This window comes from Neoarius graeffei, chromosome 20 (genome assembly GCF_027579695.1).
Source record: "Neoarius graeffei isolate fNeoGra1 chromosome 20, fNeoGra1.pri, whole genome shotgun sequence".
In the NCBI taxonomy this organism is placed as follows: Eukaryota; Metazoa; Chordata; class Actinopteri; order Siluriformes; family Ariidae; genus Neoarius; species Neoarius graeffei.
This window is the reverse complement of record NC_083588.1, coordinates 59,882,229-59,947,346: the sequence shown is the minus strand read 5'-3', so window position 1 is coordinate 59,947,346 and position 65,118 is coordinate 59,882,229. Positions and strand designations below refer to the sequence as shown.

The window sequence follows — 65,118 nt, the reverse complement described above, 5'->3', positions numbered from 1 at the left end:
AATCAAACAATCAAATGTAATTCAGTACAACAACAACATAATAATAATAATAATAATAATAATAAATAGATCAATAAACCGGGCGGCACAGTGGTGTAGTGGTTAGCACTGTCGCCTCACAGCAAGAAGGTCCTGGGTTCAAGCCCCGGGGCCGGCGAGGGCCTTTCTGTGTGGAGTTTGTATGTTCTCCCCGTGTCCGCGTGGGTTTCCTCCGGGTGCTCCGGTTTCCCCCACAGTCCAAAGACATGCAGGTTAGGTTAACTGGTGACTCTAAATTGACCGTAGGTGTGAATGTGAGTGTGAATGGTTGTCTATGTGTCAGCCCTGGCGACTTGTCCAGGGTGTACCCCGCCTTTTGCCCGTAGTCAGCTGGGATAGGCTCCAGCTTGCCTGCGACCCTGTAGAAGGATAAAGCAGCTAGAGATAATGAGATGAGATCAATAAACCTATCTATCTATCTATCTATCTATCCTCAAGGTATTTTATTGGTATAACAAAAGATGGTGCATGTGCATTACCAATACTACAACTGTAACAACAACAAAACAAACAAACAAACAACTACTGCACTCACAGAAAATAAAGTACATTCCTGTACATTTAGGGGTACAATGGCTTTTCACTGGGGCAGTACCCTAGTCTAAGGTACTTATTTACTGTATACCCTTTATATACTGCTTGGGAACATGCATCTTTAGGCCCTAAAAAGGAACACATACAGTAGGTACCTTGAGGACCAATAATGAGCCCTAGGGGTACATTAGTGTAGACTGTACCTTGGTGGGGGGGCAGAAATGGACTTCTACTTTAGCCGTATTTCTGACTGTACTGACGACAACAACAACAACAACAACAATAATAATAATAATAATAATAATAATAATAATAATGTACCCCTAGAATAATCAATCTATTAATCGAAATTCAGGGTATTTTATTGGTGACAAACGATGGTACATGGGTATTAACAATACTACAACTGCTACTACAAAAAACAAACAAGTATTACTAACAACAACAACAACAACAACAATAATAATAATAATAAAATGCACCCCTAGAATAATCAATCAATCAATCTATCTATCTATCTATCTATCTATCTATCTATCTATCTATCTATCTATCTATCTATCTATCTATCTTAATCGAAATTCAAGGTATTTTATTGGTGAACTGTTACTACAACAAACAGACAACTATTACTAACAACAACAACAACAACAATAATAATAATAATAATAATAATAATAATAATACATTTATGTACCTAGAATAATCTATCTATCTATCTATCTATCTATCTATCTATCTATCTATCTATACAGCAAAATCCCCAGTGTTGAATTAACACCCAGAGTGTATAGGTCCAATTGGACCCAAATTAACTCTGAAAGTGTTAATTCAACACTGAGGAATTTGCTATCTATCTATCTATCTATCTATCTATCTATCTATCTATCTATCTATCTATCTATCTATCTATCTATCTATCTATCTATCTATCTATCTATCTATCTATCTATCTATCTATCTATCTATCGCCCCCTTGTGATTATGTATCCGTAATGCAACAATAATCGTCTTTATTAATGCAATAAAACGTATGCTTACAACCAAGCAACAAATCAATCAATCAGTCAGTCAATCTATCGATCTATCTGTCTACAGTTAGGGTATTGGGTTTGTTGGCATACAAGCATGCATTTGGCAAAAAAAAAAAACAACAACAAAAACATTGCTAAAACTACCAAGGAGCGTTAATGTTAAAGAACATTAAATAATACGAATTAAAATGCAAATACTACTATTTTTATACAAATACTCTTACTACTGATAGAAGAAGAAGAAGAAGAAGAAGAAGAAGTAGGAGAAGAAACAGGAAATAAAACCAGTACATAGTAAATAGATTAAAAAAATCTGTAATAACAAATGATAAGTATCTATCTATCTATCTATCTATCTATCTATCTATCTATCTATCTATCTATCTATCTATCTATCTATCTATCTATCTATCTATCTATCTATCTATCTGACCTCGACATGTAATCCTTGCATCTTTTAAACGAATTCTTTGAGTTTCACTCATTAATCCCACAGGACTCTGATCACACAGGCAGCTGATTTAATGAGTTAATGTTCACTGTATTTTATTTTTCTGCCTTTGCTTTATGAGCTGCTCAGGATCAGCTGTTATTAAAACTGCTTTGTTACTCCAATCCTGAATCCCCGCCCCTTTTCTCGAATGTGGAGTATGATTGGACGGTCGGATAACCCAGTAACCAATCAAAACGCAGGGAATGTTTCAACGTCAAGGTCATAGACGAGAAAAAAGGCTCGCGAGCGAGGATCGATAATCGAGAGGCCGTTTTTTTTTTTTTTTTTTTTTATAAATAACGGGCGAGCTCGAGCTCGGAGTGCGGTCTTCATCCGTTTGGTTTGAGCATTAAATTGAAGTAAAAATAAATAAGTTTAGTTTACAATCGTGTGAGGAAAACTGCTATAAGAGCTTATTTCACTGAGACGAGTCACTTAATTTGCTGTTGTTAGCGATGGAGGTAAGAAATACAGCACCGCTAATGTGGCTAATTATAGATAGCATCGTTTTAGCTTAGTTTAGCTAGCCGAAATTCTGTCAGGAGAAGTGAAAGTTTTACAGCGCGAAATAATTAAAGTGAAAAAGAAAAAATACTCATCAGAATTAACTTGATATTAGAGTAAGGATAACGTTTGTTTGTATAATTGCAGAGATCGAGCCATTTTTTTGTGAAAATTTTATCTGAGGCAATTTGTTAGCATTATGCTAACATTAAATACAGTCTGACTGAGCGAGCGAGCTAAGGTCCTGACTAAATTTAAGAGTTGTTTTAGGTAATTTTAGTCGCAGTATTTTATAAAATCAATATTAATATTAATATATCATAGCTGAATGGTATTCTGTGGACAATCTGGACATTTTTCCTGACGTTATTTTACTGGATTTCAAGGAAGTGCTCATTTTCACAGAGTTCTGATGATTGTAAAAGTCTACCAAGAACAAAAATATATCTTGATTACTAAAATAAAGACAAATATTCTGTCAGAAAAAGAAAAAAAAAAGTTCCCTGACTCATCAGGGTGTGGTACACTTCTTCAGAGGAAAGTGGCTGCTCTCAAAGACAGCACATGACGTAATATACACATTTGCATATTCATGTATTCATTATTCATGATCACTGGCATATCAGATTACAATAAAAATGGAATACAGGAAGAAAGAAGAAATGAGAATTTTTTATTAGAACAGAAAGTAATAAATTTATATATATGAGTGATTCCACGCTTATGGGTACTGAAATGGGGACATGAACTTATTTTTAAAAATTCACCTAAAACCATTTCTTTTTTTCCCATCAGGTCACAAAACATGTAATCTTTAATGAATGATATGTTAAAAGATAACTTTAATTTTCTGAGATGTAATAAAAACATATTTATATGCCAAAGTCAGAACGTAACAGAAGTGTTGTGGACATATATATTCTCAATTTTGTAGAATTACTTTTTGAAACACAGGAAGGTGATGTTTTAGCAAATATAATTAATAAACATGTGTAGTAGAATAAACATACACATTCTTTCAATAAGATTAACATGGTATATAGCTAGATTGTAATTAATTTGTAACAGACGCGAGATGGACAAACGTAACAGAAGTAATGTAACAGACATCATTTTGGAACTCATAGGCTTGACTTTGGCATATAAATACGTTTTTATTACATCTCAGAAAATTAAAGTTATCTTTTAACATATCATTCATTAAAGATTACATGTTTTGTGACCTGATGGTAAAAAAAGAAATGGTTTTAGGTGAATTTTTAAAAATAAGTTCATGTCCCCATTTCAGTACCCATAAGCGTGGAATCACTCATATATATATATATATATATATATATATATATATATATATATATATATATATATATATATACACACACACACACACACAGTACTGTGCAAAACTCTTAGCCCCCCATTTTTTTCATACAAACTTTGTTATAGATTTCTATTTTATGACTTCTACATTACAGAGTCAAAAACATTTTAGAGTTCCAAACGTTTTTTTTTTTTCCAGCACAAAATTAAACGTTACTGTAAAAAAAAGTTTGTATCCGAGCAGCATATTCCATAAGAGATCACTTTTCAGATTAAAAAAGAAAACACAATAAAGGCTACTGGGTTTTGGTGCAAAATTAAGACGCGAGTGTGACAAAGTGTCCAGAAGAACTGTGGCTGGTTCTGCAAGATGCTCAGTAAAACCTACAGCTCATTTCATTATAAAACTGCACTCATCGGACCTGAGACTACTATTTTTTAAGTAAAGGGTCATCTCACACCAAATACTGGCTTTGTTTTGTTTATTACAGCTTACTGATTACTGTTTATAGTATTTTCTTTTAACGTTGAAACATTTCATTTCATTAAGCCGTTTCAGGGCTCGAACATTAACTTTTAAACGCACTTGCCCTGGGGGGCAAGTGGAAATTAACCCCCACTGCCCCCAATATTATCACTTTCCCCCTATTTTGCGAGTACTACTTTTTTTTAGGAAAACCATAGAATAGTTGTGAATTGCAACATAAAATGAAGCTCACACAGTAAGTTGAAGTTTGGTTATTGATTAAGTTTATTATTAAGTTTGGTTATTGGTTAGTTTTTACTTGTAACGGACAATAACAATTTTATCCAAAATAGTTTTTCCTGCTTTAGTCGATTTATTTCCATTTCACATGCATGCAGCTGTTGTAAAGTTCAGTGTGTTTGTGTAGAACTCTCTCAGGGCCCGTTTACACGAGGATGCTGTCGGGTAAAAACGACTAAATATTTTATGGGAAGTGCCTTTCGTCTACACGGGGACGGCGTTTCCGAGGCTGAAAAACGGAAAAAATTGAAAACGCCTTCCAGAGTGGATAAGTTAAAAACAGCCCCCGTTGCATATCCGTCTAAACTACCCAATACGCGAAACTCTGCTCGGATCTGCTCACGTCAGGTACGCGTTTACGTCATACATATGTCACATACTGTATATGCCAGCCCGGGAAGTAAGAAAGTAAGTAAAAAAGTAAGAGCATGTCTGATTACATCGATCCAACGGACCTTCAAGCTGCTCTGGCAGCTTTAATAAACGTCCAGGAGTCCTTCGAACATCTATACCGAATCTGCACATATACCGTTAATGAACAGAGGCGGGTATAGTATGCTCGTACTTTTTTACTTAATTTTTTACTTACCATAGCCAGAGTAGTCAAAGTTTTCGCGGCGCAGATGTGCAGCTCAGACAAGACGGAAGACGTTGCGCATGCGTGCAGACATAGCGGAGGTCTTTCACAGCACCACCTAGCCGCCTGGCATGCACATCCAATTGAATTCCACATATTTATGCGTCACCGTATAGACGCAGATTTCCTCCTTGAAAACGGTCGTGTAGACGCGGAAAAAAGTGAGAACGAAAATGGACTTTTGCATTTTTGTTTCAGACCGTCCCCGTGTAAAGTGGGCCTCAGACTGTAGGTTCATTACTGGATAATGTAGAAATCATAAAATAGAAGTCTATAACAAAGTTTGTATGAGGAAAACAATAGGGTGCCAAGACCTTTGAACAGTACTGTGTTTGATAATATTTATATATTGGTTTTATTTTGTTATCATCCAACTCTAGGTTTAAAGAAAAAAAAACAACCCCATGCTGTGTCATGACAGACAGGAAAATGTTTGAGTTTAAAATTATTATTTAGTGTGCAGGTTGTGGGTGTTTTATACAAACCTGGCAACCTGTAACTGAATCAGTGCAGCCAGCATGACATTAAGGACTGCCCAATTGCCCGAGGCAAGTGAAACATTCATTCGGGCAAGTGGGATATGTCCCCGACATGCCCGACCGGGCAAGTTGGAATGAACATATATTACGAACTAGCACCACAAAAGTTAGGCTTTTTGATCTTTCATTTCAGTTCCTAAAAGCATCCCTCACTACATATCCACCATTATATCTCAGCTGTTTTCTTAGTCTCGGTTTCATTTACTGCTTTGCAAATTATTTTATATACCCCCGCTGTTGTAATATCACGCGTACTGTTTATAGACCCCGTGTGCATGACGTCACGCATCACGTGATAATTACAGCTGGGGTCAGACAGACACCGTCTTTCATGCAAGCAAGGCTTAATCTGTCTTCAATATGGTTAATTTTTGTGCTGTTTTTGCTTGTTCAAACAGAGAACATCAAGAAAAATGTTAACAAATAGAAGCAAATGCTTCAAGAACAACGAGGAAATGAGTGGTTAAACAATACGAGGAGATCTCAGCCTGAAAACTCCAGAGAAATTCACGATTGTATTTAAAATGTATTTTACAAAAACAGAAAGTCGGAAGCGAGGATGGAAGAGTTTGCTTAAGAATCTCGTTTTATTTTTTTCTGCTCGTATTCGAGTTAGCGCCTTCATGAAAGTGTTGGATTTTCTTACAGGTGAAGCCGCTGCCTTATTCGACACAGAACACCCAGATTAGTTTCAAACAACTCGGGCATAAAAAACTCAACAAGGAGCGACGTGCGCGATAAATCCTGAAAGAACAGAAGAGATTAAGAGCAGAGAGAGCTTTGTTTCTGTTATCAGAGGAACACAGTTCTGTGCAAAACATTTATATATCTTTTTTTTGTTGTTGTTATATCATCCACCTCTAGGTTTATTAAAAAAAAACAACACGCTGCGTCATGACAGACCAGCTGCACTGATTCAGGTGCAGGTTGCCAGGTCTGTATACGACACCCACAAACTACTCAAACATTATCCTGTCTGTCATGACGCAGCGTGTTTTTTTTTTTTGATATAACAAAAAATATCCTCAAACTAGGGATGGCGAAAACTAAAAAAAATCTTGACCGACCACCGAGCCTCATTAGCCGGTTAAAGTCGGTTAACCTATGAGTTTAAACAGGGATGCAAATGGCGCGCCTTTTAGCGGATGCCGCCTTTTTCACGGCTGAATTGTGCAAAGATCCGTTTTTTTTTTTTTAGGGGGGCGTTGGAGTGTCTGAATAATTTCATCAGAGTAAATTCTGTATGCTCAAAGGAAAGCAATCGGATCTGCACGATTCAGCCGTGAAAAAGTCGGCATCTGCGCCTTTAGTTTGTGTGGAGAGATATGATCTGCAATAACATGCATTGTTGGCTACAGACTGAAACATACTTTCAGAATGCACTGGCCAAGGCAGGACTAAACTCGATGTGCCTTCTAATAATAATTAAAAAAAACAACAACCAGAATAGTAATTTGTAAGGGGGCAGCACGGTGGTGTAGTGGTTCTCGCTGTCGCCTCACAGCAAGAAGGTCCGGGTTCGAGCCCCATGGCCGGCGAGGGCCTTTCTGTGTGGAGTTTGCATGTTCTCCCCGTGTCCGTGTGGGTTTCCTCCGGGTGCTCCGGTTTCCCCCACAGTCCAAAGACATGCAGGTTAGGTTAACTGGTGACTCTAAATTGACCGTAGGTGTGAATGTGAGTGTGAATGGTTGTCTGTGTCTATGTGTCAGCCCTGTGATGACCTGGCGACTTGTCCAGGGTGTACCCTGCCTTTCGCCCGTAGTCAGCTGGGATAGGCTCCAGCTTGCCTGCGACCCTGTAGAACAGGATAAAGCGGCTAGAGATAATGAGATGAGATGAGAATAGTAATTTGTAAGCTAAAAAGCCTGTGTCTACACTTTTTTCTTTTGCCGAGTGGCAGCTGTGTTCAACTGGGGCGGGACATGACTGAATGGGTGTTTCTGATTTGTTAGCTGTCTTTAACTGGGGCGGGAGGGCGGGACATGACTGAATGGGTGTTTCTGATTTGTCAGCTGTCTTTAACTGGGGCAGGAGGGCGGGACATGACTGAATGGGTGTTTCTGATTCGTCAGCTGTCGTCCTTACACCGCGTGGCACGCCCCAAGCATTTACAACACAGAATTCCAAGTCCTCCGCTCCAAAATCGGCAGCTTCAAAACGATTGATTTTTTTTTAACCGACAACCAAAAAAAAATTAACCGGTTGACGTTGATTCGGTCAACCACCGGTCAAACGGTCATCGGTTAACATCCCTACCTCAAACACAGTATTGTTCAAAAGTCTTGGCACCCTATTGTTTTCTTCATACAAACTTTGTTTTAGATTTCTATTGTATCACTCACTCACTACACTCACTATCCTTTACATCAATGTTTCCACCAAAGTGGGTTTGACGGCACATGGTATTTATTCTTTCCCTCCACAAATCGCGATTAGCAGCATCTCTGGTATCTAGTCCAGATAACTTAAGATCTTCTCGCAACACCTCTTGCCAGCTCTTTCGTGGCCTTCCGCGTGTCCTACGTCCATGCAGCTGCAGGGAACAGATCTTCTTGGTCCAATATACACTCTGCTGGACATGGCCAAACCATCTAAGATGGTTCCGCCTGAGGACTAGATCAAGATCTTTCATGTTTAGCCTCAGGCGGCGGTCATGTGTACTGATGTTATTTGTAGGCTTGCTAGCACACATCCAACAGAGCATGGCCCTCTCATTCCTCTGGAGACATGCCAGATCAGATCTTTTCAAGGGCCAGCTTTCACAAGCTTAAAGCAAGGCCCCCCCTAACACAGCTATCGTAGACTTTGCCACGGGTGTGCAGGGACAGACTCTTAGCGCAGAGTATCGGCATCAGCTCCCTGAACTTTCCCCAGGCAGCTCTGACTCTGGTTATTGTGGCAGCCTCACAGCCACCACCCGCAGATGTGCTATCTTTCAAATAGCAAAAAGAATTGACAACTGCAAGCTGATGGTCATCGACTGTCAAGGAGTCAAGTGGTCTGCCATCGATGGGACGGGCTTTACCAAGACATCTGTTGCACTTGAAAGAGGGATTTGGCCTTAATCTACCACGGATACCACTACACTTCTTGTGAATCCAGTGGGCACAGCCAGTGCAGTGGATGGAATTAACACCGACCCCCTTCCTGCACACACCACAAGGATGTTCACCAGAGTCCTTCAGTGTTTCCAGGTTTGGTCCGGAGATCATGATCTTAGTCTTCTGCATGCTAACACGGACGTCTCTTGACTCCATTCCAGCTTTCCAAGAACTCAATTTCTGCTCTAGTCCCTCTAAGGAATCCGATGCAAGTACAAGGTCGTCAGCGTACAACAGCTCCCAAGGGCACCCAGAACGAAAATCACGAGACAAGGCCTCAAGAACAATGATGAACAACAGAGGACTCAATACTGAGCCCTGGTGGACCCCGACTTGGACATCAAAACTGTCACTGAAGGAGTTGTCAACCCTGACCCTACTCATCGCTTTTGAGTACATAGCTTTCACAGTACAAATTAGCCATTCTGGTATACCCAGTCTCCTCATCGCCCAACATAGTACCTGTATGATTTCTACATTATTGAGTAATGAACCTACAGTCTGAGAGAGTTCTACACAAACACACTGAACTTTACAACGGCTGCATGCATGTGAAATGGAAATAAATCAAGTAAGGCAGGAAAAACTATTTTGGATAAAATTGTTATTGTCTGTTACAAGTAAAAACTAACCAATAACCAAACTTAATAATAAACTTAATCAATAACCAAACTTCAACTCAATGTGTGATCTTCATTTTATGTTGCAATTCACAACTATTCTATGGTTTTCCTAAAAAAAAGTAGTACTTGCAAAATAGGGGGCAAGTGATAATATTGAGGGGCAAGTGGAAATTTACCCCCACTTGCCCCCCAGGGCAAGTGGGTTTAAAAGTTAATGTCGAGCCCTGTTTACTGATACGTGTACAAGTTACGATACGATACAATAATATTGACCAAATTCTCTCGTTGACTGAAGTTGTTCTGGCAGCATGGACAATCTCATGAGCTTTTATAGGCAAAACCAGAACCAAGTATATAAAGGTATAGTAAGTCATGGGTCATGGCATGTTGTAAAATTATTCTTTTTTTTTTAATTTAAGGTAAATAATGCTGCAAAAAATAAAATCAGTGTGGATGCAAACGGAGCAAAGGTGCCATTTGATCTGTTTCACAGTGGAGGACCATACTCATGCTACTCCACATACAAGTTTCAGGTGAGAAACATTTCTGCTAATAAGTTGACATTTAAATTAGCATTCACTTGATAACGAGCAGTGTTTGTGTTCGCCTCACTTCCTGTTTCATTTTTTTTGTGAAAAACAGAATGATTATAGTGAAGAAAGTGGAAGACTGTCTGCAGCTTTTGACCCAGATTTCTCCTTCTGCAAGCAACTGCCTCTACCCTACCATTCCTGGGCAACACAGGACGAACATTTTCAACTGAAGGATTGTGCTCAAAGCACCCCCAAAAACAGGTCAAACATTTTTTTTAACAAAAATAAATGTCTCTGACACAATGCTGTATTTTTCATTATTTTAGAAATACATTTGAGATATTTTTAGGTATATTTATCAAGTATATAACAATGAATGGACTTAATAAAGGAGCTTCAACCACTCCTGTACTGTTTATGCTATCAACACTCGGAGTGTCACATGACTAAAAGTGTCAGCTTATACAAATACAGAAAGATGATTAAGCTGTAAGAAAATCAATCTGTACAGACGGAGGTATAAAAAGTTAGATAAATATTAAGCATTTTCCCCCAAAGCATTACAAAATGTGAAGAATTCAATGATCCCTGGCATTGTATCTCCTAGGGTGTTAATTAAAATCAGTAATCGCTTAATATGGTACGCTTACCAATGGCTGTTCGAAGATGGCCACTTAACAAGATACATATAGCAGTGTCCAATATGTTGGACCATTATCTTAGAATGTGATGTACAGTACATGAATGTACCCAATATCACACAGATTCTGAACAAGATTTTATTGCCATCGTGTCGTGCAGTGTGGCATTGAAGGATTACTAAAACATGCTACACAATGTCCTTGACAGGAATCTTAAAGACAGCATTGACTGTGGGAGCGAGGCTGATCTCTATGGATTAGTGTCCACCATCTTGGAAGAGGTTGAGCCAGTGGATTCCTATTTTTCTCAAGAGTTAGTATATCTATGCATTTTAGAAAAATTCCTGTAACTGTATATTTAACATTATTCTATCTACATTCACTTGATATGAGCAATCGCACATTCTGATTGGCTACTCTACTACTACTAGGATATCAGCTCATATACCGTGAGTAGAGAAAAACAAAATGGCGGAGCGTGTTGCCGAAATAAAAACTCTCCTCGAAAACAAAACCCCAAAAATAAAAAAAAAAAAGCAACAAAATATGGAATGAAAGTATTTGATGGTAAGAACGTATCTTTTTTATTTTTCAAGAATTATTATTAACGCATTTTTCACAAATTTTCTCCTGTCATTTCACCAGTTTGTTTACATTCTTCATCCTTAAGCATTAAAGCTAGACCGCCTTTCAGATTTTTCAAGTGTAGGTCATAAAAAGAATTTTCCCCGACACACAATTATTTTTGTTTAGTGACCGAAAGCTATTGAATTCGAATCACAGACTTCCAATTTTATTCGTTTTTTAAAAATGGAACAATTAATGAACTTCTCTCCACGTGGCCCTAAATTCTCCGCTATTTTTTCCTGCTTCACCATGACCCAATACAAGATACTACGTCATGCATCACGTGGTGGGCTTTCCCTGTTCATGCAAGGCATTGTGGGAAACAAATTTGAAACAGGAGAGAAAAATGGAGGGTGTGAGTGTGCGAATGAAACGTGAAAGACTCACTACAGTAACAGAAAGAAAGCAAGAAGAAAAGACGTTATGTTCTATACGAAGGAAAGGAAACGCAGGACCAAACTAATAAATATCGGCGGTCAGCGAGCACCTCGGTGTGATCAGCTGTTCGTTTAGTGACAGAATGATGGAACTGTCAGTGCACGCTCAAAGGTAAACCTGTAGATGGCAGTAATGCAACACAGTGTGCATCCCCTTAAATCAGGGGTTTTCAAAGTGTGGGAGAGTCAGCCCCCCCCCCGAGAGCAAATAAACAACAGCGCCCCCCCTTACAATTTTTGTTGTTGCTATACTTAGTGTTCCATTCGTATTTTTAAAAAATGGTTGTTGTACACATCTCATCTCATTATCTCTAGCCGCTTTATCCTGTCCTACAGGGTCGCAGGCAAGCTGGAGCCTATCCCAGCTGACTACGGGCGAAAGGCGGGGTACACCCTGGACAAGTCGCCAGGTCATCACAGGGCTGACACATAGACACACACAACCATTCACACTCACATTCACACCTACGGTCAATTTAGAGTCACCAGTTAACCTAACCTGCATGTCTTTGGACTGTGGGGGAAACCGGAGCACCCGGAGGAAACCCACGCGGACACGGGGAGAACATGCAAACTCCGCACAGAAAGGCCCTCGCCGGCCACGGGGCTCGAACCCGGACCTTCTTGCTGTGAGGCGACAGCACTAACCACTACACCACCGTGCCGCCCGTTGTTGTACACATTTTTATTTTTTTCTTTTACACATTTTAAACATCTGTGCTTTTTGAAAACATCTTTTTTTACACATTTAAAACATCTGTGCTTTTTGAAAACATCTTTTTTTACACATTTAAAACATCTGTGCTTTTTGAAAACATCTTTTTTTTACACATTTAAAACATCTGTGCTTTTTTAAAACTTTTTTTACACATTTTAAACATCTGCTTTTTTAAAACATTGTTTTACACATTTTAAACATCTGTGCTTTTTGAAAACATTTTTTACACATTTAAAACATCTGTGCTTTTTTAAAACATCTTGTTTTTTTTTACACATTTTAAGCATCTGTGCTTTTTTAAAACTTTTTTTACACATTTTAAACATCTGCTTTTTTAAAACATATTGTTTTACACATTTTAAACATCTGCTTTTTGAAAACATTTTTTACACATTTAAAACATCTGTGCTTTTTTAAAACATTTTTTTACACATTATAAGCATCTGCTTTTTTTAAAACATCTTGTTTTACACATTTTAAACATCTGTGCTTTTTGAAAACATCTTTTTTTTACACATTTTAAACATCTGTGCTTTTTTTAAACATCTTGTTTAACACATTTTAAACATATGTGCTTTTTAAAACCTCTTTTTTTACACATTTAAAACATCTGTGCTTTTTGAAAACATCTTTTTTACACATTTAAAACACCTGTGCTTTTTTAAAACATCTTTTTTTACACATTTTAAACATCTGTGCTTTTTTAAAACATCTTTTTTACACATTTTAAACATCTGCTTTTTTAAAACATATTGTTTTACACATTTTACACATCTGTGCTTTTTTAAAACTTTTTTTTACACATTTTAAACATCTGCTTTTTAAAAACATATTGTTTTACACATTTTACACATCTGTGCTTTTTGAAAACATTTTTTACACATTTAAAACATCTGTGCTTTTTTAAAACATCTTTTTTTTTACACATTTTAAGCATCTGTGCTTTTTTTTTAAAACATCTTGTTTTACACATTTTAAACATCTGTGCTTTTTGAAAACATTTTTTTTACACATTTTAAACATCTGTGCTTTTTTTAAACATCTTATTTTACACATTTTAAACATCTCATAGCATCGTTAGCTAGCACCTCTTGGCAGACAACACACTGTGGCAGTGGAGCATCTTCAGATCCAGTCCATGAAAATCCAAACTTTAAATAATCGTGGTCATACTTCCTTCTTTTTTTGCTTGGCCCAGACTCTGTCTCCTCACTCACTGTAGCTTTAGGTACTAAAAATCGATCCATTTTGTCTCTGGCAAAGGCTAGCTGAAGTTCGCTAAATGTCCGCAATAGTAACTTATTCTGGTTTATTTTTCCTCACGTTGCGCCCCCCCTGAAGAACTCTGGCGCCCCCTAGGGGAGGCGCACCCCACACCTTGAAAAGCCCTGCCTTAAATTAAATAACTTCCCAGCCACAGAATGGCCTGATATTTTGTGAGATATTACAGAAATAAACATCTATCACAATGACCAAATTTCAGAAGGAACTAAATTTCACAGATTTTATGAAATCGAAAGGCCGTCTCGCTTGAAAATTTGTTGAATTCTTTTGAGATTGGTTCAAAAGCTCAAAGAAGTTTGAAAATTACAGAAATGAAATGTCTAAGGAAGAATTAAATAAATGTCTAAAGCTGTTGTATACCTCGGCTCGACAGCAAGATGGCACTTTCTATAAAAAAAACAACAACATTAAAGTCAATTCGTACCGCCATCGATAGATTTTTAAGAAGTCTACCTAAGCGGAAATGATTTTGTATAAAGTGTTTATTTATTGAATTTGCAAAAAATAAAAATGCTCTGTTTCTTAAATCCAGTGAATGTGGATAGAATAAAACAGTTATTCCACTCAATCTCGTCATACATGGACTATAGTCAACTCGGTGCTATGAGCCTTGTCAGCTATCAACTCATGTACGACTCGATTTCAGAGAATAACTGTTAATTATTTTTTTCGCGGTGCAGTTTCCATTAAATCCTGTGCTCTGATTGGCTGGTGAGCGGGTCCGCATCCTACGGTACGGACCCCTGGTTATGGACCTCTGGCGACTCGCTCGACAACAACAATTACAAACATAGTAGAATTTTTTGTCAACATTTATCTTTTTTTTATAAGATTTATTTATATTATATTGATTATCAAAAATCTTATAAATTTTTGCCAGCATTTCTCAGGAGAATAGCATTAATTTTACAGCATGGATAGCGATAACAACAGTCTTCACAGCGAAAGCGAGTTTTACTACCCTGAGGAAGAAGAAATAAAATAAAACATTTTAGGAGAAAGCTAAAAACCTGTAACTGTTGCTAACGCTGAGCAAAAACATGGCTGAATCTTGAATGACTCAATTTTGTATAAATAGGGGACTACATAGGCGGCAAAATGTAGGGGTTTTTTTCCTGCCATGGAAGTGCACTTGTATACCGAGGAGGAATCCATTTGCATTACAGCCGTGAATGAGGATTCAAAATAGCATTAATTTTACAGCATGGATAGCAATAACGACAGTCTTCACAGCGAAAGCGAGTTTTACTACCCTGAGGAAGAAGAAATAAAAGAAAACATTTCAGGAGAAAGCTATAAACCTGTAACTTGCTAACGCCGAGCAAAAATATGGCTGAATCCTGAATGACTCCTATTTGTATAAATAGGGGACTACATAGGCGGCAAAATGTAGTTTTTTTCCTGCCATGGAAGTGCACTTGTATACCGAGGAGGAAGCCATTTGCATTACAGCCGTGAATGAGGATTCAAAATGGTGGCTCGGCTTGGTTTTCCCTTTCGGGCGCTCTCGTTTTCTGTTAGAATTTGGTAAAGAAAAAAATAAATATATTATTTACCAGCTTAAGGTCGGTCCGTATGGTGAAATACTGTGACCTCGGCCTTGAATACTGACCTCGGCCCAGAGGGCCTCGCTCAGTACTTTCAAGACCTCGGTCACGGTATTTCACAATACGGACCTCCCAGCTGGTAAATAATACATTTATTTATTGAATGTTATGTATTGCCTTAGGACAAGGGTTTCCAAAATCTTTGGTCAAATGACTCCAAATGGACATTTTATGCAATCCCAAGACTTGACCTTATTATTTCAAATTTTTTTAATTTAATCCAGAAGTATAATTTAGAAACTTACTTTTTTTTGTACTTCTGTTGTTCCACTTGTTCAGAGTCACTCGAAATTCAGGAGCTAATGGAGATAGATGGACAGAAAACAATTTCAGTCCTCTCTTCAATTAAATGTAGTTTGTTTGAATGCAGCTTAAAGTAACATTTCAAAATAGTACAACAAAAAAGAAAACTGGTGTCTGGTGACCCTTAGTTTGGGAACCCCTGCTGTACTTTGTAATAGCACATATCATGATAAAGCATTTATTTATTTAGAAGATTGTGTTTAACGGAACCACTTATGTTAGTAGAATATCAACTGGTCTTACGACTGGGTGGTCCCCGAAGTCCCAGAAGGAGAACAGCTTGCAGTATCTTAATTCTGAGCTAAAGGTACAGTCCAGTTCTGGAATGCAGCACAATCCTGAGCCCGGTATCAAACTCCATACTCGTCCCATGGAAAGAGACTCAAATCAAAGTGCTGACATGTTCCCACATTTCAGTGGCTTTGAGGCTGCTGACCCATCCTGGCTCTTTTCTCCCTGCAACGGAGAATCTAAATCTGAATCCTACACCCCGGCTTTCCTAAATTTACCCAGACCACCTCCTGGCCTTGATATCTCGCATGCCATGAGATCCCACTTCTCCAAGAGTAAACCAGTTAAATCAGAGCACAGCAACTTTTGCAGCAACAGTGGTGAGATCTCTGAGGGCCTGGAGACCCTTAATGATCAATGCTGCCTTCCAAACAAAACAAATGACTCCTACTTCAGCTCATACCAAGATTTCTCTGGCTTGAGTGGACCCAAAGTCGAAAAGAACAGACCATTGTCTATGCAAGATGTCAGCAAACTGGCCATGAACTTTGAGGCTTTTCTTATGGGGGAGCAGGAGGGCATGTATAATCGAGAATCAGTTCAGAGCAGTTACATGAAAGTTCAAGATGAAAACACAACAGAGCTGAAGGATCTGCCTTTCCAAAGGATGCCAGCATTTGAAGGTCATCTTGCAAGTCTTAAGAGAGAAGTCACAAGGGAGCAAAGATGTACTGATTTTGGTCAGGAGTCAGCAGGCTATTTTGAACCTTCTAAACCCTTCTCACCCTCTTTTAACTTTTCAACTCACCAAAGCAAAGAATCCAATCAGAGAGAAGCAAGGAATCTTCAGACCGGCATCCATCAGTATCACTGTTACACCAAGCCTCCACCCAAAACAGGTGTCAACACCGATCCTCAAGGGACGGCAAAATTCATGTCTCAGTCTGTCGCTGAGCTTGTTCCTGTTCTGTCCCAACAACAGATGCAGAGGACCGTACCTAGAATATTGACTGATTTTGGGCAGAGTGATGGCAGGATGGGTCGCGTGGGCATGGGTTTAGAGAACTTGGGGAAGATAGGAGGCACTGTAGACAGAGGAGAATTTGACCTACAATCAAAGGTGGGTAGGTTGCACACACAGTCGGCAACAGGCTTTATAGCAGACGCACAGCCTTCTCTGCGGTTTGGAGTAAAACCTCAATCCCCAGCTGGCTTTCCCAAAGAGGCAGACAAGAAGAAAGGTCTGCTCCACAACCCATATCAGAGTCTAGGCAATACGTATGCAGGCCAGGCCAGACACAATGGAGCCAAACATGCACCATCGCAGATGTTTCCTTGCTTGTACCAAACGGGAGTTGTTGGACAGAACCCATGCCACATGTTCCCTTCGCGATCCCTGCTGACCTACGGTGGCTCCGTGCCTGTAGTGGATCTGAGTGAACTACAGTCCGATGCGGAATTCGCCGCCCTAAACCCCTACCTGCAGGAGATGAGGGGGCTGAACTTACCTAAAGGAGATGGGCCCTTTCCTGGGTTAATCTCCAATCAAAGCAACAGTCATTATGGCCCTCTGAGCCAGCTGCACTATTATCTGGAAAAGTGCTGTGAATGGTGGAGAGTTTTGGAGAAAGAGAGAAAGAAGGTAAGTTGCAAATGAATTTCAGTTGACCTAACACATAATATTAAAATATTTTGTAAATCTGGAAATGAACAACATTTAAGTATTCCCTTCTTACTCCTTGATAGACAGAAGTTATCCTGATAAAGAGCTTCCCAAGCAAGTCTCTATCTGTGATGAACAGTAACGCTGTGCCCAAGCTGCATCTCAACCCCTCCAGAGTGGACAAGCTTATAGTGGACCAGTTTCGAGAACAAGCCAAGGTCAGCACAAAAATCATTCACAAATAAAACTACGATAGTCATAAATGTGCAGCAGACTTGTATTGTTCAGCTCTGTGATTGTGACAGTCTTATTATTGAAATATGTAATCAGTTAAAAAAGGGTAATTAAGGTATTATCCTACCATCAAGACCTGGGCCGTTATCAGAAAATGTGACGAGTAACGGTAAAGACATTTTAAAAACTTTTGTATACACTAATTCTAATTAATCCCTGTAAATATATTTAAAAGAAAACAAAACATATTTCATGAATTCATAAAGCAGGTATCATTATTATGAAAAAAATAATGCCCAGTTGTTGTCTTTACCGTTACCCTATAGAGTAAAGGTAAGGGCAACACTGGGTAACGGTAAAGACATCTCATGGCATTTTTGGGTCACTGAGTGCAGAAAAAAAGATAAACAAATTATGCATTTATTATCCCGTCCTAACTTGCTACTTGGCGAACTAAACTTTTTCAACATGCAGCATCATCTCATCTCATTATCTGTAGCCGCTTTATCCTGTCCTACAGGGTCGCAGGCAAGCTGGAGCCTATCCCAGCTGACTACGGGCGAAAGGCGGGGTACACCCTGGACAAGTCGCCAGGTCATCACAGGGCTGACACATAGACACAGACAACCATTCACATTCACACCTACGGTCAATTTAGAGTCACCAGTTAACCTAACCTGCATGTCTTTGGACTGTGGGGGAAACCGGAGCACCCGGAGGAAACCCACGCGGACACGGGGAGAACATGCAAACTCCACACAGAAAGGCCCTCTCCGGCCACGGGGCTCGAACCCGGACCTTCTTGCTGTGATGCGACAGCGCTAACCACTACACCACCGTGCCGCCATGCAGCATCATTATGTTTATCATTCAGGGGTAACGGCAAAGATAGTTAATTTCCCGGACATCTCGAAATTTCATATTCGCCTGATCACTAGCCTGGATTCCAACATTCATATACCAATGACTTTTTTCAAAATGCCTGCTCAACATCTTGGTCCTTCCTCATGTAGCTGCACTGCCGTCTATTGTCAAAGCCCTGAGTTACAGCATGATTTTGCCATGTGGGTAACGGTAAAGACATCAAGAAAGTACACATCCTTGCGCATATATTTTATGCTTTACACCAAAAACCGTTGAAGCAAAGATCATGATATTTTCCACAATAAAAAGTGAAGGTAAAGAAGTAACATTTCAGAAAGAAAAGTGAAAATACAAAAAAAAAAAAAACAAAGGAATTATTTTTCATTCAAATTTCACTAATTCTTATTTATACACATGGCGGGAATGACACTTTGGTATATTTAGGCTAAATAAAATTTTTGCAAATGCAGACAGGTTGACTCAATAATTTTTTTAAAAATAAAATAAATGTATAATAGAGGGCCAGGATTAATGGTTTTAGACAAAAAACAAACTTCATTTTTTTAAAACCGAACTTGTCACATTTTCTGAGAATGGCCCACCTACTGAAATGGGCTCTAGACTGTGTTTGTGTGTTTGCATATAAGATATTAAAGTAAAAACACAGCAAGACAAATCTGTTATCTTATATTCATGTTGGTAAGTGGTTCAGGTATTGTGTAGCTTTTTTTTTTTTAAAAGCTATGCTATAAATAGCCTGGGTGCCAGGAATGGCCTGTGTAGGTTCTAATCTGGTCCAACAAATTAATTTTGAGCTTTTATTCAAAATGAAAATTGTCTTTGGAGACTGTAATTGAATTGAAAGGGGGAAAAAAGAAAAAAGAGCTTATCTCAGTTATTCTACGATGGAACAAAATAAAGCAATGCATTTCATACTTTATGTTAATGATTTTACAGCACAGAATAACAAATCACAGATTTAGAAGAAATAATAAAAGAGAGAAAAAAAGATACAAATAACAGAACAGGTGCTGATAGGAGCCTGGAAACAGGAATAAACTTCCCTTAGATAAAGGCTATAAAAAAAAATAGATAAATAAATAAATATATGTTATTTACCAGCTGGGAGGTCCGTATTGTGAAATACCGTGACCGAGGTCTTGAAAGTACTGAGCGAGGTCCTCTGGGCCGAGGTCAGTATTCAAGGCCGAGGTCACGGTATTTCACCATACGGACCGACCTTAAGCTGGTAAATAATATATTTATTTTTTTCTTTACCAAATTCTAACAGAAAACGAGAGCGCCCGAAAGGGAAAACCGAGCCGAGGCGAGCCGCCATTTTGAATCCTCATTCACGGCTGTAATGCAAATTGCTTCCTCCTCGGTATACAAGTGCACTTCCGTGGCAGGAAAAAACAAACAAACTACATTTTGCCGCCTATGTAGTCCCCTATTTATACAAATAGGAGTCATTCAGGATTCAGCCATGTTTTTGCCCGGCGTTAGCAACAGTTAGAGGTTTTTAGCTTTCTCCTGAAATGTTTTCTTTTATTTCTTCTTCCTCAGGGTAGTAAAACTCGCTTTCGCTGTGAACACTGTTGTTATCGCTATCCATGCTGTAAAATTAATGCTATTCTCCTGAGAAATGCTGGCAAAATGTATAAGATTTTTGATAATCTTATAAATAAATCTTATAAAAAAATGTTGGCAAAAAATGCTACTATGTTTGTTGTTGTTGTGAACGGGCGAGTCGCCAGAGGTCCGTAACTGGGGTCCGTACTGTAGGATACGGACCCGCTCGCCAGCCAATCAGAGCGCAGGATTTGATGGAAACCGCACCACGAAAAAAATAATTAATAATATTATTTAAAATAATAATAATAAAGAAAGTAAAGAAAGGTTACAAATTAAATAAAAAAATAAATACATTGTCAGTATACATGGTCCAGATCATTTCATTAGCAAGATGAAAACGAGGCTGAATCCTTCTGCAATCACAAGCTTCACACTTTTTAATTTATTTTGATTCGCTTCTCTGCACACACACCTGGCTGTCCACATGATGTCAAAGAAAAAGTGATTCATCAGACCAGGCCACCTTCTTCCATCGCTCCATGTTCCGGTTCTGATGGACATCATACGCACTCTGACCGGTCTGCAGCTACACAGGAAGCGCTGTCTGTTCTGACACCTTTCTATCATAGTCAGCGTTAACTTTTTCAGTCATTTGTGCTACAGTAGTTCTTCTGTGGGATCAGACCAAACGTGCTAGCCTTCTGTCCCCTCACGCATCAGTGAGCCTTGGGTGCCCATGACCCTGTCGCTGGTTCACTGGGTGCCTTTCCTTGGATCACTTTTGGTAGGTATGATTCAAGGCATACCGGGAACACCATATAAGACCTGCCATTTTGGAGAGGCTCAGAGCCAGTGATCCAGCCATTACAATCAGGGTATTTTCTAGAAACTGAGAGAAGGGTGTCGGCAGGGGCGCCTGTTAGGGAGGTCTGGGGGCATGCTCCCCCAGGAAAATTTGAAATATTGAAGCAAATTTAGGGCCCTTTGGTGCAATCTTGGCGTGAAAAAGCAGTTGAGAGAAGCTCTTAAAATAAGGTGTTTGAGGTAGTGAATTTCTGAAAAAGGAATCAGTCAACAGGGGCGGCAGGGTAGTGTAGTGGTTAGCACCGTCGCCTCACAGCAAGAAGGTCCGGGTTCGAGCCCAGCGGCCGGTGAGGGCCTTTCTGTGTGGAGTTTGCATGTTCTCCCCGTGTCTGTGTGGGTTTCCTCCGGGTGCTCCGGTTTCCCCCACAGTCCAAAGACATGCAGGTTAGGCTAATTGGTGGCTCTAAATTGACCATGTGTGTGAATGGTTGTCTGTGTCTATGTGTCAGCCCTGTGATGACCTGGTGACTTGTCCAGGGTGTACCCCGCCTCTCACCCATAGTCAGCTGGGATAGGCTGCAGCTTGCCTGCGACCCTGTAGAACAGGATAAGTGGCTATAGGTGATGGACAGATGGATGGAAGCAGTCAACATAAATTATTTTGAGAAAATGCTTTATTTTATAGCACATGTAGCCTGTGTGCCTAAAGGTAAATAAGCATTAGAGATTTCACACATGCCTCAGATGGGGTTGCATGAAAAATTTTCTCTAATAGAGGCTTTGCATCATCACCTGACCCCACAGCAATGGTAACTATGCTGTCATAACAGGGGGCACACTTGTAGTGCTCAGTCCAAAGGTCTCTAAGACCCCGTCCACACGTAGCCGGGTATCTGCTAAATCGAAGATATTTTTCTACGTTTTGGCCTGTCATCCACATGAAAACACATCAAAAACGAATATTTAAAAAAACTCCGGGCAAAGTGAAGATTTTTGAAAACTCCGTGTATGCCTTTTCGTGTAGACAGAGATAACCGGAGTTTTGCGTTTTAGAACGTCACAATCTGCGCCAAAAAAATGACAACAAATCTGCCCTGACGTCAAACGTGCGACCTTTGTTTACTGCAGAAGCCAGATTAAGCGGCGATCCACGCGGTACCAAACCGACCCATTTCAGAGCCGACTCCCGACAGGGCACGCACATATCCCCCGACTGTTGATGAGTGCAGTCACGATTGAAGCGACACGTGACAACTTAATAGCTTTGTGATTGGCTATTGGATATAGTTACTGTTAAATCCAACACTTGAAGATGCTACAGGCTGAATTACAAATGACACAACATGGAATATGTAGCGCACTATCTAGGCTGCATGAGCTATTATTTCCAACCTTAAATAGTGCACTTATATAGGGGAGTTAAAGCGATTTGGAATTCAGCCACACAACTTGAGCAGAGTGGCTTTCCAGCCCACTGTGTCTATGGATAAAGCTTCAGTCTATGGAATGACAGTATATACCTGCATTAGGTGCTACCAACACGTATTTCTCGCGCTAGAAATTGTGTTTAATGATGTCACGTGTTATATGCGAAAGATATGATTGGCTATTGCTAGCGACTCTCGCCGATCAGTCTGCCTCCCGATTAGTTTTTCGAATCGGCTGTGAGATGAGTCGGTACCATCGAAAACTAGTCTTTACGCCTGACTCGCGACTTCAGTTGGCTCAGTACGCTGAAAATCGGCGTAGTGTGCGGCTAGGTAAAGAGTAATGGATCGGAGTAGTGCCTTGAAAGCGTTAATTATTGTGCAGGTGCTATTTACATATTTAATTTTAGAAGCCCAACTACTGCTCCAAGAGCACAGGCGATGTGATTAGGGGGTAGGATTTGGGGAAATAACCATCTACAGGTTTGGAATGCTTATGAATGTGATTGAAAACGCAGATGTTCGGTTATGTGTGGAAGGGATTTTTTTCGAAGACGAGGTGGTGTGGATAAAACATTTTTATAAACGGAGGGGGGGAAAATGTTCGGTTTTAAAAATACCCGGCTACGTGTGTACATGGCATCAGATCCTCTAACGCAGGGCTTCTTCATGTACCTCGCTCGCGGCTGAAGCAGAGAGGTGACAGAGCTTTTTCTGTTGCTGCTCCACGCCTCTGGAATCAGCTCCCACCGGACATTAGATTTGCTCCCTCCATCTCTGCCTTTAAATCTAGGCTAAAAACCCATCTCTACTCCTTGGCCTTTCCTTAACCATCAGCTTATTGTTATTGTTGTTATTATTATAGTTTTATTTTATTTATTTCTTTTTATTTTTATTTTTTGGTCATTTGTCTTTTAAATACTGACTCTGTACAGCACTTTGGTCAGTGTATGCTGTGTTTAAATGTGCTATATAAATTAAACTTACTTACTTACTTACTTTGTTCAGCCGAGTTAGCTGTTATTGATCGGTATGGGAAGTAGGGTGCATCGGTTGCCCCCTAAAAATGAAAAGTTCCCCCGATCATGATGCATTTTTGTTTTTATGTTCCTTTTGGTAAGAAAACACACTGGGTGAAATATTTTGACAAAATTCAAAAGTTTAATGGTGGCACCAGGAGCTCAAAGTTATGGAAAAAGCTGCTATTTTATGACTTTTATGACAAAATTTCGATCACTTTTCATGAAACATTATGGCACCTTATAGAGTATACCAAATATCTTAGATACACATTAGTCTCATCTCATCTCATTATCTGTAGCCGCTTTATCCTGTTCTACAGGGTCGCAGGCAAGTTGGAGCCTATCCCAGCTGACTACGGGCGAAAGGCGGGGTACACCCTGGACAAGTCGCCAGGTCATCACAGGGCTGACACATAGACACAGACAACCATTCACACTCACATTCACACCTACACTCAATTTAGAGTCACCAGTTAACCTAACCTGCATGTCTTTGGACTGTGGGGGAAACCGGAGCACCCGGAGGAAACCCACGCGGACACGGGGAGAACATGCAAACTCCGCACAGAAAGGCCCTCGCCGGCCACGGGGCTCGAACCCGGACCTTCTTGCTGTGAGGCGACAGCGCTAACCACTACACCACCATGCTGCCCCTACACATTAGTACATATTCTAAATGTATTATCAAGCACAGTTTGAGTTTTAGCTGTTCATTGAATCATTGTTCAACTACTTTTAAACAATACAAATGTATTATGAATCACATTAATGCTTCTCAATCCCTTGCAAAGGTTCTTAAAAGGATAGTTCGGGATTTTTGACATGAATCTGTATGGCATCCCCATCAATAGTGTCGTGCAAACACACTGACTTACCCCTGACAGCATCCTTTGAGTCCAGTTCTTGTCCAGTTTTGGTCCAGACGAAAGTAGTCCGGCAAGTTTGTTGGGGTCACGAAAGTAAAACGTTTTTCGTCTCAAAACAGTGTGTTCAAAAGAGTGATATATTTGCATCACAAAACCGTTGCCAAATAAAAAGTCAGACCTCGAAATCGCTTGGCACTATTTTCTCTCCCTTCTTATCACTGCGCGCTGCCGCCAGGTGACAGCCACGGCTGTTTCATTCATTGTTTTAGTGATGGGAATTTCGGTTCTTTTTCGGGAGCCAGCTCTTTTGGCTCTTTCGGCTCCCAAACGGCTCCTGAGATTTTATTTTTGATTTAATTGCTGCAATTAACTAGTTAATTAATTACATTATTATTTATATTTTATCAATAGGATGTTTTCCATTTTATTTTTTAATTTTTGTAGCCCGGGGCGGCACGGTGGTGTAGTGGTTAGCGCTGTCGCCTCACAGCAAGAAGGTCCTGGGTTCGAGCCCCGGGGCCGGCGAGGGCCTTTCTGTGTGGAGTTTGCATGTTCTCCCCGTGTCCGCGTGGGTTTCCTCCGGGTGCTCCGGTTTCCCCCACAGTCCAAAGACATGCAGGTTAGGTTAACTGGTGACTCTAAATTGAGCGTAGGTGTGAATGTGAGTGTGAATGGTTGTCTGTGTCTATGTGTCAGCCCTGTGATGACCTGGCGACTTGTCCAGGGTGTACCCCGCCTTTCGCCCGTAGTCAGCTGGGATAGGCTCCAGCTTGCCTGCGACCCTGTAGAAGGATAAAGCGGCTAGAGATAATGAGATGAGATGAGTTTTTGTAGCCATTGTAAAGCTTTGTAAAGTATAGCAGTGTAACAATGTTCTAGCTATAGAAATAAAACTTACTTACCAATTAATAAATTATTTTCTCACAAACATAATGCAAAACTGTGTTATATTACCAATATAAAATACACAGAAGACATCAACTGTTTATCCTTTATGGCTTTATTTCACATTCGACCTTGAACAAAATGCCACAAAATAAATTATGAAGTATAAATCAGGCCTAAGAAACTATGAAGCAAAGTTGGAAATTATTTTAACAAACACAGAACAATGTGCAACAAAATATGTGGCACCTTGAGCGCATGTAAAAAGAGAAAAAAGTGCCACACTCTGCTCCACCAGTAATGAGAAGCCGCTGGAACAGCAAATCTGCTCCTGTTATAATGACTGCTGTCTCGTTGTATACCGCAGATTAATCTGGCCATGCCAAGGCGGTTGCCGACTGAACCTGTCAATTTATGAGCGACAATTTATATCATGAGCTTTAGGAATTCACGGCAACAAAACAATGATCATGGTTGCCAAATAGACAATCATCCTTCAGCTGAGCTGAACTCTGTCTCTCTCTCTCTCTCTCTCTCTGAGGCACCTAAGGACAAAAAACTGATTCGGTTCCCCAACTCGGCTCCCACCGAAGAGCCGGCTCCCGTTGTTCACTTCAAAGAGCCGGCTCTTTGAACCGGATCGTTCGCGACCGACACATCACTACATTGTTTACTGCTAGCAAAGTTAGCGACAACATGTCTGACTACGACGGTGAAATGTGTGCGGAGATTCAGCCACATCTTTGTTGCTACAGCCTGGATAGTCGCAAGTGCGCACCATTTTCACAAATATATTATTGTATAGGTTATAGAAGGTGATAAATTTGTCGCTGTTCTTGCTCTCAAATTAGCTTGTTAGCGCCGCTGATCTGAACTCCTAATCACTGCCAAACAATGGGAAAGGTGTTGATTCCTGCGCAGATGTCAACATGACAGCGCGCAGTGATAAGAAGGGAGAGAAAATAGTGCCAAGCGATTTCGAGGTCTGACTTTTTATTTGGCAACGGTTTTGTGATGCAAATATATCACTCTTTTGAACACATACTGTTTTGAGACGAAAAACGTTTTACTTTCGTGACCCCAACAAACTTGCCGGACTACTTTCGTCTGGACCAAAACTGGACAAGAACTGGACTCACAGGATGCTGTCGGGGGTAAGTCAGTGTGTTTGCACGACACTATTGATGGGGATGCCATACAGATTCATGTCAAAAATCCCGAACTATCCCTTTAACATGATCTCTGGGTCACAAGAAATCAATAAATGGAGTCCAACATTGTGATTCAAACCTTACGCGAAAACATAAAATAAGCGTTTTTTGGCAAAAAATGAACCTCATGGTGCCACCATTAGACTTTTGAATATGGTCAAAAAATTTTACAGGATGTCTTTATTGGTGAAAAGGAACACCCAAACAAAAATGCATCAGATTTCATGAAAGTGAGACCAACTGATACACCCTAATGGGAAGGTTTTGCTGCGTTTTTGGATGTGCAAATCATTTTGAAGAAAAAAAAACAGAGTTTTTAATTTACCAAAAGTAATTCATCATCGGGGGTTAAAACAAGAGAGATTTCTAAATGTAGAAGGGGAAAAAAACATTCAGCGGGACTCGGTGTCGAATGGAGAGGTCAAAAACCCTTCATTTACACGAAAGTAAGAATTCCAAAAAAAATTCAGAACTGCAGCATGGTGCTCATTCTTATACATGAGCAACACAGCAGCTCGGCAGAGCCTAACCTTCACCAAGACTTATTAAGTGCATTTACATTTGGGGATCCTTCAGAGCGTGTTGTGCATGCGCTTAGGACGCAGTCGTTATGGGAAACACCTGATGCTGATTTGAGAACAATCAGCACACGCATATAAGGACACAGAGGTTTTGCGATGTATTATCATTCTCACTGTCACATTTGTTTGTAGCCATGTATCACGCCTGCTAATAAACACTCTTCTTGCACTTAGAGCCGTCTACCGCTGCATACCTGACAGAATACTTCACAAGGTCTCTGTGAAAAGTGTCCTTACATGCACGTGCCGATTGTGTTCAAATCAGCATCAGGTGTTTCACGTAATGCCTAGGTCCCAAGCGCACACAACACGCTCCGAAGGATCCCCGAATGGGAACTTTCAAGCCCGTCGTTGCAGAAAATTACTCGTTAACTTCTAGTACTGGCTGTTGAAAAGACGGCTTGACAGGTCTCCAGATAACCCCTAGTTTACTTGCGTCAAAGTCACTCAGATCCTTACACTTGCCCATTTTTCCTGCTTCCAACACATCGACTTTAAGAACTGACCGTTCACTTGCTGCCTCATATTATTCATGTCGCCAGTCAGTGGTTGTAATGTTATGGCTGATCAGCTCAGTGTATCGGCAGCACAGTGGTGCCTTATAGCAAGAAGGTTCGGGGTTCGAACCTCATGACCAACTGGGGGTCTTTCCATATGGAGTTTGCATGTTCTCCCAGTCAGTGCGTTTACATGCACATAGAGAAAATCGAATTTCTGCCGTTGCTCGACTGAAATCAAAGTTCTAAATGGCATGGAAACACCTTAGCTAGGCTGAAATTGAACCGAACTTGATTTCTCATAATCGAGCTACACGACCTAGATTATGCGATTGTAGCCGAGCTACTTAGTGCATGTAAACCCTATCGAGCTACGTAGTCAAGCTACTTACTTCAGCACTGCCCCTTCCGGAAGTGACGAGTGACGAGACCACAAGCGGGAAACACAACAGCCTCGGTCTAGTCTGGTTAACACCAGACCATATCACAAGTGAAATATGGTCTGGAATCCGCCTATTGAATTTCTCGTAGGGGAGGTGTGGTTTACGATTGTCAACGGCCGTTTATTGGACGTTGCGAATGTCTATCATTTGGCGTATACGTAGCCCATGGCCAATCATGGCAGTTGTACCCGGTGATGTAGTTAGAGCGACGAAGAAGACGAAGAGGCGAAGAAAGACTGAAACGCCAAACGCTGTTCTTTTTTTAAAAACAAACTTTCGCTCTAAACTATTCAGAACAGTGTCTAAAGCTTGATCGAAAGTTTGGTTCGTATCGCTTGCCGCCATGTTAAATGTGATCCATAAGCAGTCCCAAATAAACTACAAGCTTCCGTTTGTCGAGTAGTACGTGTCACCGTCTTTCCACCCCTCCCCACTCTCTGATTGGCTCCCTAACTCAGGCGAGCCTTTAGACCATAGTTTCCATGCTGTCTTTTCAGATCGGAACGATTGTGCAAAGCAGCATGGGATTTCCCAGGCTAGCCTCGGTCGGCATGACACTTCAGAACAACTTCAACTTAGTGCCCATTTTATTAGGAACACTTCTGTTCGTACATACAAACACTCTTCTTGTGAACACAGAACTGATAACTTTGTTTATACTCTTGAACAATGTTGCCAGATACCCAAAATATGTTCAAAACCCGCCAAAATGCACTTAATACCGCCCAATTAGGCGGGGAACCGCCCAATCTGGCAACACTGCTCTTGAATAGCTCTTCTTCATGACGACAACCGGAAGTGTACCAACACGATGGGGTGTGTAGCGCCACCTGTGGCTCGGGTGCACAATGTACCTCACACAATAGCTCGATTTTATTGTGTGCATGTAGGATTGGATTTCTCTGGCACCCCTGCTGGGACCCTTAGCTCGATTACCGACAGCAGCTCGATTTGGATGTGCATGTAAACGTACTGAGTGTCTGTGTGGGTTTCCTCCGGTTTCCCCCACAGCCCAAGGTTAATTGGCTCCTCTAAATTGCCCATAGGTGTGAATGGTTGTTTGGGGTGAGAACTACTCTACCTCCTTGATATCCACCCTGGGTAGCTGTCTTGAGCTCGCTAAGAAATCTGCAGTAAAACAGTCGACTCTGACATACGAGAAATAAAACTCAGTGTATAATGCCAATTTTACAGATTTAACACTGACTGCGTAGACATGCATGTATATTTGTGGCCTCTAGGTGGTGAGCTTGTTGGGGAAGATGGAGCGCTTGAGAAGTTTTCCTCTCCATGCTAATATCAGCTCGACACTGGACAGGCACCTCGAGGCCATCTACATCACTCAGGCTCGCCGCAAGGATGAGTTCCTCAACAGCATCAGACAGAGACAGGGTGTGACCAACCTCAGAGAGGACAGAGGTAGTTACACATTTACCTCCTAACTCAGAAACTCATCTGTCCAAGACGCAAGGTTAGAGCTTGGTAATAAAAATTAACATCTGATTTAGCATTCTGAGTTATAATTACAAACGGCACCTTAACACCACACTGTATAGTTTTGCAGTTATGAGTATTTAAAAAAAAAAGCGTGGTTTTGTATTTTAGTGTTTACTTTAAAGCTGGCAGGTCCGTTGGCAATAAATATTACCAATATTGTACAGATTGATTTGCAGATAAATTATTAAAATCAGTCTTGTTCAAATTTACACTCACCCAGACCAGACGTGAGACTGAACGTACAGATACATACACCGAAGATAACTAATTTTCACAGGGTATGGTCCACCAAGCTGACTTGCTGGTTGGAAAACACTGGCTGTGTGAATTATCGCCACTCCTTGAAATCTTAAAAATAAGTCTGTTGTCTTGACAGAGAACTTTAGATCCATATATTTATTCTCCTCTTTACAGATATCCTGCTTCTGGCCTCTGCTCTGAAGGACCTGAGCAGGAACACCAGGATGTCGTGCACCGCTCTGTGGTGCGCTCTGCAGATGACTCTGCCCAAAAAAAGCACCCGTGCCGAAGACGGAGAAGAGGGGAACGGGAACGCGTGTTCGGTTTTAGCGCACGACCGTTCTGATGAGATCGCCCTTGAAAATGTGCTGACTTTTTAATCAGGAAGTAGTTTCTCTGTGTGTGTGTGTGTGTAATTCTGAATTGAATGCTCATCGAAGTGCTCGGTGGAGTGAGTGAACGTTATTGTGTAGGTTATTAGTGATACAGTAGGCTCAGTTCAGAGCAATAGACAGAATCCTGAGTTCACTAACACTTATCAGCTTTATTAATAAATACTAAATTATATACATATATACAGTCATATCAGAGAGATCCGTTTGCGTCGGCGGAAATTCAAGACTCCGCTTGTCTCTTGTAGACAAAATGCTTAAAGGGATCCTTCATCGGATTTATTCTCAAACTTGTTGTAAGTGAAATTAGTCGCAGGTTTAAAAAAAAAAAAAAATCAATCAAACTTTAATTTTCGGAGCCGAAATAGCATTCAAGAAAAATGAATTTTCTTTAAAATGTCACATAAGCGTCCTGCAGTGATGTATGCGATGATGTATAGTCGTCATTTGGAGCAACTCAGCTGTTTTTATTCTCATAGTTTTACAAAAGTATTTTTACTGAATTTAAATAAGTACGTCCCATTGCGTAGCATATAAACGCCACAACGATGTTAAAAATGAAGCACAAGCTAGAACTAGACTGCATTTCCACACAGAAAACACAAAGTGTGCTTGACCAGCTGGAACAAAGGGTCACCAACGGAAACCGGATCAGATATGAGACCTCATGCTGCGAAATCTTTTTTTTTTTTTATTTACATGATCTACAGACAGTGAGTGTCGCAAAGTGCGTGTTGTGTGCGGCTGCACACTCTAAAATCTGTTTAAAATGGCTCAACTCGCAGTGTGACACGACACCGCACTTTACTTTTTTTTTTTTTACATGATCTACAGCTGGTGCTGGGTAGATTAACAGAGAGTGTGGCATTGTTTAAAACAGATTATAGAGTGCGAAGTGTCATGTCGCACTGCAAGTCGAGCCATTTTAAACCAAGATTTTAGAGCACGCTGCCACACACACTTTCTGTAGCTCGTGTAAAAAAAAAAAAAAAAGATTTCATAGCATGAGGTCTCATGTCTGATCCAGTTTGTGTCAGTGAGCCTCTGTTCCAGCTGATCAAGCACACTTTGCATTGTCTGTGTGGAAATGCAGTCTAGTTACAGCTTGTAGCATTTATATGCCACACAATGAGGCGTACTTATTTAAAAACTAATATATTCAGTAAGAATACTTGTAAAACGAGCAAAACTACGATGTAAACAGAGAATATAAACAGCCAAGTTGCTGCACGTGACGACTACATGACATCATTGCATACGCTAAGCTCATCTGGCATTTTAAAGAAAATGTATTTTCTCGAACACTATTTGGTCTCTGAAAATGAAAGTTTGAGAATAAATCTGCTAGAGGATCCCTTTAAAAACGTAAAGAGAAAAGATGGATCAGAAGAGCTGGAGTGAGAAGCGGAAGAGTTAGTGTGGGACAAGATCCAGAAACAGAAAAAGAACAGGGACATTTTGTGTGTCAGAAAAAAAAAAAAAGCGATCATTGGAAAAGAACGTAAAGGTCAGCGAGTCTGAAGAATAACGAGCTCGTCGCCGCCTTGACCTGAGATTTTAGCAGCAGTTACTCCCGCTAGAAACGAGATGCACAACGTGTTGAGCCTTAAAAGTAATTAAAACTTTGCACTGAAGGTTTGATTAGTGTGAATTCCTGCGAGTAACGTGCAAGTTCAGGCTTTATTTATAACTTTAACATCCTTGTATTTTACCTATTTATTACCACATGGTTATGTTGCAGCATTTGGTTTCAAATAATCATAATCGTAAACTTTTCTCTCCAAGATCCTTTTTGTGAATCAGTTGCGTTTGCTTATTTTCAGTACACAGTACTGAGATAAAACACGTCAGCGTACCTACCTTGCGTTTTCAAATACAGAACATCTCAAGTCAGGATACGTCTCCAGCTTTCTTTCAGTATTATCAAATCTTGTTGAATCAGATTTCTGTTTATTTGAAGTTATTTGAGGAGACCGAATCCCTCCAAAGACCTGGGAAAAACGATGAGCTCTGCGTGAACAGATAATGATGTGGGAACGCGGTTGTTCGAATGACAATTTTAATGTTTGTTTCCAATTAACGTTTAATTGCTCCTCTTTTTCATCATTAATGAACACGGTGTAGAACAATAAAAGAACAGAAACCCAAGCTGATGCTTAAAAATGGCTGTTTTATAGTTATTTGTAAAAAGGTATTAAAAATGTAATTGCTGTACGATGGCACACACAGAGGGGCAAAGCAGAGAGGGTCACAAGACATCAACTCCATTACACAGTTGGGGATGTAGGACTAAAAAGTCAACGATCAAACAGTGTCAGACGATACAACGGTTTATTCTTATGAAATTTGGAAGAATGAAAACAATCCCCCCCTCCCCCAGTTCAGGGACGACAGATGTCTGAAACAGCTGTCCAGTCAAAACGTTTGTCTATAACCAAAGCCTTTATTTCATGGTTTATAGATATTTAACTTTCAACGCTACACTAGTTAAAATATGAAATACCAGTTTAGATGCCAGTTTATTAATTAGGAAATTGGTACACCTAATGTTTGTTTCCCCAGACTGATAAAAGAACAGAATGTACAACCCTGATTCCAAAAAAGTAGGGACAAAGTACAAGTTGTAAATAAAAACGGAACGCAATGATGTGGAAGTTTCAAAATTCCATATTTTATTCAGAATAGAACATAGATGACATATCAAATGTTTAAACTGAGAAAATGTATCATTTAAAGAGAGAAATTAGGTGATTTTAAATTTCATGACAACAACACATCTCAAAAAAGTTGGGACAAGGCCATGTTTACCACTGTGAGACATCCCCTTTTCTCTTTACAACAGTCTGTAAACGTCTGGGGACTGAGGAGACAAGTTGCTCGAGTTTAGGGATAGGAATGTTAACCCATTCTTGTCTAATGTAGGATTCTAGTTGCTCAACTGTCTTAGGTCTTTTTTGTCGTATCTTCTGTTTTATGATGCGCCAAATGTTTTCTATGGGTGAAAGATCTGGACTGCAGGCTGGCCAGTTCAGTACCCGGACCCTTCTTCTATGCAGCCATGATGCTGTAATTGATGCAGTATGTGGTTTGGCATTGCCATGTTGGAAAATGCAAGGTCTTCCCTGAAAGAGACGTCGTCTGGATGGGAGCATATGTTGCTCTAGAACCTGGATATACCTTTCAGCATTGATGGTGTCTTTCCAGATGTGTAAGCTGCCCATGCCACACGCACTAATGCAACCCCATACCATCAGAGATGCAGGCTTCTGAACTGAGCGCTGATAACAACTTGGGTCGTCCTTCTCCTCTTTAGTCCGAATGACACGGCGTCCCTGATTTCCATAAAGAACTTCACATTTTGATTCGTCTGACCACAGAACAGTTTTCCACTTTGCCACAGTCCATTTTAAATGAGCCTTGGCCCAGAGAAGACGTCTGCGCTTCTGGATCATGTTTAGATACGGCTTCTTCTTTGAACTATAGAGTTTTAGCTGGCAACGGCGGATGGCACGGTGAATTGTGTTCACAGATAATGTTCTCTGGAAATATTCCTGAGCCCATTTTGTGATTTCCAATACAGAAGCATGCCTGTATGTGATGCAGTGCCGTCTAAGGGCCCGAAGATCACGGGCACCCAGTATGGTTTTCCGGCCTTGACCCTTACGCACAGAGATTCTTCCAGATTCTCTGAATCTTTTGATGATATTATGCACTGTAGATGATGATATGTTCAAACTCTTTGCAATTTTACACTGTCGAACTCCTTTCTGATATTGCTCCACTATTTGTCGGTGCAGAATTAGGGGGATTGGTGATCCTCTTCCCATCTTTACTTCTGAGAGCCGCTGCCACTCCAAGATGCTCTTTTTATACCCAGTCATGTTAATGACCTATTGCCAATTGACCTAATGAGTTGCAATTTGGTCCTCCAGCTGTTCCTTTTTTGTACCTTTAACTTCTCCAGCCTCTTATTGCCCCTGTCCCAACTTTTTTGAGATGTGTTGCTGTCATGAAATTTCAAATGAGCCAATATTTGGCATGAAATTTCAAAACGTCTCACTTTCGACATTTGATATGTTGTCTATGTTCTATTGTGAATACAATATCAGTTTTTAAGATTTGTAAATTATCGCATTCCGTTTTTATTTACACAATTTGTACTTTGTCCCAACTTTTTTGGAATCGGGGTTGTACTAAAAATGTATTTTCAGTGGAAGTGTAAGGATTATCCAGGATAACAGCTTTTCTTTTCCTTTGTGAGAGAGCGAGAGAGAGAGAGACAGACAAGTTGAGAAACAGATGGACAGACAGCAAGAGACAGAAATTGAGAAACAGATAGAGATAGAGATAGAGAGAGAGAGAGAGAGACAGATGGACAGATGCTGGTGAGCAAACTAACTTCTCACAGATATTTGCAAACATTAAACCTGACTATAAACCATGAAAACCTTGTACACTGTGTAATCGTTGGTAAAATCAGTGGTACCAAAAAAAAAACACCACACACACCATTCCAGACCGTACTCTTACAGGGAAATTATAATGCATTTGGCATTACGTCAAATTATTTTTGTATCACCTCACTGTGTTCTTGTCAACAGAATCCATCCTTTCAGAGATTAGACACGACACAGCTGAAATACTCTGGTGCCTGAAAGTTTGTGAAGCCTTTAGAATTCTATATTTCTGCATAAATGTGACCTAAAATCATCTGATTTTCACACAAGTCCTAAAAGTAAATAAAGGAAAACCTGATTAAACAAATGAGAATTATATAGTACTTGATCCAATATTATACGTCACCGAGTGACAAAAGTATGTGAACCTCTAGGATTAGCAGTTCATTTGAAGGTGAAATTAGAGGCAGGTGTTTTCAATCAATAGGCTGATAATCAGGTTTGAGGTGTTTGCTGCGTTTTATTTAAAGAACAGGGATGTATCGAAGTCTGATCTCTACAACACACAGAGATCAGAACCAATCGCTCAAGAATTTGGACTCCGCCAATCCACAGTCAGCCAGAGAGAGATGGAGGAAATTCAAGATGGCTGTTGGTCGAGCACTCCTGGGGAGCAGAACAAAGATCACGCCAAGAGCAAAGCGTGTTATAGTCCAGCAGTCTAGGGTAACTTCTAGTCAATTCAAGGCCTCTCTCACATCGGCTAATGTTCATGAGTCCACCATCAGGAGAACACTGAACAATCAGTTGTGTGCACGGCAGGGTTGCAAGGAGAAAGCTAGCAACAGCGCTCCAAAAAGAATATTACTGTGTGACTACAGTTTGCGAAAGATCACATGGACCAGCAAGGTTATTGGAAACATTCTGTGGATGGATGCAACCAAAATAGAACTTTTTGTTTTAAATGACAAGGGTTATGTTTGGAGAAAGGAAAGCACTGCATTCCAGTAGAACCTTATCCCGTCTGTGAAACATGGTGGTGGTAGTAGTAGTATCATGGTTTGGGCCTGTTTTGCTGCATATCTGGGCCAGGACGACTTTCCTTCACTGATGGAACAATGAATTCTGAATTATTCCAGGGAATCTGTAAGAAAAATATCATCAGGGCATCTGTATCTGTACGTGAACTGAATCTCAAGAGAAAGTGGGTCATGCAGCAAGACAACAACCTTAAATCAGACAAGTGGTTCTACTAAAGAATGATTAAAGAAGTTAATGTTTTGGAATAGCCAAGTCAAAGTCCTGACCTTAATCCAGTAGAAACGTCACGTGAGGAAACGCACAAACATCCCAGAGCTGAAGCTGCTCTGTACAGAAGAACGGACAAACTCCTCCAAGCCAACGTGCAGGATCTGATCAACAGTTACTGCACAAGAGGGTCTGAAAGCAAAGGTTCACATACTTTTGCCACTCACTGATATGTAATAATGGATCATTTTCCTTAATAAATAAAAATCAAGTATAATAGCGTACTTTTGTTTCATTTGTTCAACTGGGATCTCTATTGAATTTTAGGAGTCGTATTTATGGAAAAGAAAAACAAATGTATTTATTCTGAATGGTTCACAACCTTTCAAGCACCACAGTATTTTTTTTTTTTACCTGACTGTATACAGAAACTTGAGTTTAAAAAAAAAAAAAAGGTTTATTAAAAAGTTGAACATCTGCCCTTACACTTTCATTATCAGTATGTTTGCTTTATTTGTCTGTAAAATATTCCTGAAACAAAAATCAGTAAATTTCATAGCTCATGAATGTCAAAGCTGTTAGAAGACAGTAACATGGAAATCAAGGGGGGGGGTAAACCCTCTGATGCAGAACTAAAATACTTGTGAGCAGAACCAAAACTTCACCACATCCCGTTGTATCCTTTTACAGGCAATTTTTGGTGAACTCTCTCTTTTGCAACACACAAACAAAGCTTGAAGTGTTTCGAGTCATTTCATAACACCATGTTAACTGAAAGCGAAGACTTTCACCACTGCGCGTTAGTTTCACTGCCTCGTGAGATTCTTAAAGGAGATACGCAGAGCCACGGCCTCACTGTTTATAAATGCCTTGAGACCTCAAGAATGGTGTAGGAATAGTTTTAAGCATTACCAATAAATCTAATATAGTAATTTTTAAGATTAAAGTGATTCATATAGGTAGCGGTCTGAGTGAATGACATTGACATCTGTGACATCACCGCAGGAAGTCTATTGGTGATGAGACCGTTCTCGTTATACTAAAAACACAGCTGAGTGCAACTCCGAGCTTCCATTTTGAGCTAATTTATCGCCATGCCACATAGATGCGTTTTTGGCCGGTGCAGCAACACGACAAAAGCTGGATTTATGTTGCATTCATGGCCCAAGAAATGTTCAAACTGCAAAGATTTGGACGCGTTTTGCGAGAAATTCATGGGCACATTGGACACCTACGAAGTGGTCTCTCCTCTGCTCTGCACATTTTACCGAAGACTCGTATGAAACCTCTGAACTGTTGGAGTGTTGGCTATAAGCCCGTATTGAAAGAGGGTGCAGTATCATTAATTAAAGGAAAACTACAAGAAAAGGAAAGCAAGTTCAGTTGCAGCAGTTCTCCTGGAGTGTGAGCCAAGGGTCGTTGCTAAAAACCCTGGACGGGACGGGACATATTACTCGGGCAGTGACCTCCCCACAGTTGTTGCTAAAACCGGTGATGTTGCTTCCCATCCCCGGGTTTTAGTAATTGCCTGAGCCGAGCAGTAATGGCGGAGTACTCAGTATGGAGAAAATGGAGAATGAGTGGACCAGCCGTCTGATTTCTCCACTAGATACGTCTGCCTCAGTAGTAATATCTCGTCCTTACATGGATGAAGTGAATGAACGGAGAACTGAACGAACAACTGAAAGTCAGACTGTTTCAAAACAAATCGGCCACAAGGTCGGCCTTCAGGAAGCGAGAACACAGACGGGTAAGCTCCGACTCTCATTTGGATACAAAACAAAAACACCACGTTGCTTACCTGCATTTAGATTAATCCATGTAAGTTGTATTGTGTGTTTAAGTTAGCGGTATAAGATTTAATTTGCTTCAGAATGTGATTGTCTCAGTTCATCTGATTATTTAATTAGCCTTTTACGTTTTATCAGTGAAAATGCATGCATGTACGTGTATGTTGCATACGTTATAGCACCCATCCTGTTTTAATGAGAGTCAACCCACAATCAGTGAAGTCAAATCAGTCTTAGTTGAGCAAGTTGGTAACGGTATTTCTTACTTTCAGCATAAATTTTTTATTTATATGACTTTGGTCTATAGCTGTAAAAGGCCTCGGCGTTAAAACCGGTTACCGCAGTGACGTCACGCGCTCAGGGCTGGCTGGCTCAGCGGGGCAGCTCGAACGCCAACTTTGCAGTCGATTTTAACTCTCAAAAAAAAAAAATATTTTATATATATATATATATATATATATATATATATATATATATATATATATATATATAAATAAAATTTTATTCCTATTTATGCAGCATACAAGATTCAAGGATGGAGATACTATCCACTCAGAAATTTATTTAAAAATAAAAGGTTCTGCGTATCTCCTTTAAGGAAGAACGTTAGTTTTCCTCAGTGAACAGCTTTAAAACGACCATGTTTATGAGCTTTATGACAAGTACGTAAAATAAGAGAGGAGATATTACGTAATTATGCTCACTTGTGTATTTCAGAAGTCTCAAAAAAAAAAAAAAAAAAAAAAAAAAGTCATTCGAAGCATCATATCTACTGCACCTGTAGCACGTGTCTGGTTACAAGAGATGATATCTTCACATTTCCATATACCAAGTACTCAATACTGTACTCTTATAAATAAGAGCGACATCTCAGATTGAATTAAACGAAAACAAATTCTGTGTTGAATTTTACCGTGTTGGAAAAAGTCGAACACAACCTTCTCCGTAAGAACAGCTTCTGTGAGACCTTCACATCTGACTCATCTCTCAAAACGAGTAGCTTTTATTTATCCATCAAGTGTCCTTAGACTCAAACTGGAAACTGTGGTGAACTATGATGACGACGACGACGGATGCAGTGGATCAGGCTGAAAAGTGAAATATCAGTTCTCAAGCTGTGCAATGTTCAGGACGACATTTTGGCAAACCAGTTTGAAACCCTGACCAGAACATAATCTTGTATCCTGCTGGAGTTGTGGGTTAACTAAACTAACAGGAGACAGTCTGAGCAGTGAACAAGGGGCTTACGGAGTGGTGCTGAGAAGAGCTGAAACAGTTGATTAAAAGAAAAATAATAAAAATAAAAAAACCCGAAAGGTCCCACCAAAACCAGTCCGTAAGATACGTCACTTGTCTCTCATCTTCAGCGTTTGAGTCTGTAATCGATTTCCTTGTCTATCTCTTGCGCTCGCCCTTCTGTGTGCGCTTCTTCTCCCGGTCTTTACGCTCCTGCTTGGAGAGCTTGTCCTTCTCACGCTGCATCTTGTCCTGCTCCTTCTTCTTCTGTGCGTCCTCCTTGGCCTGCTCACGCTGCTGCCGGCGCCGGTTCATCACATCCTCCACGTTGGTGTTCTTAAACAAAGCTGGGGCCAGAAGTAAAGGATGTTAACGCAATTAGTGCGATCTGTTCATCCACGGACTTCAAACTGGCTCTTAAGAGACGGGAAGTGGATCAATCGTGGGCTGTGTTCAGGATTTTGGATACATGACTGGTACGTGATATTTAGGGGTCCAAGCAGAGAAGTTGCTCAAATCCAATTGTTTTTGTTCTCATACTTGGAACGACTCATATCTTGGAAGCACAAGGTTTACAGCTTGTAGACAGTCATAAACACAGGAATTAGAACCAAGCCTGAAATCTTTCTAAGGCTGGGCAGACACTCTGCGGATTTTGACACGATTTTCACTCGTGCGACTATTTTGGAGATCGGGCCGATTTTTGGCTCAATCGTGCGTCTCGGATCGTGTAGTATACATGGGGTAACGACAAACGATTAACACCTCACGACCTCCTCCCGATCGATCGGATGAAAATCAAACGTTTGAAATCCTGGTCACCCCTCGTGAGGCTATCGCACTGTTGAAGCAGCGTCACGAGCCGGTTTACCTCAACCTGTCACACTACACATGCGCGAACACAGATACGGAAGAGAAAAACACTGAGCAGCACTTCCAGTCTCCTCTTCTTCCTCACGTAATTAGAGATGGGATTTATGGCTCTTTGATGGGATCCGCATCTTTGTGATCCGTTCTTTGAAAAGAGCCGTTCAAAAGACTGGCTCATTTGGCTCTTTTAAAATATTTATTCAGTTTTAAGAAGACAGCGTCTAAAGAAGCCACATCCCTCTGCTTAGACAGTGACATCAATATTTCTGGACATACCTTTTATATAAAGCAACCTAGACTTACATTATTGTGACCCCTAAACAATGAGGGCTTCAATGAATGTCCATGCAGAACGGCTTTTCTGTAAAAAAAAAAAAAAAAAACTCAAGAACATTAGTTATCAAGAACGCAAGAATATTTTATAGAAAAACACTTGTTTTACAAAAATATTTAAGTCTGAGATACAAAACAGATAAATAAATAAAATACACAAAAATGGAACAAACAAAATGACGATAGAATAAATTAAATGAACGTCCGTGCAAAGTAGTTTTCCCACAATATTATCATTAATATATCACACAACAACATTATAAACTATCTGAAACACAGTACAGAAAAAGAACGACAGAAAGAACGGCTCCCCCAGTTCGAGACTCGGTTCTCATCGTTCATGCCTAGGAGCCGTTCAAAAGAATCGGTTCGTTCGCGAACGTCACAACACTATTCACGTTGCAGTTCCGGATACAAGAATCTGGAAGTACAGTGTGAGCAGTCAGATCGCATCTGAGCATCGGATCGTAGTGTGAGAACAGGAATCGTAAGCTGCGTGCTGTTTACCCCTGCGATTCACTCGTACAGTGTGAGCAGCAGCTGAATACCGCGATTGAAGAAGAGAAGAAAAGGAAAAATAAATAAATAAATAAAATCGCACAGTGTCTGCCCAGCCTAAGACAGACAATCTTCTGTCTAGCTCTGTGTCTGTACAGAGAAAGAAGGAAGAAGAAAAAAAAAATCAGATTGCAAGAGCAAGAAAAGGATACAGTTGTTGCTGGGGATTGCCGCAGCTCCTGTCGCTTCCTGTTCGTTTTCTCCTTCAGTGTCAACGTTAAGAAATGTAACACAAGAAACCGGAGACACACAAGTTACTACACACGTTCAAAGTCTGACTCAAAGCAACAACATTCATCAGATTTTCTCTTTCCACTGATCACAAGTTAGAGCGAGTAAGGATATTCTTCCTCATCCGTGATGTTCGCGTACTGCGCCAGCAGCGCCTCTTTCCTCTTCTTGGCCTCCTCAGACACCTCCTTCTGCTTGACCACAATCTGAGCCTGCTTCTCAATCAGACTGGCGATGGCCTGAACCTCATCTAGGACAAAAGAATCAGATCGTGAGATCATTTTCCCAGCTGTTTTTCCTTTTGAACCAACTTTTCAAGATCAGACAACCTGCTGAAAAAAGCGTTAACGCTGGCTAAAACAGAAAGGTGTCAGCATTAACTTTTTCAGCAGTTTGTGCTACAGGAGCTCTTCTGTGGGATTGGACCATATGAGCTACCCCATGCAAATCAACAAGCCTTCGACACCCATGACCCGGTTGCCGGTTCACCGGTTGTCCTTTGGATCCTTGGACCACTTTTGTTCGGTACTAACCACTGCATACCGGGAACACCGCACAAGATGTGCCATGTTGGAGATGTTCAGACCAAGTCATCTCACCATCACGATTTGTAAAAGTCGCTCAGATCCTTACGCTCGCCCATTTTTCCTGTTTCCAACACATCAACTTCAAGAACTGACTGTTCTCTCGCTGCCTAATAAATCCCTCCCCTTGACGGGTGCCAGTGGAATAAGCTAATCAATGTTCTCTTGATTATATCGCTCCTGTCTGTCAAAATAATCCTCCATCTGTCCTGCTCCTTTTTTTTTTTTTTAAATAAATACTACCAAGTTGTGAGGGTGTTGATGAAGCATAAACGTCAGAGAGATCAGTTTTTAAATAAATAAATAAATAAATAAATAAACCCCTCACACAGCGAGGAACTAGAACACAAACAAGTGTGGTTTATTCACTGTCCTACATTTTCCTGTCACATTATTACAGGAACTACGCCGTCATGCTCTGCTCCTCATAAAGACGCTTATGAAACTGATGGATGCTTAAGCTGTGCAGATGTGTTGCATTCGGCTTGAATTATGGGCAACGTTGACCGTTCTTGTGACATGAATATGCACAGAGTTAAATTTCTTCATCGGATATGTACGTTTACAGATCCTGATACATATAGAATAACACGTGACAGATACCCCTTTTCCACCAAATCAGTTCCAGGGCTGGTTCGGGGCCAGTGCTGGTGCTGGTTCACAACTCGTTCAACTTGCAAGCCAGCTGAGAACCAGTTTGCTTTTCCACAGCTTGCGGTGCTAAGGGAAGCCACGTCATTACATCGCTGTATATGTCAGTTACGTCGCTGTATACGTCAGTTACGTTGCTGCATTTGCATAAACCTTGGCGCGAATATCGAAGCAAAAACACGGAAGAAGCAGCAGCAGCAATAATAATAATAAATGACTTCGCGTTTGTACAGCTGCTGCTTCTCGTTGCTTAAAAATGGCGATCTTTCGCGGTCTTGTTATTGTTGTTGGTCTTAACAACTCCACCCCCCCCCGCTGACATAAGCGGTTCTTTCCTCTGGCCCAGCAGAGTGTTGGTGCTAGCCTGGAACCGGTTTTTCTGGCCCCAGAGCCAGTTCTTTGTCAGTGAAAACAGAAAACCCGGTTCCAAACTAAGCACTGGCCCCGAACCAGCCCTGGAACTGCTTTGGTGGAAAAGGGGCAAGACTGTGCTGTTGTATGAAGTTATTACACAGCTTTGTTGAATTCTGATTGTAGACTGGAGGAAATCGTGTTACAGTAATAACTAACAACGTCAGCTCATTCGCAGCACCCAGTGGTGCAAAAAGAAGAGCTCCTCAGAAAAACAAACAATGCTAAGCAGCACGCTAATTTTTACTAAGGCGACAGAGTTTAATTTACTATGGATGCGGTTCCAACCATAGAACTGGAAGCAATTAAAAAAAAGTGTCAAATTATCGATTTCTTTAGTAAGCGACCATGTAATAATCAGGATAACGTACAGCAAGCCGGTCATTGCGAAAAACCACAACAGGGTGATGCAGGATTGATCTGGAGAATGTTATTCCTTACATAATGCACGCTGGGGTGGTGTGATATGGCACCACGTGCAAGCGGAGTGCTGCTACCACCCTGAAGCTTATTAAAGTATTTTAGTACAACTGTACAGTCTGGAGTGCGTTATTCTGCTTTTACGATAGCCATTTGTAAACAATTACAATGTTTTATTTATGAATTAATGACACGTCACACATTTGAAAAGGTTTATAGTTCGATTTTATGTCGTCGCAAGCTCGAGAGACAGGTTACGTCATGTACCTGTTTACAGTGCCATGAGAAAGTTTGGGCACCCCGTCTGAGGTTGTACAATAATTGACTCTGTCTCCACAGAAAAACACCCTAGTGGCATGTCCTTCCTTTGCCCATCAGAGCCAAGTGCTGGGTTGTTTTGCAGACACTGATTTTAATTATTGGTGTATTCCTTTGTATGAAATTAAATCAAATGTGAAAAATAGGCTGTGCAAAAGTATGGGAACCCTTGACATTTTGTTGCTTTGAAAACCTGTAACTAATCATCACAGAGTAATTGAAAACATCAAGTTGGTTAAGTGAGCTCATTAAGCCTTGAACTTAATAGGCAGGTGCATCCAATCATGACAAAGGCTATTTAAGGTGGCCAAATGCCAGTTCTCTTTCTCTTTGACTGTCCTCTGAAGAGCTGCAAGATGGGGGCCTCAAAACAACTTTCTCATGACCTCAAAACGAAGATTATAGAGCAGTATGGACTAGGGGAAGGCTACAAAAAACTTTCCAAAAGATTTCAGCTGTCAGTGTCTACCGTGAGGAACATTGTAAGAAAATGGAAAGCCACAGGCACAGTCCTTGTCAAGGCCAGAAGTGGTAGGCCAAGAAAAATTTCAGGGAGGCAAAGACGAAGGATGCTGAGAATTGTTAAAAACAACCCACAGACCACCACCAGAGACTTGCAAAGGGATCTAGCTGCAGATGGGGTCACTGTGCATAGGGCAACAATACAGCGCAATTTGCATGAGGAAAGACTGTACGGGAGAGTGATGAGGAAGAAGCCCTTTCTTCGCAGTCGCCACAAATTGAGTCGCTTGAACTATGCAAAAGCACATTTGGACAAGCCAGTATCCTTTTGGAATAAGATCTTGTGGACTGACGAAACAAAAATCGAGTTATTTGGTCACAACAAGAGGCAATACACATGGCGTAAAAAGAACACAGAATTCCAAGAGAAACATCTGCTACCCACAGTGAAATTTGGTGGAGGTTCCATCATGCTGTGGGGCTGTGTGGCGAGTACTGGTACTGGGAACCTTGTTAAAGTTGACGGTCGCATGGATTCCACTCAATACCAGCAGATTCTTGAGGATAATGTGCTAGAGTCTGTAACAAAGTTGAAGTTGCGCCGGGGATGGATGTTTCAACAAGACAATGACCCGAAACATTGCTCAAAATCCACTCGGGCATACATGCAGAGGAACAAGTACAATGTCTTGGAATGGCCATCCCAGTCCCCAGATTTGAATATCATTGAAAATCTGTGGGATGAATTGAAGCAAGCTGTCCATGCTCGTAGACCTTCAAACCTCAAGGAATTAGAGATGTTTTGCAAGGAGGAGTGGGCCAAGATGCCTTCGTCCAAGATCCATACACTCATTGGTGGCTATAGAAAGCGTCTAGAGGCTGTAATTTTTGCAAAAGGAGGCTCCACTAAATATTGATGGAATGTTTCTGTTAGGGTGCCCAAATTTATGCACGGGCCTATTTTTGTTTTGCTGCATATTGCACTTTTTCTGTTAGCCCAATAAACTTCTCTTCAATGCTGAAATATGTCTGTGTCTTTTATTTATTTCATATGTCAAGACTAAGTTGTAGAATCAAACACCCAATTATATATGAATGAAAAATACTGGGATTTGTCAAGGGTGCCCAAACTTTCTCATGGCACTGTATGTTATAGCTACGATAAACTGCTATTCCCTCCCTCAGCAGTTTGATAAAGGCCTACATTCGGGTATGCTAATCAGGAGTCTACAAACTCTTGGCCATATAGCGTACATTATAAATAACAGTTGGTAAAAGTCTCAGATGACCTCGTGCGGGGTTGTGATTCCAAGTTTAAGAACCAATGGCTTATATTAAAGTCACTTAGCAATGTTCCCAGGCAGATATTTTTAGCCATACAAGACCAGGCTCTTATCTGCTTCACCGTGTACCAGAAATGGATCAACAAGATCGGATTCAAGCACAGATTTCAAACACCGGTCAAGAAAAGCCAAAGCCTGGTCTTTGGCTCAAAGGACCTTTTCTCCAGCTCAGTGTAAGAATCTGACAGGCCATGTGTTTTCTCTAACACCTTCACCAACAAGCTGGGGTGGGTTTCCCCAAAAGCCTCTTCACGCTAAAGGCCTCTGCATGCTCTTGCGACAAGGCTTTCGCAGATAGCTTTTCGCAGACAGTTGTAATTTATCGTTGAGCGGGGAGTAATAGGCGTGTGCGATGTTATTCACCGCCACAACGCAAGGGGGCGCGAAGTCGCGAAATCGCTAGTAGCAGTTGGTGGGTGTGGTTAGTGGAATGTTTATCCTCCGGTTACTGATAATGACTAGAACTGGAGTCGTATAGATGTACGTACTTCCTCGATCAACCGCTCTTCGTGCTGCTCCATCTTCGCTCGTGTTTTTAAAAATGGCGGTCGTGAAAACAAAACAAACCGGGAAAGTAGGGAAGCGGAAGTGCGTGTACAGCAGATGTAGAGTGGACCAATCAGAGCCCTCTTGTCTGCGAGGCTTCTGCGGTGGTCACAATTTTTGGGAGGTGCGCGCAGAGCGTCTGCGAAGGTGGGGGGGCTACGCAGACGCTATCTGCGGCGCCGTCTGCGAGGACTGGGTTGTCAGCATAAATTGGCCTTAAGAGTGTCTTAACTAGGAGAGAGAGAGAGTGTTCGTTGTGATGCTCACACCACCATTTAACGATGACCTTTGTGCTACAATGCTTTTGGGAAACCCACCCCCAGATTTTTGCTGGAGGGGCAGGACTTAAGTAATACAGCTGCCATGTGAAGTGCAACATACTGACGGTCATATGGAGTCTCTGCAGTTAAAGTCTGAAATGTTTCAGCTTACCCTCTGGCTGATTGCTGGCGGCTGCGGTTCGAGAGCAGCAGTCGGTCCACTGTTTCAGGATCTGCTGACAAACCTCCTCGAGTGCGTCTTCATCCTAAAAATAAGATGATCATCAAACGCTTTTCAGTTACAGCTGCTTTGACTTCTGTAGATACGCAAATGGTTAGTTTGTGGTGCCAGGACCAAAGACAGTTCAGGAACACCACAGTGCTACCGAATTCTCAAATCTGATTGGTCAGATAGCAGCTCTGACTTGAATTCCCATCGTAGGTTTATATTAATACACTCGATCTAATACGCAGGCCCGCCGACAGGGGGGGACAAACGGGTATGTTGTCCCGGGCCCAGGAATGGGGAGGGCCCAGAACTGGGCTCTCATGAAGTTGCAATTAAATTATTTTATTTCATTTCAAAATGTGTTGATTTGGGGGAGAAATGTGCTATATTTGCATTTAATAAATGATTTCTAGATCTTTTGCCTTTATTGTCTTTGAAAAAGGCGTCAAGAACCCCCTACCACCCCTAATGCAAAAATGGTTTGGTCTGACTCTTTGATTAAGGGGAAAAAAAACGACATCGTTCGATCATAGAGCTTCGACAATCAGCGTGCGTGCCATTTGCCAACATGCACAAGTCAGGGGCACAGAAAAGAAAAGAGGAAGAAACCAAGAGACTCAGGGGCTCACTGCATAAATATTTTAAAAAAGATTGGGATGATGCAGCAGGTACTAGCAAAGGCAGTGGGGCAGCTGAGCCAGGTAAGACACAGCCAACTTTTTCCAGCCCCGTAAAGTAACCCCAACCAAGGCACGCACGGCACGCAATTCATGTTACAAACGAGGGGAGAGCAAGTCACACTGAACACCATATCAAACACACAGGGCATTGAATCATTTCATAACCACAACGGCTTAATAACATTGTGTTTCATATATCTGATCGAAGCTAAGAATATTCACATTAGCCCGCAATCATATCCCGCCGTTTCTCGAGCGCTGTGTTCTTCTCTGCTTTTCACACTGGACAGTACGCACGCACAGTATACTATGTTCGCCCCCAGCCCTGCCCGAAATCCCCCGTCCATCGCTGCTCCTTCAAGAGCACCCCAATCGCGTGATTATAGTAGACTATCCACGAGTTTAGGAAGGCATTGCGGGGGCTGTCGCATGCAGGCTTGGGGCGTAACGGAATACATTTAACGGCGTTTGGTTAAAGGATACAAAATAACAGTAACCGCTTATTCCGTTACAGTACAGGGGGGAAAGATTCAGTGAAATTGGGGATTACTTCACAGGATCACAATATGTGTGAGGTTGCTGGTTTGGGGCTTTTTTTTGTTAAAATGTTAAAACTGTAAAAATGTTGAAATGCTAAAATGAAATGGTTGTTGACCGGTTGAATGGTTTTTGAATACCTGTCATTTAAGGGTTGGAATGAGTAGAGACTGGGATAAGAGAGGTGGGTGGGTGTGTGTGGGTTGGCCGGGGGGGCCCATTCAGAGCATTTTGTCCCGGGCCCAGCCAAAGCTGTCAGCGGCCCTGCTAATACGCTATCGCTTCTATAGCAACAAGTTGCACAGGGACAGGGACTCGTCTGATGGACGCTCCACATCATCGAAAATATCCAGTATAATCATTAATATAGTGAATTTTTCTGTAACAGGATGTTTAGTGTTTATGGAAGGAGTCTCCAGTAACCAAGTTTTCCAACATCTTCAGGAGAGAAGAGAAAGAGTTTACGCTTCACAGTTCATCACAAACCTCAAACAACTTGTTTTGGAGACTTTCGGCAACACAATGTAACTATAAACGGATTAAAAAAAAAACAAAAAAAAACACACAACAATGTGCCTTTCATTGATTATGAAATGTAACCATTTTCAAAGTGCTGTGAAAGGAAAATAACCAGCCTGCACTGGTCCTCATGACACCACCCTGTTGTTGATCTTTCGGCTGCTCCCGATTAGGGGTCGCCACAGCGGATCTTTCGTCTCCATTGCTCCCTGTGTTCCGCATCCTTCTCTACCACTTTCATGTCCTCTCTCACCACATCCATGTACCGTATCTCCTCTTCGGCCTTCCTCTTTTTCGTTTGCCTGGCAGCTCCATCCTCAACATTCTCCTCTGCATCTCTTCTCAGGATGTACCCGTACCAATTCAGTCTCATCTCTCTTAGCTTCATTCCCAAGCTCTCCACATGTGCTCGTTCCTTACCCCGTCCAACCTCCCATCGCAAACCGTAACATCCTCAACTCCGCCACCTCCAACTTCACCTCCTGTCTCTTCGTTAAGGGTACGGTCTCCAATCCAGACATCACAGCTGCTCTCACTGCTGTCTTATACATCCTCCCAAAATCCTTCTCCACCCTGCCTGCACACTCTTTCTCACCTCATTTTCCTGCATAACCACCCTGTTGTTGATCATTTTCTAATAACTGCACACCCTACAGGGGTTTAAGGGCCTCTGCATGCTCTTGCGACAAGGCTTTCGCAGATAGCTTTTCGCAGACAGTTGTAATTTATCGTTGAGCGGGGAGTAATAGGCGTGCGCAATGTTATTCACCGCCACAACGCAAGGGGGTGCGAAGTCGCTAGGAGTACAGTAGTTGGTGGGTGTGGTTAGTGGAGTGTTTATCCTCCAGTTACTTATAATGACTAGAACTGGAGTCGTATAGATGTACATACTTCCTCACTTCCTCGATCAACCGCTCTTCGTGCTGCTCCATCTTCGCTCGTGTTTTTAAAAATGACGGTCGTGAAAACAAACCAAACCGGGAAAGTAGGGAAGCGGAAGTGCGTGTACAGTGGACCAATCAGAGCCCTCTTGTCTGCGATGGTCACAATTTTTGGGAGGTGCGCACAGAGCGTCTGCGAAGGTGGGGGGGCTACGCAGACGCCATCTGCGAGGACTGGGTTGTCAGCATAAATTGGCCTTAACACCTCACTCATTTCCACTCTGATGAAACTCTAGTCTATTCTAAATAAACTTTTTAGGAAAATCTTACTTATTCACAAAAAGAAGGAAAAAAAAACTATAAAACTGATCATGGCTGTTCAAAGAATAATAGTTCATGACGTCATCTGTCGACCTTCTAAGCATACATCTCCTGAAAACAGCTGGGAACGCTGTTGCTGAGGTAGACATGATAAAAATAAACTTCAGCTGTTATTTGAAGAGCTGGAGAACATCAAGTGTGTCCTAAACCACACCATGTTCACTACTGTAGGGCACTATTTATGATTATGGACAAGAAAAAAAAATCCATCAATGTATCATAAACCCTATAATCCACTAGGCTGGTTTTAGGGGTCAGGGAGTAGGGCACAAGCACTAAATATCTGACCACTTCTAACTTTTACAGAAACTTAGCCGTGACAGGAGAACAGTTTAAAAGATACAGTCAATTAAAACATTTCATTAAGAAGTGAAGCTAATTCCACAGGCGTTACCCTAACCAGCTCAATCCCAAACCGCTCCCTCATCCCTACACAAGTGCACTACATAGGGAGCGCATTAACAGCTTCGACACCCTACACAGTGCACTTCATGCACAGCAGGGAGCGGTTAGGGACTGAACCCGAGTCGGAGCGCATGAAGCCCGGCGTGTACCGACCACAAAAGCGGCCAGGATGCTGTTCAGCGCGTCGCTCTTCTCCTCGTCGTTCTCTTCCTCCTGCAGCACACCGAGAATGTAAGCGCCGTAAACCTCCCGGTCCGCCCCGAAGCCATCCAGCCGCTCATTCAGCCACTTTTCAAACTCCCCGGCCGAGAACTCGGGCGCCGCCATGTTGGCTGGGGTCCTGCGAGCTGAGCTGTGTGCGTGCTGAGGTGTCCGTGCAGATCGCCTGTCCATAAATAACTCGGATTTGATTTGTTTCTGCTTGCGTTTAGCTTTCAAACTATCAAACTGTGGAAGCATTGATGTATTTATTATTATTATTATTATTATTATTATTATTATATTTGATTTGTTTGTTTGCTGTTTTTTTTGACTGACTGTCCTATTTCTGTTTACAGTAAATATATATTTTTTGTTGTCTCTTGTATTTATTTTCCTGTCCTGTTTCATGAAAATTTACAGCTCATATATATTTGGGGGCCAAGCTGCGAAGGCACCCATAGTGATTCTATTGTTCTGCTTATTATTATTATTCAGTCCACTTCCGCCTCTGCAAGTCTATGGCAGCCCATAGAACCGTCTGGTAAAAAGTTGTGAAATTTGGCACACTGATTCTAGACAGTCTCAACATTACTCTCAGCAAATTTCAGGCCTCTACCTCAAACCCTCTAGCGCCACCAACAGGTCAAAGTCGCAGGTACATTTCTGCTTGTAACTTTTGAACCGTTGGTCCGATTTTCAAAAACTTGGTATCCCTGGAATCCTTGGGCCATGCCGAATCCAACGCACCCTATGATGTCATTTGCCGCAGGATATTTTTCCCGCCATTTTGAATTTTGTGAAAATCAATTCAAATGCTTCTCCTCCCTCAATTTTTGACCAATTTTTCCCAGACTTGGTGTATAGGATAAGTGGACCAAGCCGCACAAAAGTGATGCTCAGTGTTTTGAATTTCGTAAGCGTTTTGCCATGGCAGCCAATCAAATTTGGCTGCGCTGATGCGAAACAGGAAGTGTGGTCATATCTCGGCCGGCCTTTGGCATACCTTAACGAAACTTGGTAGCATTATGCCACACCCCTCCAAAAAGGCCCACAAAACATTTGGAACAAATTTGCCCCTAGGGGGCGCTATAACTAGGGAAAATGTCTTTAGGCTCATATCTCATGATGCTTTTTGGCTAGAAACAAAATTCAACAATCTCTGGAATCCTTGGGTCAAGACGAATCCGTCGCACCTATACTGCTTGGCCCCCACATTGCTGCTTGCAGCTATATTTTTGTTTTATTTTTTTGATGTATTTACTGGATTATGTACAGAAAAAAAAAATCTCCAGCTAAAAATACAAACACACACTACCGTTCAAAAGTTTGGGGTCACTTTGAAATGTCCTTATTTTTGAAAGAAAAGCACTGTTCTTTTCAATGAAGATCACTTTAAACTAATCAGAAATCCACTCTATACATTGCTAATGTGGTAAATGACTATTCTAGCTGCAAATGTCTGGTTTTTGGTGCAATATCTCCATAGGTGTATAGAGGCCCATTTCCAGCAACTCTCACTCCAGTGTTCTAATGGTACAATGTGTTTGCTCATTGCCTCAGAAGGCTAATGGATGATTAGAAAACCCTTGTACAATCATGTTAGCACAGCTGAAAACAGTTGAGCTCTTTAGAGAAGCTATAAAACTGACCTTCCTTTGAGCAGATTGAGTTTCTGGAGCATCACATTTGTGGGGTCGATTAAATGCTCAAAATGGCCAGAAAAATGTCTTGACTATATTTTCTATTCATTTTACAACTTATGGTGGTAAATAAAAGTGTGACTTTTCATGGAAAGCACAAAATTGTCTGGGTGACCCCAAACTTTTGAATGGTAGTGTATCTGGTATGTTGTCATGTTTTCTGGTGCATTAACATAATCATAGACCTACATAGCACAGAAGTTTAATTAATGGCTTAGTGCTAAATAAATTCACCTGTTTTTAATAGTAAACAAGAAATTCCCCCCAAAAAGGTTTTTGTTGCGTCATGATGTGAAAAATATATTATATATATTATATTATTCCATCCACGTTCACTGGATATGAGCAATCATGCGCTCTGATTGGCTACTCTAGTACTAGGATATCAGCTCATATACCATGAGCAGAGAAAAACAAAATGGCGGCGCGTGTTGCTGAACCAACCAAGGACGAAATAAGAACTCTACTCGAAAACATCCCCCCCCCCCCCAAAAAAAAAAAAAAAAAAATGGAATGAAAGTACTAAGTGAAAATGATTTTCTCGGACGTTTTGTTTAAAGTTTTCATCTCTCTCTCTCTCTAGCCGCTTTATCCTTCTACAGGGTCGCAGGCAAGCTGGAGCCTATCCCAGCTGACTACGGGCGAAAGGCGGGGTACACCCTGGACAAGTCGCCAGGTCATCACAGGGCTGACACATAGACACAGACAACCATTCACACTCACATTCACACCTACGCTCAATTTAGAGTCAACAGTTAACCTAACCTGCATGTCTTTGGACTGTGGGGGAAACCGGAGCACCCGGAGGAAACCCACGCGGACACGGGGAGAACATGCAAACTCCACACAGAAAGGCCCTCGCCGGCCCCAGGGCTCGAACCCAGGACCTTCTTGCTGTGAGGCGACAGCGCTAACCACTACACCACCGTGCCGCCCGTATAAAGTTTTTATTTATCGAATTTACAAAAAATAACAAAAAAAATGCTCTGCTTCTCAAAATCCAGTGAATGTGGATAGAATAAAACAGTTATTCCACTCAATCTCGTTGTACATGGCTTATAGCCAACTCAGTGCTACGTGCCTCATTTGATTTGTTTGTTTGCTGTTTTTTTTTGACTGACTGTCCTATTTCTCATCTCATCTCATTATCTCTAGCCGCTTTATCCTTCTACAGGGTCGCAGGCAAGCTGGAGCCTATCCCAGCTGACTACGGGCGAAAGGCGGGGTACACCCTGGACAAGTCGCCAGGTCATCACAGGGCTGACACATAGACACAGACAACCATTCACACTCACATTCACACCTACGGTCAATTTAGAGTCACCAGTTAACCTAACCTGCATGTCTTTGGACTGTGGGGGAAACCGGAGCACCCGGAGGAAACCCACGCGGACACGGGGAGAACATGCAAACTCCGCACAGAAAGGCCCTCGCCGGCCCCGGGGCTCGAACCCAGGACCTTCTTGCTGTGAGGCGACAGCGCTAACCACTACACCACCGTGCCGCCTGTCCTATTTCTGTTTACAGTAAATATTTGTTTTCTCTTGTATTTATTTTTCCTGTCCTGTTTCATGAAAATTTACAGCTCATATATTTTTATTTGTTGTTTTATGTATTTGCTGGATTATGTACAGAAAAAAAAAATCTCCAGCTAAAAATACAAACACATAACAATCATACACCAATCATTTTAATACATTTAAACACGTTAGATTTTATTTATTAGGTTTTAAAGTTTAGACAGATTTTTGTTCTGCTCCAGTTTAACTTTGGAGATGTTGCTGCTGTGTTTGGGCTTCTTGATATCCGAAATGAGTGCATGTGATTTGCTCTTGTGGCCACGAGAGGGCGCCATGAGCCTGTTTAGGAGTCAGAGGTTCACGTTCTAATTTGTTATTACTGATTTTATTTTTACTGCAATCCAACTTTTAGGTCATGAAGTGTTTGGTGTTGTTGGCCATATTGTGATGGCTGTAAAATTAGTTTTATTTGAAATTATGTATTAATAATAATAAGGAACGGGGCGGCACAATGGTGTAATGGTTAGCGCTGTCGCCTCACAGCAAGAAGGTCCGGGTTCGAGCCTCGTGGCCGACAAAGGCCTTTCTGTGCGGAGTTTGCATGTTCTCCTCGTGTCCGCGTGGGTTTCCTCCGGGTGCTCCGGTTTCCCCCACAGTCCAAAGACATGCAGGTTAGGTTAACTGGTGACTCTAAATTGAGCGTAGGTGTGAATGTGAGTGTGAATGGTTGTCTGTGTCTATGTGTCAGCCCTGTGATGACCTGGCGACTTGTCCAGGGTGTACCCCGCCTTTCGCCCGTAGTCAGCTGGGATAGGCTCCAGCTTGCCTGCGACCCTGTATAGGATAAGCGGCTACAGAGAATGGATAATAAGGAACACCTAAGCAGACATAACAGGGCCCTGATGGTGTGTGCAAAGGGTAGAGCCCTCTTGGACCAGGACACTCATTGGTATAGGGGAAAGTCATTTAGCAAAGATAGTCTGGGACTTTGAGTTTAGTCTAAGGAAAACATCAGCTGCTCCGAGACCGGACTTAATTTTGGAGGATAAACAAAAGAAAATAATATGGATGTGTGACATGGCCTGCCCCCAGGAACAGAATATTGAAAGAAAAAGGGAAAACTATCACAGAGAAAAGAACACGATATCAACAGCTAGCATTTGAAATTGGAGAAAGAAGTCAGGGATACACGGTACATGTGGCTCCATTGGTGACTGGCTGTTTAGATGGTGGTGGTATCTGTGGTGTCACCAAGGAATGAAGGAGAAAAAGCTTTGGTGAAGAGGAGAAAGCTCGGTCTGTGGTTGGAACAATGCAGAAAACGGTTCTAATGGATGGAGAAACGGCCATCCTGAAGGTTCTATCAAGTCTAATCGAAAGTACAGTCGACGAGTAAGGTGTTTTGAGTTCTCAAGTGGGTTAACAAACTTTGGTATCCCTTTTTATTGGCTACTGGCTGAGGTTAAAGGTGCTCTTCCACCAAAAACGTTTAATACTGGCTCTTTTTGAAATGCCATAGTTCACGCCGAGTTGCATATGCATGCTGTATGTGAAAATGTACCGGTAATTCTACTCCCATTCCCTGTATTAGCTTATGAAAGAAAATAGTCGGAAAAACGAGCAGATCAGAAAAAGCCATACGAAGTTACGTCACTTCGAAAATTAGTATTCATGGCCTCGCCCACCTTGGCTTGCGACTGCCCACGGGAAGAAAGTTCAGATTTAAGCACGAGGAGAGATAGCAGAGCCCATCTCGTCAGTAGCTCACGAAGAGGACCGAACAGCAAGTTGAAAACATGTCTGAACAAGTTCGTGCCTGTGTTATTTAAAGGACATGGGACATGGATTTTTTTCTGGGTATAATTATGTATAAAGGACAAAAGAAATGCCATCTAAATCACTGCAGGGCGTCAAAAATGTGAAAATCATCACATTATTCAACTTTTTTATACATCAGTGTAAAACAATGATTCGTTAATTAGCTAGGTGGTCACGTGACCCGTGACGTCACAAAAACTTTCCAAGGAGCCAGCGCTTGGGAATCTAATGTAAACAGGTTACCGAAATGGACACCATCGACAGTGACATTCCCGATGTTTCACAGAGATGTGAAGTTAGACCCTATCAATTCGAACCGATAGCTGGAAATTCACATGAACATGGATCTTGTCTTTACTCTGACGGGTCAGCAGGGCCGTACTGTAACTACCATTGAGGACACCGAGGTCATGTCCTCGGCACTTTTTTCCCACGGTATTTTTTTTTCACTCAGAAATGTGAAATTAATATATGATGAAAATCGTTCTGACTTTGATCGGTGGAAAATTCTAAATTCAGCTTGCATCCCCCTGTTCTCATTTGTTTGTCTAAAAATAAAGTCCACATAATCATTTTTAAACGAAGCTGAAATATCCGACATTGGAAACATTTCATATCAGGCAGCCTCGCGATAGTCAGCTCAGCACCACGGGATATACAAGAGCTGAGAAGTGTTCTCATCAAGGTCCGACTCCGCAGCCAGGCAGTTTGTCAATTAGTCGTGGAATCTGAAAATTGACATAAGATGAAGAAGTCTACTACACTAAAACAAACCAAACTCAGCTTTGGAAAGTCAGCAAGTGAGAGAAAAAGAAAGAGGGAAGAAGGGGAGTTAATTTTGCCAGTCCGGAATGCTTATGATCATTAACAGTGCAATTTTAATTAGCATTTCAAGCAACAACAGTCGAAGCCACTTAGCTAGATAGGATTTTCGTTTTCCAGGCGGCACAAACTCTTTTATTCTCTCTCTCGATTTGATTTGGTGCGTTTCAGATCAGAAAAGGCTGGACAGTCGTGACCTGTTGTTTATGAAGTTATTGGGTGCTGACGAGACTTGAGCTATTTTGCTAACTTACCAGACTATAGGCTAACGTGAACACAAGACACTATTGTTTTGATCATTGGTTGTATTTTCGAACGGAAATGAAAACGGGTAGCAAACTTATTATGTTCACATTTTATTTACAACATGATGTACCGCCTCTGACTGCTTTCTGTCAATCATGAACAGCCCAGCTGCGTTCACAGCTCCTCCTCCAATCACCAGCTGGAGATGAGCCTCCTCTCGGGAAGTCTTGTCCTGCCCCTCTTATTGACTCCCATCTCCAGTGAGGCTCAGTCTCTGAATGGAGCGTTTTATGGCCCTTTTCCACTACCCTTTTTCAGCTCACTTCAGCTCGCTTCAGCTCACTTCAGCCTGACACGGCTCGCGTTTCGACTACCAAAAAACAGCATGACTCAGCTCGCTTCAGCCCTGCTTAGCCCCTAAAACTCGCACCGTTTTGGAGTGGGGCTGAAGCGAGCCAAACCGTGCCGAGTGAGGCTGGGGGCGTGAGCAGACACTCCCCTGTGCACTGATTGGTGAGGAGGAGTGTCCTCACATGCCCACACACGCCCCGCGAGCACGCTGGGATCTGTAAACACCGCAAACCCGGAAGAAGGAGAATTACGAGAATTATGAAGCCTTATGCGCCTCGCCTCATCTATACGCTCTTGCCAGTATCTGTTGGCGTTGTCGGTGACAACAAGCCACAGCACCAAGACCAGCAACACTAACGACTCCATGTCCTCCATGTTTATTGTTTACTATCCGGGGCGTGAGACTACCGCTTAAAAGATCACTGATGTCACTGTTTGCGCCGCCTAACGACATCAATGTGACGTCCACCCACTTTCGCTAACTCCACCCAATGTGTCCACCCACTTCCAGCCAGCACGGTTCAGCGCGGTTGTAGTCGAAATGCAACTCCAACAGCCCCGCTCAGCCCGACTCAGCCCAACTCAGCACGGCACGGCTCAGCCCGACTCAACACGGCACGGCTCAGCCCGACTCAGCCGCGTTTGTAGTGGAAAAGCGGCAATAGTCGGTTTTGTCCAATAACCGTCTAGTATTTTGCTATTGAAAAGGGCAGATATTTTTTAAAAAGCAATTGAAGTCCATTCAGGCTCGGCTAGATTGCGTTGTCACTCTCACTCACTCACTCACTCACTCACTCACTCACTCACTCACTCACTCACTCTCACTCTCTCACTCACTCTCACTCCTCACTCTCTCACACTCACTCACTCACTCACTCTCACTCTCTCACTCACTCTCACTCCTCACTCTCTCACTCCTCACTCTCTCACACTCACTCACTCACTCACTCTCACTCCTCACTCTCTCACACTCACTCACTCACTCACTCACTCACTCACTCTCTCACTCTCTCACTCACTCTCTCACTCCTCACTCTCTCACACTCTCTCACTCACTCTCACTCACTCACTCACTCACTCACTCACTCACTCACTCACTCACTCACTCACTCTCTCTCACTCACTCACTCACTCACTCACTCACTCACTCACTCACTCACACTCTCTCACTCACTCTCAGTGGTGTAGTGGAGATTTTTAAAGTGGGGGTATGCGATTCGTGACGTCATCGATTTGATATCATGTCAGAAGCGGTAGTCTTTGTTTGGTCGCCTATGTTTGGTCTGAATGATTTGTATAAATGTTACGTTCTTTTAACAACACAAGAGGGCACAAGAAGACACTTTTTTTTCAGACATTTTTATGTGTGCAATTTTCATTCGTGTTCGTCAGTACAGCCCAACTGTTATGGCGAAAAGCCGCGGTTTATTTTGTCTCCAATAAATATGCCGAAATGGCTAAAGAGGAACAAATTTGCCTTCTCCTTCCGAATGCATCGTCGTAGACAGCACCACTCTGCTGCTGGAGCTCAACATAAACCTTGCATAGGTTTAACATGGACTATCAGGCGTGAAGCCAAAATATTGGAAATTATGATACACAAACAGCCTGCAGTGAAAGGAACTTCAGTGTGAGTGTGACTGGTTATGATTGGTGATGGTGGCTCACTCAAGGTCGCTGGATTTGGTGTCGCCGGTGTCGGAATGCTTTTTCTGAAATAAAAATTGATGTTTTTCTGCCGAGTCTTTCCTGTCGAGTCATTTTCCCCTTGATCTGCCATTCTGTCGAAGCTCTCTAGTTGGTCGAAGCAACATTAAAATGGCGGAGTCAACCGTTTACATAATTCTAATATCTCGGCTGCGTTTAGAATGCATTCTACTTTGCGTCGCTACGTTTTACGTAACGTTCGATTGGGGGGGGGCATGGATGATGAGCACAAAGGCACGTGTCACTTACTGTAGAGCGGATAAACTCAGGCCATTGAATGACAGTTTTTTGTTTTTTCTTTGAATCTCACCTCGGGAGAAGTGGGTGGACGGCGTACCCCCGCGTACCACGCCCACTACACCCCTGCTCACTCTCACTCACTCACTCACTCACTCACTCACTCACTCACTCACTCACTCACACTCTCTCTCACACTCACTCACTCACACTCCATCACTCACTCAAACTCTCACACTCTCTCTCTCTCTCTCTCTCTCTCTCTCTCTCTCTCTCTCTCTCTCTCTCACTCACCCACACTCACTCACTCACACACACAAAATACTTTTGTGATCGTGCAGTTTTGAAATTGTTAAAATAAACATGTTCACCTACATGTTCATCTTGTTGGGCTTGTGATTTTGACTCGTTTCCAAAATGTATGAAAAGTCACCATATTAGGACATTTTTTTTTTTTTTGGCAAATAAGATGTATCGCAATGTTTGACCTCGGTATTTGAAAAATCCTGGTTACGGCCCTGCGGGTCAGATGATTCTGAGAGTGAGAGTTCATTCAATCCCCATGAAACTGAAAGCGGTCGGCTGGATAACACTTCCTGGTAAGTTAAAAACAGTTCTGCTCAAAGGCTAATGATCTGTTGAAAGAAGTATTATTTTTGTATCACACATTGAAAGTTCATCATAGATCTAGCTAAAGTCCGTTGCAAGCTAGTTTTTTTTGCTGATATTTTTCGAGATTGATTGAGATACAATGCTTCCAGAGTCCGAGATGAAAACATTCAAAATGGCGAAACGAGTCAGAATTATGATAATCAATAATTGATACACCCAAAATTATAATACTAATCCTTACCTCGGCTTTCAGTCGCTTAGCGAATGCACCTCGGCATTTTTCCGCATGAGGCCCATGGTAAAACCACACTTCCAGGAGGGGCTGCCGTCTGCCTCCCAAGCCGGCCGAGAGCGCTCCTCGTCGGGCACGGCCAGGCGGGCGAATGCCCTGGTCCGTCCGCCCTGTCTAAAAAATAATGGTACAACTCCGAGTGAAGGTATCAATGCGCTGCCGAAGCGCGCAGAAGGTGTTAGTACGCCTGTCATTATAGTGCGGACTTTCCATAGCATAGAAAATCGCCACGTTTCAATTTGTGTAACTGAACTTGTTTCATGTCACTGGTCATATAAACCTATGTAAACAGGAAAAACGTGGAAGAGTTTGGTCGCATCTAACTACAGCCCCAAAAAATACCATTGGCCATACTGAGCCTAGCTACATTGCTAACAGGAGTAACAGCGCGTCTGACTGACTGGGAGGTCGCAATACACCATGATGTTCAATGCACGTTAAACACTCTAAAAACGAAACAATTTTCTTGTCATCCAAGACACAAAAACTATTTTGTCGCATTCGTCATCATCACGATTCACACTTCTCCATATTCATCTACCCGCTTGTGCTGTACCTGAAAGTTTTAGTGACGTATGATCACGTGACAGCGGCTCTTCCAGTTGTAAAATATGCATATCGGAGCTCGAGCAGAAATGCCATATAATCATCACGAATATAACGATTTTGCTGAATTTAATAGATGATTTTGTATTTGTTGATGCAATTATTTCATATTTAATGGAAAGAAACTGATATAGCGTGCATTTATGTTTCATGTCCCATGTCCTTTAACGAAGATGGCCTTACAGCAAGCTGAAAACATGTCTGAACAAGTTCGTGCCTGTGTTATTTGTGGCAGTAACACATCAGCGTTGCATTTCTTGCCCAAGATAGAAGAGCTGAAGAAGAAATGGTTGGAATTTATCTTTGGAACACCACCAGCGAAGTATAATGCAGCATTAGTACTGTGTTCTGATCATTTCAACCACAGTGACTTTTCAAACTTCGGTGCCTTCAGTAGTGGTTTTGCTTCGAGGTTGTTTTTAATACCTGGATCTGTCGACCACCAGCTCACAAGCTGTAAGTAAAATATGAACTTTTTGTTCGAAGGTTTTTGTTACAAAATAGCATGTTCATATTCTCCACGTTAGCATGCATGACATGGTCACAAGCTAGGCAGGGATGAGAGTTTTCCACTTTTCGGCAGATTTCCGCTTTTTCTGAGTAAAAAATGACCTTTTTATATTATGCCAAATCTGTTGAGAATTTTTTTTTATTAATTTCAGGGGGTTGGGGTATGTCCCCTCATGTTGTTCAAACTTTATTAACTCCAACAATGTTTACACATTATTTGTAAGTCGCCATCTTTAGTCTCGTTTAAATCTCGTTGAATATGATGTAAAATTTGTGTTATCTACATTGTTATTGGTCAAAACATCGATGTCGAAACCATAATAGCCAACCAAAACAGTTTTTACAAAGACACCCACATCCACTTGTTCTGACCCACTGGAGGTAGCGTCACAGTGCTGTTAGCCAATCAGTGGTAACATGTTTACATGTCATGAATATTAATAAGTAAGAGCTGAAATCCTGTCGTTCTCCCGCCACCCACTCCTCCACCAAACTAGAACAGCCTGAAACAGGAGAACCACAGCATTTTTTTCACCAAAACCGGCTCACAGGGCATTCATTCATACTAGAGACCACCGCACAATTAATGAAAAAACGATGCAAGGAGACCTTTAACAGTTATCATTTTCATAATAATAATAATCCCAGGTGATTCCAGGGTCCATGAGAAGGAAATTGAGAAAATAGAGAAATATCAAGATCTCAGGATAGAAATAGCTGGACTTTGGCAGATAAAAGAGGTAATGGTCATCCCAGTGGTGATACTGTAGGTGTGCTTGGTTGTATAACGGCTGACATCAGAAAACAGGTAAAAAAGCTTGAAATTAAAATGTCAACGTTTATGTTACAGAAGACGACACTGCTTGGAACAGCAAGGATACTGAAAAGAGTGCGTGAAATCTGATCGTGGAGAAAAAAAAAATGGACGCCCAGGAAGGACCCTTGGTCATCTGTTATGACCCGCTCTTTGGCTAAAAGAAGAAGAAGAAGAAGCCTTTATTTGTCACATGCACACTTCAAGCACAGTGAAATTCATCCTCTGCATTTAACCCATCTGAAGCAGTGAACACACGCACACACACCCAGAGCAGTGGGCAGCCACACTAGAGCGCCCGGGGAGCAGTCTGGGGTTGAGTACCTTCCTCAAGGACACTTCAGCCCAAGGCCGCCCCACGTTAACCGAACTGCATGTCTTTGGACTGTGGGGGAAACTGGAGCACCTGGAGGAAACCCACGCGGACACGGGGAGAACATGCAAACTCCACACAGAAAGGCCCTCGCCGGCTGCTGGGTTTGAACCCGGAACCTTCTTGCTGTGAGGCGACAGCGCTAACCACTACACCACTGTGCCGCCAAGCTCAACCTGTGAAGACGAAATATTAATAATAATACAACTTTAGGTTATCATATAATTCTCTGAGTTCCCGAGTATTTTATTATTCAGAGGGTTTTTTTAAAAAATATATTTAGCCTGGTAACACGGTGGTGTAGTGGTTAGTGCTGTCGCCTCACAGCAAGAAGGTCCGGGTTCGAGCCCCGGGGCCGGCGAGGGCCTTTCTGTGTGGAGTTTGCATGTTCTCCCCGTGTCCGCGTGGGTTTCCTCCGGGTGCTCCGGTTTCCCCCACAGTCCAAAGACATGCAGGTTAGGTTAACTGGTGACTCTAAATTGAGCGTAGGTGTGAATGTGAGTGTGAATGGTTGTCTGTGTCTATGTGTCAGCCCTGTGATGACCTGGCGACTTGTCCAGGGTGTACCCCGCCTTTCGCCCGTAGTCAGCTGGGATAGGCTCCAGCTTGCCTGCGACCCTGTAGAACAGGATAAAGCGGCTAGAGATAATGAGATGAGATGAGATATTTAGCCTATGTACAATTCTGTGCAAAAGTCTTAGGCACATGTAAATAAATACTGTCGACCAAAAATGGCTTAAAAATAATGAAATGAAATGTTTCAACATTAAAAAAATACTATAAACAGTAATCAGTAAGCCATAATAAGTGAATATAATAAAGTCTGTATTTGGTGTACAGTGAGCGCAGTTTTATGCGGAAATGAGCTGTAGGTTTTATTGAGCATCCTACAGAACCAGCCACAGTTCTTCTGGACACTTTGTCACACTCGCATCTTCATTTTGCAGCAAAAAATTAGCCAGTAGCCTTCATTATGTTTTCTTTTTTAATCTGAAAAGTCCTCTCTTATGGAAAATGCTGTTCAGATACAAACTTTTTGCTGAAACATTTAATTTTGTGCTGACCCCCCCCCCCCCCCCCCCCCCCCACACACACACACACAAAAGAACATTTGGAATTCTAAAATGTTTTTGTAATGTTTTGACTCGACAATGTAGAAATCATAAAATAGAAATCTATAACAAAACTTGTATGGACAAAAATGGGGGTGGGGGCTAAGACTTTTGCACGGTACTGTATTTCTGTTTTCATTTTAGCTTCAGTTGCAGTGATGTTCTTTTGAGTGACGTTCTGTGAACTTCTGAAGCTAAAATATTCATCTGGTTGATACACATTTATATTATTGAGTTGATTTGAATTCTTATTTCTGAGGCCGTATTTGCACTTTTTGTTTAGTCATTTGTGGTTTTTTAATTGAATTAATTTTAGCCTGTTGTTTCATTTCAGTTAAACAAAAAATGAGTTTGAGTTTAATTTAATTTTGAGCATTTATGAACCATAATAATGCTGCAAGTTTTGTGTGTGTTTGGGGAGGATTATGAACAGATCCTGAACAAACTGCATCATAGATTAAAAAAACAAAAAAACAAACAAAAAACTTTTATCGTTATTTCCAGGATGTGTGAATATGAGCGGTGTACGGCTGTGTGAACGGTGTCACGATCCGACATACACACCAGAACACGTCATCAGGTTTGCAATTATCAGCATGAGGTGGAGGTCAAGTGTTAATTAGTCACTTAGAGTTACAAAAAAAAAAATCACATAACCACAAAACCAGGCGGCACGGTGGTGTAGTGGTTAGCGCTGTCGCCTCACAGCAAGAAGGTCCGGGTTCGAGCCCCGTGGCCGGCGAGGGCCTTTCTGTGCGGAGTTTGCATGTTCTCCCCGTGTCCGCGTGGGTTTCCTCCGGGTGCTCCGGTTTCCCCCACAGTCCAAAGACATGCAGGTTAGGTTAACTGGTGACTCTAAATTGAGCGTAGGTGTGAATGTGAGTGTGAATGGTTGTCTGTGTCTATGTGTCAGCCCTGTGATGACCTGGCGACTTGTCCAGGGTGTACCCCGCCTTTCGCCCGTAGTCAGCTGGGATAGGCTCCAGCTTGCCTGCGACCCTGTAGAACAGGATAAAGCGGCTAGAGATAATGAGATGAGATGAGAAAACCACATAACCTATCCTTTCCTTTTTTCAAAAGAAAATATTTCTCTTATCTGATAAAGTGTAAACCCAGATATAGAAGAGAAGCAGCCGAGAAGGAGGAACAGGACAGGAATGAAGGATGGTCAGTGCTGCTGGAAGCCGCTCCTGGGCCGAGGGGTTCCTGTGTCACCAGTCTGGATGATGCCGTCCTCCCTGCGGGCTGTATGGCATTATTTTTATCACGCAGACGCAGATTGATGCAAAGTGACTGCAGCCAGAAGGCTTGATGGAGTGCATCAGTGGGCATCTACATGTCCATGTCTGCAGGCACACACACACACACACCATCATCATCATCATCATCATCATCAGGAAGCATCTGAGAGTCCGTGATCTCCTTCATCACTGTCTATCAGAAGTCCTCAAACCTGAACCAACCCTCAGATCCAATGAGAGGAGCAGTGTGAAAAACCTCTGAGATTATTTACACTGGATCATTGAGACATGGCAACAATCCCATACCCAGGAACAGTATCAGGGCCGATACCATCCATCCATCCATTATCTGTAGCCGCTTTATCCTGTTCTACAGGGTCGCAGGCGAGCTGGAGCCTATCCCAGCTGACTACGGGCGAAAGGCGGGGTACACCCTGGACAAGTCGCCAGGTCATCACAGGGCTGACACATAGACACAGACAACCATTCACACTCACATTCACACCTACGCTCAATTTAGAGTCACCAGTTAACCTAACCTGCATGTCTTTGGACTGTGGGGGAAACCGGAGCACCCGGAGGAAACCCACGCGGACACGGGGAGAACATGCAAACTCCGCACAGAAAGGCCCTCGCCGGCCACGGGGCTCGAACCCGGACCTTCTTGCTGTGAAGCGACAATGCTAACCACTACACCACCGTGCCGCCCGGGCCAAGAAAAGAAAAAAAAAAAGGATCAGGTATCTGAGGAAAAAAGGGTGAATTTGATCTGATCCTGTTACAAATGGAAACGACTGGAAATGATTTGGAAAAGATCGGTTTGTTTTATTCTTTAAATGTTTGCATACAGCATAAAAAGAAAGACATGATTGATATTTTTTGCAATGATTGATTTTTAAAAAAATCATATTTCCATTTTACTACAGCGCCCTCCACAATTATTGGCACCCCTGGTTAAGATGTGTTAAAAGCCTTAAAATAAATTCAATTTTTATTGCAGAAGCATAATCTCACACTGAAAATTGTAGAAAAATGTAACCCGTAACTCAAGTGAATTTAAAAAAAAATCTCTGACTAAGAAATAATTATTTTTCATAAAATCGCCTGTTCCACAATTATTGGCACCCATAACAATTCCTAGAAAATAAATGTAATTGAAGCATTTCTGTCATTTCTACTGTAGTTTATAAAGTTGATCAGAGTATCTAGGAACCTTTAATTAGTAATTCATCACATCCTGTTTCCCTGGGGTATAAATACGATGTGACACAGAGGCCTATTTCTCTTATCCACTCTTCAACATGGGAAAGACAAGAGAACACACCATTCAAGTAAGGCAGATGTGTGTCGACCTTCATAAGTCAGGCAACGGCTGCAAGAAAACAGCCGCTCGCCTACACCGGCCCGTATCTACAGTCAGAGGAATCATCAAGAAGTTTAAAACAACTGGAACAGTGGCGAACAAGCCTGGACGAGGACGCAAGTTTATCTTGCCAC

At 41.7% G+C, this 65,118-nt stretch overlaps 2 protein-coding genes across 4 annotated transcripts; one reads left to right on the top strand and one right to left on the bottom strand.

Moving 5' to 3' along the window:
- Window positions 1–10,012: 10,012 nt before the first annotated feature.
- moto (minamoto) lies at window positions 10,013–30,157 on the top strand (the record flags this gene model as incomplete). Its single annotated transcript, XM_060902434.1, has 7 exons — window positions 10,013–10,120; window positions 10,230–10,381; window positions 10,970–11,074; window positions 15,960–17,610; window positions 17,715–17,849; window positions 29,282–29,459; window positions 29,952–30,157. Coding segments are annotated over 7 exons (2,535 nt in total), but the record flags the coding sequence as incomplete, so codon positions are not given.
- A 4,909-nt stretch (window positions 30,158–35,066) lies between these two features.
- ccdc43 (coiled-coil domain containing 43) lies at window positions 35,067–49,832 on the bottom strand. Of its 3 annotated transcripts, XM_060902088.1 has the most exons (7): window positions 49,613–49,832; window positions 46,000–46,093; window positions 40,947–41,082; window positions 40,754–40,809; window positions 38,518–39,187; window positions 35,874–36,006; window positions 35,067–35,710 (listed from the first exon to the last, which is right to left on the bottom strand). In XM_060902088.1, the coding sequence occupies exons 1-5, from the start codon at window positions 49,784–49,786 to the stop codon at window positions 39,000–39,002; spliced, it is 648 nt and encodes a 215-aa protein (XP_060758071.1). In that variant the 5' UTR covers window positions 49,787–49,832; the 3' UTR covers window positions 35,067–35,710; window positions 35,874–36,006; window positions 38,518–38,999. The 3 variants fall into 3 exon arrangements, with proteins under 3 accessions (XP_060758071.1, XP_060758072.1, XP_060758073.1); XM_060902089.1 differs by lacking the exon at window positions 38,518–39,187 and having other exon boundaries at window positions 40,014–40,809; window positions 49,613–49,831; XM_060902090.1 differs by lacking the exons at window positions 35,067–35,710; window positions 35,874–36,006 and having other exon boundaries at window positions 39,100–39,187; window positions 40,014–40,809; window positions 49,613–49,831.
- Between the last annotated feature and the right edge of the window lie 15,286 nt (window positions 49,833–65,118).

Excerpts from the sequence above, each read along its gene's own strand:
- ccdc43 (XM_060902088.1), bottom strand. The coding sequence starts at position 49,786 with ATGGCGGCGCCCGAGTTCTCGGCCGGGGAGTTTGAAAAGTGGCTGAAT. Across the intron at positions 41,083-45,999 it reads CGCCAGCAATCAGCCAGAGG|ATGAGGTTCAGGCCATCGCC; the intron begins GTAAGCTGAAAC and ends CTTTTGTCCTAG. Across the intron at positions 40,810-40,946 it reads AACATCACGGATGAGGAAGA|TGAAGGAGAAAACGAACAGG; the intron begins ATATCCTTACTC and ends TAACGTTGACAC.